Below are 69,785 nucleotides of genomic sequence, written 5' to 3'. Positions count from 1 at the left end.
TGCCACACCTCTGTAACTGATGGGAAACAGGCACAGAGAGGCTGAGAAGTCTCCCTGGGGTCACACAGCAATGTGGACCCAGACCTGGGTCCCTGCACAACATGGCTTCCTACCCTCGAGGCCACGCCAACGGGGTGGCCTATGCAGCCACTCTGGCTGGAGGCGGAGGGACTCCTGATAAGCAGGGGTCTCTCCTGCTCCAGGCTTCTGGAGTTCTCCAGGCTCGGCCCTCCCCCTGCCTCTCCTGCCCCTCACCACACAACCCCTTCATCCTGGGCCTGCCTTTCACTGCCCAGGGCCCAGGGCCTCCCAGAGGTCAGCTTCTGTTCGATGGGAAGTACCAATGCACCCACTCCAGCCTGGGGGAGGGAAGGGGTGTTGTCACCTCTTTGGTCACTTGTATGTTCACCCCTGCGCCCTAAGCCCTGCTCGGTGCTGCTCTGGATGCTGGAAGTGCAGCCATGGAGAAGCCAGTGGGGCCTGCCCTTGGGAAGCTGGTGTTCCAGAAGGGCGTCCAGTTCCCCACTAGCCGAGCCAGCCCCGGGGCTGCCTGCAGTGGCCAACCAAACACTGCCCTCCGGGAGACAGGGTGGAAAGCCAGGGCCAGGGTGCCCGCCTGCTCTTCCAGCAACAACAGGGCACCGTGAAGGGCAGAGGCCCCAGGGAGGAGCGAAGGAGGGCCAGCCAAGCTGGCAGCGGACAAGGTAAATGACGCCACAGAGGCCTACGGCACAGGCACGAGGCTGACCTCTGTGTGCGGCTGGCAGGAGGGCACTGGGCCCCAGGGGGCCCCCTAAGCTAGTGGGCATGACCGCCCCTGGGCAGCCTGGGTGATGGGATGGACCAGCCCCCGAGGAGCAGGCGCTGCTCCCCACTCTGCCCGGAAGAGGCAGGAGAACCAATGGCAGGGCTGGGGGTGGATTCTTGCCTGGGAACGGCTGCCAAGACGCCAGGGCCGGAAGCTGCCCCTCCCACATCCTCTCAGTGCCCTGGCTTTGCAAACGCAGGAAACTGCCAGCTTGGCCTGGGCAGATGCTGCAAGAAGAGCTAGCTGCCCTCACGGTGGACTTCTGTGAGCGGGCTGGGGAGCATGGCTGTCCTGCTGAGAGGCAGCATCAGAAACCCCACCCCAGGAGTTCCCGTCGTGGCGCAGTGGTTAACAAATCCGACTAGGAACCATGAGGTTGCGGGTTCGATCCCTGCCCTTGCTCAGTGGGTTAAGGATCTGGCGTTGCCGTGAGCTGTGGTGTAGGTTGCAGACGCAGCTCGGATACTGCGTTGCTGTGGCTCTGGCGTAGGCCGGCAGCTACAGCTCCGATTCGACCCCTAGCCTGGGAACCTCCATATGCCGCGGGAGCGGCCCAAGAAATAGCAAAAAAAAGACAAAAAAAAAGAAAAAGAAACCCCACCCCAAGATGCCCGCTTACCAGTGCCCACCAGAGGGGGGTGAGGGGAGGGGGGAGCAGGAACTACCCCCTCAGGGTCCATGACCTGCAGGTGCAGTGAATCAGCGGCTGGGCACCCAGAGAGTAGCCAGTGGCACAGCTGGCTGACTCCACCTGCGGGAGCCCATCCACGGGGCTCTACTCAAGACCCCCAAGGAAGACCCCTCGCCTGCAGACAGCGCTGGGCTCAGAGCCCTGAGGAAGGGGTCTGCCCGAATTGTCCTCCTCCAGGACTGGAGCCTGGTCACCTGGAGGGGCCCGCACCACCGCCTCCCCCCCCACCCCCCGCCCCGTCAATGTGCTTTTCCAACAATCAGAAATGAGGGCGCCCTGGGAGTCGAAGGGTTTGATCAAAAGGACAGGAAGGGGCTGTTATGGCTTTTCCATCGCACAGCAGCTGGCCGCGCAGTTAACGTGAACTTCCACTTAAGAAGGACAGTTACAGGAAAACAGCATAAGCTCCAGGGCCCCTGGTTTGCGGGGGCTCTAGATGCCCGCTGAGGGGCCTCGCTGCACAGTTTGAACAGGGCAATAGCCCTGGCCACAGGGGACAGACCTCCTGACCAGGGGCTCCCAGAATCCGTGTGGCCCTCTGGCGTCTGCACTTGTCACCAGATACCCCGACTCCTCAACCTCCTCCTTGGAGGATCAGTATTTACAGACACGCCTCTTGTCCCCCGCACGGCAGGACTCTCCCCCCACAGGAGGGCCTTGGTGGCCTCAGCTCCCCAGGGGCCCGGCTGGCTGGGGGTCCCTGCTGTGCAGGAGGCCACTCAGGGCTTTCCTCCATCATCCACTGGACTTAGACAGAAAGGGGTGCCCAGCAGGGCCTTGGTGACCCAGCAAAGGCCCAGAAGAATGGGGCACGTGGAAAATGGGAAGAGCTCTCCTGGGTTCAGTGTGGGGGCACCCAGTCTGGAGGAGGTGGGGCGAAGGAAACGGGGGGGCGGGGGGGAGACTGAGAGGGTTTCACTCCACCCTGGCTTCCAGCAGGACCCCTCCCTGCCCTCCTCTCCCCCTCCCTCCTCAGAGTTAGAGAGACCAGCCCTAGCCGTGGGACCTGGTGGGAGAGGAGGGTGCCCGCCTGTCTTCTTAGAGAGAGAGCCTTCAAGCAGGGGTCTCGGAGAAGGCCCTGTACCACTCCCCGAGCCTCGCCTTAAGCTAAATGCTGCGGCAGGAGGGCGCTGACTCACCCAGCCTCTCGTTACCCTCAGCGCCCAGATCAGCACATTTGTACACGGGGCACCTCTGTGACAGCTCTCAAAATGCGCTGCTGTCACACTCCATGAGTGCAGGCGGTGGGGGGGGAGGGGGCCTCGGAGAGCTGCCCCATCCCCGACCAGGGACTCGGCTCACCCACCATCAGTGCCCAGCCCCCTTCTCCCCCTCTCTCTCACACCCTCCCCGCAGGGGATCCGTGGGGGGGTGCCTCCTGTGCGGACCCCAGCCCCAAACCTCTGGCTTTTGGCCCCTGGCGGGCTCTTCCCAGAGCTCCCCACCTCCCTGACTTAGAGTGGTATTAGCAGGAGCAGGCTTTTTCTCTCTCTTTTAGTCAAAATCAATGACAATGACAGAGTTATAAAGCGAGCCGTAGGGAGGAAGAAGAAAGCGCCCGGTGTCAAAACTGATGCCGGGCGCCGTTCGAGAAACCTATTAGGATCTCAGTTGCCTTAGGGTGTGCTGCTGCTCTGTGCGGGCGGTGTGATGTCAGCGAAACCCACTGGCAGGAGCAGCCGTCTTCCGCGGCGCACCTGTCATTAATGTGGAAGGTGGCACACCGCAGCCATGAGTCTGGGGGCACAGGCAGGGGGGTGGGAGAACTCCACTGGGAGCCTTAAAATGGCCTTTCCGGGAAGAGGACGGGGACCCCCAGGTTGGCGGCGGGGGGGTGTCTTGGGGTCTCTAAAGAGGCAAGCCCACCCACCGGGCCAGACACAGGGGCTGGTCCTTGCAGGTAGAAGAATCCTGGAGGGCGCAGGTTGGAGCTAGGATGCCCAGGCCAGGTCCCTTTGTTTCCTCCTGTGATTCCCACTGGCAGGAGGCCAGCACACCTGCACGTCGCCTCCCCCTCGCAGCGCCCCCTGAGCTGCACCCGCAAAGGGAGTGAGGGGGTTGCTGAACCCCATCACCCACTTGGGAGAGTTGGGGTTGCCGAGGTCCCTGCCACTTTGCCAGAATCCCTTTTCATCTCCCCCCTGAAGGAGGGCTGGGGGGACAGCATTGACCCTAGGCCCCTCCCCGCTCCCTGGAGACAGAAACAAACTGCAATTGGGAGGGAGAGGCGTGATGGGGCTCATGTGGCAAAAACTCGGGCTTCAGACCCTCATTACCCAAGAGTCTTGGGCGGCAACCTGTTCGCTCCTCTCTAAAGGGGGGGTGTTCACGTCTGCTCAGGCTGAAGGCGGGGCCGCCCCTCGCCCCTCCTCGCCCCATAGTAACGTGGCTGCCCCACCCCTTCCCCAAGGCCCCGCCCACCAGGGAAACTGCTGCAGAAAGCCAAGGAGAAGGCGGGGAGACTGGGCCTGTGTGGGACGGTGTGAGGCTAAGATTCCCATGAAATAAATACACTTTGCTAATTGGATTACTCAGCCAGTAGAATATACTACTGGATTTCCAACATGATGCTAATAAATTGTGTGAAGAACTTAATCATGTTAGCATCCCCACAGCTTGTAAGAGATGAAATTAGAAAATCACGCAAAGTTGACATCCAGGCTCCTGTAAGCGGTCCAGACGCCCGGAGCTTCCGTGTGCTTCTCCTCTGCGCCGCCAAGGTCCTAGACACTTCAGTGTGTGTATGGTACCAGGGGTGGGGGAGGAGGAGAGGAAGATGCAGGGGTGATGCTTGGGTCTTGTCCCAGGACCAGGTCCCCAGGAAGGACCCATGGGGCTGGAGCAGTGGGGGCAGAGGATTGAGGCCGAGGAAGGCTCCTCGGAGGGCAAAAGCAGCCCCCACTCTCCGTCTGCATCCAGCTGCGTCCTCCGTGAGGTTTGGGCAGGACCAGGCAGCAGAGGTTGCATTATGGTCCATGCACACAGCAGCAGGACCCTGCCAGCTCCCCCCCGCCCCCCCCCGCCTCAGTCCCCGCCTCCTCTAGGCAGAGACGGCCCCCTTCCTGGTGCCTCTGACATGTGTGTCTCCACCATGTGCCCCTTCATGCAGGGTGACACTGGGCTCCTGGCAGCCATGGTGTGGCAGGCAGGGTCTGGGCTTCAGGGGAGGGAAGGGGCAAGGGCTGAGCCGTGGTGGAGACAAAGACCCCTCATCTTCAAGAATCCCCTTGAGGGCGGCAGCGGGGGTGGGGAGGCTCTTAGGAGGAGGGCCTCCCCTTTCACTTTCTTTTTTTTTGTCTTTTTGTCTTTGTTGTTGTTGTTGTTGTTGTTGCTATTTCTTGGGCCGCTCCCGCGGCATATGGAGATTCCCAGGCTAGGGGTTGAATCGGAGCTGTGGCCACCGGCCTACGCCAGAGCCACAGCAACGCGGGATCCGAGCCGCGTCTGCAACCTACACCACAGCTCACGGCAACGCCGGATCGTTAACCCACTGAGCAAGGCCAGGGACCGAACCCGCAACCTCATGGTTCCTAGTCGGATTCGTTAACCACTGCACCACGACGGGAACTCCCCCTTTCACTTTCTAACCTGGAAAACAGACCCTGGTGTAAGAGAGCTGAAAAGTGAGGACCAAATCGAAACCTCATGACTTCTGCCCTGTCGCCTTCCCCCAACCCCTGCAGGTGTCAAAGGACGAGGCAGCCCTTCAGACAGTGTGCAAATGCACGCAGGAACTCGGGGACACACACACACACCCACTCAGAGTCGCAGGTGCACCTCCGCACGTACACCTGAAGTCAGCCCCCAAACAGGAGCATCTTCGATGACCCGAGCCTCATGAAAATAACACCTGGCTCCGTGGCAGTGTCCAGCTATAAATGCAAATGTTCCTCTAATGCTCCAGGTTCAAGAGCAACACCTTAGAGACAATTCTAATTTGCATAACAAAATTCAGTTCAGGCAGAGGGAAAAAAAATCTCTTGTTTGCTGCTTCTTGGTAATTAGCAGGAACAATTACCGCAGCATCCAGAATTTCCAGCCCCAAAGCTGCCTGTGGGCCTCACCTGAGCACCTCAGGAGCCAATTTAGAGAAGCCAAAATAAGGCCATTGTGAGGGACGCTCACCCTGGGGCACGAGAGGCTCCAGCCAGAAGCACGCACCTGGCCCTCCTCTTAGGCAGCCACTCCCCACTCAATACACGGCCAAGCTCACTCCCGCTCACACGCGCCTTCCCGGGTACACTGTGTGCCTCGCGTGCCCGTGTCAAGGGATGAAGATGCCAACATGAGGACAAGACAGCCCCGTCTTCAAAGGCAGCTCAGAGGAGGGCTGCTTCTCCCTTCCTCTTCTTGTTTAATCCACTCAGTCATTCTGTGTCTTTTGATTGGAAAGTGTAGTCTATTTACCCTTAAAGTCATAATTGATAGGTAAAGACTTACTCTTGCTATCTTGTCCATTGCTTTCTGACGTTTTTTTTTTTTCCTTCTTAGGGCTGCACCCGCGGCATATGAAAGTTCCCGGGCTAAGGGTCGCATGGGACCTGCTGGCCTATGCCACAGCCACAGCAACACCAGATCCAAACTGCATCTCCTACCTACACCACAGCCTGTGGCAACGCCAGATCCTTAACCCACTGAACGAGGCCAGGGATCGAACTCGCGTACTAGTTAGGTTCTTAACCCACTGAGCCATGGCGGGAACTCCGCGCTTCTCTCTTCTTGGTAGTCCAGCTCTCAGGGAGGCATTTTTCTCCTTCAACCCGCATCCCAGCCCTTGCAGCGCAGGGGGGAGCACTGAGCGGCCAGAGAGACAGCCCGCCTCCCAGCTCCGCTGGTTCTGCCCTGCACAGCATCCCGGGTAAACGCAGAGACGTCTTGGTGACCATTGCAAATAGCAGGCAGTGACGTTATTTGCTGCCACTGGAGGTAAGATAGTGATATGAGCCATTTAAACCCCAGGCTCCAGTTTAGAGTCCACCAGCAGGAGAAAGGGGAGTAAGGGAAGGGGAGGGAGGGAAGACGGGGACGGGGGGGGGGGGGGGGGGGGGGGAGGGGGAGGAAGAGGGGGAGGGGGAGAGAGGGGACAGGAAGCGGGAGGGGAGGGGGAGAGGGGCGGGAGGGGAGGCGCGGAGGTGTCTGGGCGAAGGCCAAGGAGAAGAGAGTTCCAAACAGAAATAAGTTCCAAAGAGGAAATGTGGAGCTCAGAGGGCTGGACGCGTTCAAAGAAATTCTGCCCCAGCGACTGAAGAGCCAGAAGCCTGAGGTCAAAGAGAAGAGGCAGACGCAGCTCACAGAGGCCGGAGCCCGCATCCCTACCTGCGCGAGAGACCCGATGATTCCGTCTTCAGGAATTTTGTGAACTGGTCGTTAAATCCGGCAATAAAAACATTAAATCATATACACTCGCAAACAAATAAATCTTATTAAAAACAACAGCCACTTCCTCGTTATTTCCCTACATTTTATTATGAGCCGTGCTCCCAGGAGGACGGCTGTTTCTGGGATCTGATTGGCTGAAATAGCACAGAATCCTGTATCTCCTTCTACCTCTGCCTCCGGGGAGGTCACGTCCTTCCAAACTGGCTGCAGGGGGAGGATATACACCAGGGAACCTGGCCGAACCTACGAATCAGAGCTTGATTCCTATGGGTTTGTTGACTGGCTGGACTTCAGAACGTGATGGCGAGACTGCTAATACAGAGTCAAGTGGAAACGGGCATATTGCCATCACCCTGTGGAGAGCAGCGAAAAGATGATCAAGTTCAAGTTGAAAGGCAACCGCGGGTCGGCTCTAGGTGCAGGCGTTCAGCAAAAATCAGTGAGCGCGCTCTGAGGGCCAACTCCCCTGACAGAATTGACAATAAGGAACAGTGTTTACTTTATGATCCCTTGGGAATTCGTGCAACACATCCTCTCTATCATAAATTTTTCTTTTCTTTTTTGCTTCTTAGGGCCACACCTGCGGCACATGAAAGTTCCACGCCGGATCCTTAACCCACTGAGCAAGGCCAGGGATCGAACCCGCATCCTCAGGGATACTAGTCAAATTCGTTTCCGCTGATCCATGGTGGGAACTCCCTTATCAGCAAAATTCATGAGAAACACAGACATTGGTTTTCCAGAGGGCTGGCTGTCCAACGATAACAGCACACCACTCTCTGGAAGCCATTCCTCAGGATGCACTCCATCCTGGGTTAAAAACGTAACACCCTTCCCTAGGACTGAAAGCACAGAGGGATCCGTCATTGGATTTGGTTGGGGGGCCCCGGTCCAAGGCAGGGAAGAGCAAGGCCACCAGCGAGCATCTGGGACACCGGAGAGGAGGTGTGAAAGATGTCCCAGCACCGTGCGTGCAGCCCCGATGGGGTGTGAGGGTGACGGGGGGTAAGAGGGATGCAGACCCCTCTCATCCCGCCCACGGCTCACGGGCACGGCCTGCAGTGCTGTGCTCCTGCACACGCGTCTCACTGACCGTAAGCCGTTCTCCTGGGATCGCGGCTGATGAGAGACTCCTGCGGTGATTTGCTGAGACCAGCAGTTGACCTTACTTCGCAGGCGCCCCCCCCCTCCCCACAACTCCCGCATCAGGGCCTTGCGCAGCTGGTCGACCAGTTGTCCGGCACCTGCCTTCTGTGGTTCCAGCCAAGGTCATTCTCATTCAGCTCATCCTTAGGAGCAGATGGCAGCCGCCTCTGAATTCCTGCGGAGGCCACACTGTCCGCGGACCAAGAATCAGACTGGGCGGCGAAGGCTTGAGGTGAGGTTCTGCCTGCTGACACCCAGCCCGGAGGGGGACACCCCTCCAGAGCCAGCCAGAAGGAATCGCATGCACCCACAGATGCCGTGAGCAGCTGGCAACAATTCACTGCTTTGTCTGAAGCCCCTGTGTGGTGCCTGCGTGGTGGACTTTCAGCCCCTTTGGTGCCTCTGAAGCGCAGGAGGTGGCACTCGAGCCACCAAGGAATCGCCTCAACAAGGCTAACTAAGCATGTTTGCCCAAGAAATCCAGATAATGCTCTTATCAGGTGTGACCTTTACCATATGGGGAACACTGTCCGTGACAAAAGTGCCATTTTTTAAATGGTTTTCACACCAGGGTATCAGCCATTAGTCATGAGGCATGCGGGGGGCTGCTGGCTCTGCCCGGGAAATCCTGGAGCCCCGGGTTAGACCCCGGCAGGCTGCTGGCTGTGTGAGCCTTCACTTCATTGAGACAGCAGGGCCTGATGGCATCCTGGCCACCCCCCCCCTCCCCGGAGAGGGGGTGGGAAGAGCCTCCCTTCTCAGCTTCCCCGCAGCAGAGTCAACGGAGTCCTTATTTGGAGGTGTCTTTGTATCCTCAGAGCTGATAAATGTCTCGATGCCTCCGCTGAGGCTGTGTGTTTAGCGTCAGCTGCCCTCTTCCTCTCTCTGCTGCTGCAGCCTTAAGCATTGTTCCGTGAGGGGGTGGCTGGAGCTGGCCCACCCCCCGCCTCCCCCCCCCACGCCTAATTGGAGCGACACGAGCGCTAGAATTCAGCATGAATTCAGGATGCTCATCTCCACAAGGGCATCTCCCATATCAGCCCGAGAACACCTGGACCAGTCCGATTAGGGAGCCACCAGCCACACGGCACTCAGGAGTGTGAGTCCAAATTGAGAGGGGCTGGGGCATAAAACGCACATTGGATTTCAAAAGCTTCGTACAAAGACAAATGCAAAATAGCCTATTAGTCATTTTTATTCTGATTGCATGTTGAAAATAATAATGCTTTGGATATGTTATTAATTCTTTTTTCTTCCTCTTTTCCTTTTTTAGGGGCCACACCAGCCGCCTATGGAAGGTCCCAGGCTAGGGTCGAATTGGAGCTGCAGTTGCCAACCTATGCCACAGCCATGGCCACGCCAGACCCGAGCCACATCTGGGACCTATGCTGCAGCTGTAACCATCTCAGATCCTTAACCTGCGGAGCGAGGCCAGGGATCAAACCCACATCCTCATGGATACTATTAGGGTTCGTAACCTGCTGAACCACAACAGGAACTCCTATTATTAACTTTAGTTTTGCCCATTTCTTTTTACTTAGCTAATGTGGCCACTAGAAAATTTTAAATGGTAGATGTGGCTGGCATTATACTTCTGCTGGGAGTGTAGCTATAGCGAAACACACACCCTTGCAGAGACCTGGCCTGGGTTTGGGGAAGATGGATGGATGGGAGGGCAGAAGGGAAGGCCCGGTCCAGGTCCTGGGGGTGGACACTCCCAGCCTCATGGCGGGGGGTGGGCAGTGCTCACACAGCCATCCACGCAAACCAGCATCTTCTGGGGGGAAGTGTTGTATCTGCCAAGCCCGATGCTCTGGCAAGGATGAGTCATGACACACTTCATCTTGGGACAGGTACTTAGTGACGTCCTCGGAGACAGACTGGCCGAGGCCACCAGGGCCCCCTGAGTCCCCCTTTGGAGGGCACCTGGGGTGACCTCAGCAGGGAGCAGATGGCGGGTGTCCACCCCAAACGGCCAGCAGTGCCCCACCCCTGGGTGATGCTCAGATCTTCCCACCCTGCATATTAACACCTGGATCTATCCTCAGCCATAGCATACAAGAATTCCCAGGAGAGGGATCAAACCTGCGCCATAGCAGGAACCTGAGCCACTGAAGTGACAACGCCGGATCCCTAACCAGCTGCACCACACAAGAACTCCTCAGCCGTGTCTTAAAATGACCAGGAGACAAGCACCGAGGAGCTGTTGCCATTGCACCAGCCATTGCCTGACACCTTCAGGGTCCTTTCCAGGCCACACACACCTGTAACTCAATTTCCTCTCCATCCGAAGAAGCACCTGGAAGCCCACGTACCCTCCCTGTGATGGCGGGAATGTTTCTCGGCCAGTGTCGTCCTGGGTCTGAGTCACACACAATGAAGAGGAAGAGTCTTCGGGGCCGGGGAGTCTGCAGGGATTTACCCATGAACTTTGGGGAGCATCCTTGTCTGTCAGACTCTGCTGGGTGCCAGGGGTTCAGAGATGGATGCAAGTCACCCCAGGTGGGCACCAAGGGTTCCAAACAGAGCGGCGAGTGAGAGGAGAGACCCGTGAGATGCCGGGGGCTTTTAGACGGATCTGAGGACCTAGAAATGTGTGTGCAGGAGAGGGAGGAAAAGAGACCTCAACTGCCTTAAAGGGCAGATTACAGATTACAGCAGCCAGAATGGCCATCATCCAAAAGTCTACAGACAATCAGTGCTGGAGAGGGGGTGGAGAAAAGGGAACCCTCCTACACTGTTGGTGGGATTGTCAATGGGTGCAACCACTGTGGAAAGCAGTCTGGAGATGCCTCAGAAAACTAAACATAGAACTCCCATTTGATCCAGCAATCCCACTCCTGGGCATCTATCCAGAGAAAACCACGACTCGCAAAGACACATGTACTCTGATGTTCACTGCAGCACTATCTGCAACAGCCAAGACATGGAAACAACCCAAATGTCTATCAACAGAGGAGTGGATCAAGAAAATGTGGTACATACACACAGTGGAATATCACCCAGCCATTAAAAGGAACGAAATATCGGCATTTTTAGCAACATGGATGGACCTAGAAATTATCATGCTAAGTGAAGTCAGCCATACAATGAGACACCAACATCCAATGCTTTCACTGACATGTGGAATCTGAAAAAAGGACGGACTGAATTTCTTTGCAGAACAGATGCTGACTCACAGACACTGGAAAACTTATGGTCTCCAGAGGAGACAGTTTGGGGGGTGAGGGGATGCGCTGGGGGTGTGGGATGGAAATCCTATAAAATTGGATTGTGATGATCATTGTACAACTATAAATGTCATAAATTCATTGAGTAAATGAAAAATAAATAAATAAAATAAAGAAAAAAGAAAACAGAGGAGGGAAGGGCATTAGATGAGCAAATCTGCAAGGAAGAAGGCGGGGTGGAGCGTGGGAGGTGCGTGGGGGGGAGGGGGCTCCAGGCCGTCTGGATTTAGTGGGCAGTGAAGGCCAAGGCCGGGAGTGACAGGGGACAAAGCTGGAAGAAGAGAGGGGCTTTGCATGGCACACCCAGGAATCAGTCTTTCTCTTGCAGGCAAGGGAGACCCCCCCCGGAAGAGCTTTCAGCGGGGGCAGCAAAGGTTAGGTTTAGATTTTGCCTACACTGTTCTGGCAGCCAGGGCATGGCGTCGGATTAACGCCAAAGGGACAAAGTTTGGGGCCTGAACCCAGACGCGGGTGTTAGGACTGGGAAAGAGGTGAAGACCCGAGGACTATTTAAAAGATACCATCGGCCAGACTCGGGGTCAGATTCAACGTGGGGGTCAAGGGAGATGCCCATCGGGGAGCACCCCAAATGTGAGCTCTGATCTCCAGACAGCACACGACCATCAGCAGCCTCAAATCCTGTGGGCATCCTGTGGGCATCCTGTGGGCAGAAGCAATGCCCACCAACATCCCGGGGACAGAGCGGCCCCGCGGCCACCCCTGGCCTCCTGCCAACCTCACCCTGGCCGTCAGAACAACCCGGGGCATGGGGTGACTCCCCAGCTGCCCAAGGCGGCAGGTCAAACCCAGCTAAGTAACTGAATAAAGATATGATTGTAATGATGATTAAATTGAAGCACCCCATTAATTTCATGGGCGAGGTGAGAAAACACAAGATAGAACAGCCCGAAACTCATTGTTTGCCTGGCCCCAAGACAGCCCCGTGCGACGTCTGGTTGGGTCTAATTTAAGTATGTAAATTTAATGGTTCAGTAAGTAAAATTGCCTTTATTGTATGGAATGGTTTGCGCAATAATTTATGGGCTCGGCTAGTTCATTTGATGGATCTTGGTGACGGCCGCGAGGCGAGTATTGACATAAAAAGTCAGGGACAGCATGGGGGGACATTCCGCCTATGTCCAGAGCACCGTAGTCCCAGCCACCAAGGGCAGACGGGTGGCAGCCGAGGCGTGAGAACGTGCATCCTGACCCGGGAGAGGCCGGCTGCAATCAGCCAGGGCGGCTGCAGCCTCGGATATTCTGCAGAGTGCGTAGGCAGAAGCCCAGACGAGCTTAATTCCTTCATTCCTTGATTTTAAAATGCATCGATGGCTCAGTGGTTAACGAATCTGACTAGGAACCATGAGGTTGAGGGTTCGATCCCTGGCCTCGCTCCGTGGGTTAAGGATCCGGCACTGCCGTGAGCTGTGGTGTGTCAAAGACGTGGCTCGGATCTGGCATTGCTGTGGCTCTGGCGTAGGTTGGTGGCTACAGCTCTGATTAGACCCCTAGCCTGGGAAACTCCATATGCCACAGGTGCAGCCCTAGAAAAGACAAAAAGACAAAAAAATAAAATAAAATAAAATGCATAGATGGAGTTCCCGTCGTGGTGCAGCAGAAATGAACCCGACTAGGAACGATGATGTTTCGGGTTTGATCCCTAGCCTCGCTCCTTGGGTTAAGAATCCAGCATTGCTGTGCGCTGAGGTGTAGGTCACAGATGCAGCTTGGATCTGGCATTGCTGTGGCTCTGGTGCAGGCTGGCAGCTGTAGTTTCGATTAGACCCCTAGCCTGGGAAACTCCATATGCCACCAGTGCAGCCCTAAAAAAAAGCCAAAAAAAAAATGCATCGAGTGTAATGTGGCACCCAGAAATCAGGAAGAAGTGGGAGTGCTCTGAATGGGCAAACATCTAGGCATTTTGGTGTTTCATCCACCAGCCACTTCTGACCTAGCCCTGCAAGCTCAACCTCCAGCTGGGACCTGGCAGGGTGGGTTTCCATGGATAACCCTCCCCCAACACACACTCCACCTTTTCCTGGGGCAGCAGGTGTTGGTGGGGACACGGGAGCTGGCCCTGATGGGTGGAGATGGACCAGCAAATGGGGCAGAGCAGGGACAAGTCCTAGGTGAGCCCAAGCAGGGGCCAGGGCTGCAAAGTCAGCAGGAGGACCAGGATGAGGCTCCACATGAGACCCAGTGTCTCTGTCTCGCTAAGGATGGTGCCAACACATAGTATTAAGAAGATCAAGGATTGGGAGCCAGGAGCTTGAGGCTCCAAAATTGCTGGATTTAGGAATTCCCATTGTGGCTCAGTGGATTACAAACCCAACTAGTATCCAGACGCAGCTTGGATTCCAAGCTGCTGCCGGCTGTGGCGTAGGTTGGCAGCTGCAGCTCTGATTCCACCCCTAGCCTGGGAACTTCCATATGCTGCAGGTGTGGCCCTAAAAAAAAGAAAAAAGAAGAAAAAAAAAACAGATAAAGAATGGGAGCATTTTAATCCAGGTCCCAACGATACAGTGGCTCACGCCTCTCGAAGGAAGGATGGAGGGTGAGTGAGAGGGAAGAATTGAGGTGTGTCTGTTGCAGCAGTTAGCTCGGCTGCAGCCTCCCCGCTCTGGGGGGGCCACGCGGGGACTCGCTGAGCTAAGCCCCTCGTTCTCGTCCCAGTTTGAGGCCTTCCCTCCTAAGCCTCCTCCCCATCAGGGTGGGTATAAATAAGCATGACCACCTCTCAATTTTCCACGGCTGATTATCCTCTTGGTGGATTATCTAAAGCCAGTTTTTGCTTCCAGACCAGCATGACGGCACCCAGCAGCCCTCCCCAGCCCACCTGAGTGAGGAGGCTCAGAGCTGAAGCCGCTTGTATGCTCTCTGGCCTCCGAAGGATGTGCTTCCGGGGGCCCAGCCGAACCACTGTGGACACTCGTGCTGTCCTCATGAGATAAAGCCAAGAGTTTTCCTCCCCGGCTTTGTCGAGCCATCAACAGAAGAAGAAAATTGGAGTTCCCGCCGTGGCTCAGTGGACGCGAATCTCACTAGCATACACGAGGACGCAGGTTCGATCCCTGGCCTTGCTCAGTGGGTTAAAGATCTGGCGTGGCTGTGAGCTGTGGTGTAGGTCGCAGATGCGGCTCAGATCCTGAGTTGCTGTGGCTGTGGCGTAGGCTGGTGGCTACAGCTCCAATTGGACCCCTAGCCTGGGTACTTCCATGTGCCACCGGTGTGGCCCTAAGACAAAAGACCAAAAAAAAGAAGAAGAAGAAAAGTGCCCAAATCAAGCCCCTCACATTCGTTTCCAGCTCATTTTTCCCCATGAGCAGATGCCCCCCATACAGACTAATTACAAACTGCTGCCCCTCAACAGTGATGAGGACCACTGACCCCTGCCGAGTGCCCACCGTGTGCCCCGCCGTGAGTCGGCTCAGGTAGACTGTTCCGGTCCCAGGAGGCGGACTCTGAGGCAGGACTGGAGTCCAAGCCATTTAATCAAGGTCAGGATGCAGGCAGCACCTCTCAGGGAGGGGGAGGGGATGGGGAGGTGGGGACTGGAGGCAGCCAATCAAAATGCTTCGTGCATGCCATCACCCAGGCAGGCAGCAGGGGCTCCATCCCCTAGGGCTGCTTCCAGGGGCACCGGTCATCACCACTCCTGTCCTGACCTCTACCCAGGGGGCCCTGTCTCAGGCATCAGAGTAAGCGGAGGTGACCGTCCAGGGGCTGAGGCTGGGGCACCAAAAGGGCCTATGACACCTTTTCCCCGAGAAAAAGTAAAGCTCCACAAGGTTCCCTACCCGAGGCCATGCAGCTGGGGGCTCCCCTCCTCCCAAGCCCCCTGCCTGGCGGGCGACACCCCCTGGTGAGCCTGCCCTTGTGGGACCCCCGAGGCTCCGAGCTCCCAGGTTGGCAGCCTGCCTCCTGCGAACACGTCCTGGCTCCACTTTCTGTCCCAGAGGAAAGGCGCCTCAGAACCTTCGCGCGCCACCCCGCCCCAAGGTCAAGACGCAGATCACGGCAAGGACTTGACCCTAAAAATCCTGTTGTCTTCACCCACACAAAGAAGAACTGACTGACCCCCAAAAACCCAGCTGACAAGTGCCGGTGAAGGCGTGGCGGAGTCGGAACCCTCAGACACTGCAGGGGTGAACGTAGAAAGGTTGGAGCTACCTGGCCAAACAACGAGTCAGTCCCTCAATAAGTCAAACAGAGAACTGCCCCAGGACCCAGCAACCCCACCCAAAAGCATTGCAAAGAGGTGTTCAAATAAACACTGGTGATGGATGCTCCTGGCAGCTGAAAGACACAAACCACCGTCATTAGCTGGTGAGCAAGTGGATTTTAGCAAAGGGGGTCCAGTTATTTTAGCATAAAAAGGAATGAAGTTCTGCTGCTGGCCACCGCCTGGATGAACCTTGAAAACATCCTGGTCAGGAGGAAGCCAGACTCAAAAGGCCACCTATTCGAAGAGTCCTTTTCTATGAAGTGTCTAGAGCGAGCAGATCTACAGAGACAGAGAGCAGAGTGATGGTCGCAGGGGCTGGAGGAAGACAGGAAGGCAGGCAGCGTAACTGTTAACCTGGGCGCTTGGGTCCCTTCTTGGTGGGTGCTGAACCAAAAGACACAAAGATGGGGAGAAGGAAGGAGTTATTACTTGCGGCGACTTAGGAGAACACGGGGGATCTTTCCCAAAGCAGTGTCTCCTGGGGGTGTTTTAAGCTAAGGGTGCATGCATATTCATGAAGGGATTTGAGCGGTGTGTGCATATTCATGATGGGGCTGGAGCAGAGGAGAGTTCAGCCTAGAATTGGCGCAAAGGTCAACGGTGTCCCAGCTTTAGCTGGTCAAAGTCAGGAGGGTCTCATTCCCTGGCTGGGGTCTTCGTGCCCGCAGAGCTCAAAGCCGGGGTCACTGCAGCGTGTGTCCTCAGGAGGAACTATGCCTCTGGTTTATCAGTGAACTGTTGTTGCCGGACTGCATTCCCTTTGCTCCCGAATATTCTCTCACTCCCAGAAAGATCACCGATTCCTGAGACACGTTCAAGGGCAAAACACCGAGGCCAGGCTCAGGTCACAAAACGGCATGGGTCAAAAATGGCTTCTCTGGAGTTCCCGTTGTGGCTCACCAGTAACAAACCCGAGTAGGATCCGTGAGGATGCGGGTTCGATCCCTGGCCTTGCTCAGTGGGTTAAGGATCCGGCGTTGCTGTGAGCTGTGATGTAGGTGGCAGCTGCAGCTCCAATTCGACCCCTAGCCTGGGAACCTCCATATGCCATGAGTGCAGCCCTTAAAAATATAATAATAATAATCCCCCTAAAAATGGCCTCTCTTATGTCAAGAAAGCCATGCCGGTTCTATGCTTGCCTAACGGCTTGTTGTGGGGGTTCCCTTTGTGGCAATGAAAGGGTTTGGAACCAGACAGTCATGATGGCTGCACAGCACCAGGCATGCACCAAATACCCCTGAATTGTACTTAAAATAGTTTAGGAGTTCCCGTCGTGGCGCAGTGGTTAACGAATCCGACTAAGAACCATGAGGTTGCGGGTTCGGTCCCTGCCCTTGCTCAGTGGGTTAACGATCCGGCGTTGCCGTGAGCTGGGTGTAGGTTGCAGACGCGGCTCGGATCCCGCATTGCTGTGGCTCTGGCTGTAGGCCGGTGGCTACAGCTCCGATTCGACCCCTAGCCTGGGAACCTCCATATGCCGCGGGAGCGGCCCAAGAAATAGCAACAACAACAACAACAACAACAACAAAGACAAAAGACCAAAAAAAAATAGTTTAAGTGGGAACTTCTATGGAATGCGTTATTTTACCACAGTAAAAAAAATATATGCATATCTGCCCAGCCCAGAAGAAGGCGGGTGCGATGGTGAGATTATAAACATTTACTGCACATAATTCAAAAGGAGGCCTTGAGAAGCATGTGAAAAATCATGACGCTTTTTCATACTCCAAAATGGAGCCTGGGGACCAGCCCAAACCAATAATAATAAAACAATAAGACCTAACAGCTGTGGGGATAAAATCGTCTCTTTGACTCACATACGGATAATCGGGAGTTAACTCTCAATAAAATCATAAGCCGCAGGAGCGATGGGAATAAAAATTACCTCCTTAGCCAACAGCCAGAGACCAGATTCATAAGGTAATGACTCCCTTTTTTAGTTCCCTCGTTTTATTGCCTAAGATGTAACCGGAGCCGGGCTGTCCCCCAACTTTCAGGTGAAGGTAGCTGTCCATCAAGATGAGAAATGTCATCATTTAAGCCTGTGCCCGCCCGACGAGAAGGTCCACATGGTCAATGAGGAGGCCCGTGGGGTGGTGATTTACACCACGGCTGCCAGGGCGGCTCTCTCCGAGACATTCAGGGACCTCAGGTCACCTTCAGTAGCCGGGGCCCCCAGGTCCCACTCGGCTGCTGAGTGTCCCAAGCAGACAGCATCACCCCTGTTGGGGTCCTTGGTGAGCCTCTCCTGATTGAGTAAAAGGGCAGAGTCCCCACGCAGAAAACACTGGAGGAGAAGTGGCAGGGGAGTAAAATCCCTTTTGTGCGACGTCTACAGCAGAACTCTGGAGAGCAGGGGACAAAGTCTGGGGGTCAGTCGTATCCCGTTTTGCTGCGGTCGCAGTCGCCTTGAGGCATGTTTTGTTTTCGGTGCGCAGTGTTGCTTGTTTCTTTGCAAGGATGCTCACCTGGGACTGGGTTTTGAGGGGTCCAGGTGGCATTAAGGTTCCCTTGGACCCGCCTCAGCCTCCTACAGGCTTAAGCCAAGGCCCTAAGGGCTGAACCCCGCCCCCCCACCCCCAACCAGGGAGCAGAGGTCAGGGTGGCAGGCTCAAGAATCAGAGGTGCCTGGGCTTGGTCGATCCCTGAAGCAGGGCCACTCCCGTCTGCTTGAGGTCCAGCCTCGCAGATGGCCGGTCCCTTCTCCACTCCTCTCCCCCCAGGTACCCTTCCCAGATACCCTGCGCTGGGCTTTCTGCCTCTCGGCCACCGCCCGTCTCCACACTGTTTCACTTTTTAATTTTAATAAACACCATCTGAATAGCAACACAGTTACACCGTGGGGGCAGCAAGCTGCCTCCCCGACTTGGGTCCACCTGGCCCAGCGAGGCCAGCAGAGCTTCCTTCTCCCGGGAATTCGGGAGATGGCACAGGCTCCAAGAAGCTCAGGATGACAGCGGGAGACGGCAGAGCGCATGCCCACCGCCCACACGCGTGCACATGCGCACACGCGCCCCACGCTCGGGAGCCCACACACCCACCTCCCTGGCATCCAGTCCCATTAACTGATTGCTTCTCCCCGTCGTAATATTCGCGGCTGTTCAGCAAACCTCCTTCTTTTGTTTCTGCTTCCCACCGTCCTTTTGAGAGGGGCCCGTTTTGATTAATATTAACGCTTCGCCCCAACCCCTTTCCCAACCATTTGAAAGGGCACTTCCTCTCTTGGGCAGAGGCATTGATCAATTGGCACAAAGCAGGGGGCGGGGATCACTACGGAGGGCGAGCAGAGGGAGCAGATTCCAGAGACTTCGGAAAGCCAAGATTTGATATCTTCTTCCTCCCCCGCAATTCCCCCTTCGGCTGCCCAGACCGAACTTCAAACAGCGCGGCTGGAGGGGCTCCTAGGACACGTGGCCCCGTGCCTGAAGCCCACCAAATTACCTCTGAAACAATGTGCTAATCAGCTGAGCAGGGGATGGTCGCCTCCGGGCACCATCCTGCTAATCCTGTTTGGCAGTCTCCTCCCCCCTGCTCCCCACGGCTCCAAGCCCCCTGCTCTGGGTGGCAGCCCCCTCGTTCAAGAAGCCAGCCTCCCTGCCTGCTAGCTGGCCTGGGCCAGGGCACCAGCCTGGGGTGGGCGGCGGGGCAAGCCCCCACCATCCTCGCCAGCTCATCCTCCGCCTCCCCTCTCCTCCCTCCGCCCCACCTCTTCTTTCCTCTCCCCAGAGCTGCTGTAACTGACATTTTCCATCTGACAGGTTCTGTTTTCCCTGCCTCCGGTTGCCAGGGAAACAAGCAGAGAGGACCGCAGCCAGGGAGCCGTTAGCTGCCTTTTTAAGGGGCCCTGGACGTAAACAGCCACTTTTCATAATGGGCGGCGGGCACAAAGGTTTAAAAAAAACAACAACAAAACAACACAGAAGAGGAGGCTAAAGTGGGGGGCGGGGAAGTCAAGGGAAGGGCCCCCACCGAGTTAATGAGAGAGTGAAGGAAAAGATTCGAGAAAGCCTCACACTCCTTTGGACAAAACCAGCAACCTTCCGGGAAGTTCTGATTCTCTCCCTGATGTGCAAAAAAGGCAGACACCTGGCTCCCAGTCCTCTGAGGTCCTGCTCCTAAGATTTTTCAGACCAGGAACCTCTGCAGGCAAGACTTTGGCTCCATGGAGCTGCATGGGGCCATTAGGACTGAAACCACCTCAGGGCTGAAAGATGCTCTTCCCGAAATGATGGGACCGTGCAGGCCTGTCCTCCCACGGAGGGCTCTTAGCACACCCGGCAACTTTGGCCTCTGTCTCTTGAGTGCTTCTGACTCCCTCTCCCCGGCTTCACCCTTCCTGCCCAGGTGGGCTTCTGCCATTTTCCCTGAGCCTTTGCAACCGCCTCCTAATCGGTCCCCACCCCACCACCTCCTCCCCCAGCTCCCCTACGCTCTTCCCACCCAGCAATGTTTTCTTTTCTTTTCTTGTGTGTGCGTGTGTGTGTGTGTGTGTGTGTTTGCCTTTTCTAGGGCCGCTTCCGCAGCATAGGAGGTTCCCAGGCTAGGGGTCGAATCGGAGCTGTAGCCACCGGCCTACGCCAGAGCCACAGCAACTCAGGATATGAGACACGTCTTCGACCTACACCACAGGTCACAGCAACGCCGGATCTTTAACCCACTGAGCAAGGCCAGGGATCGAACCCGCAGCCTCATGGTTCTTAGTCGGATTTGTTAACCACTGAGCCACGACGGGAACTCCCAGCCACGTTTTCTTATACACACCTGTCCCACAGCAGCGCCCCCAGTGATGTCCACCTGAGCACACCTGCTGCAAAATCCTTAGCCTGCCACCAGTACCCTTCACCATCTGACCTCGACCTAGCTTTCCAACTCCTTCTCCCGTCTGCATCCTGAGTCCTGACTGAGCCACATGGAGCCCTGAGGCACAGGGCTCTTCCACATCCCCATGTGCTCAAGCTAGAAGCCTCTGCCCTCCTATCCCCGCTCAGCTACCCAGGACCCAGTTAAAATGTCAGTCCAGGAGGGACCCCTGCCGCCCTCCCTGACCTCATTGGCCCCCCTCCTCCACATGACGCTCAGCTCTTTTGTCGAGCACCCCGCCTTGGCTGTGGTTACAGGTCCGTTACCCTCCCAGGTCCAAGGACTCTTTGAAGGCTGAGAATCAGCCCGCCCCTGGCACAGGCCATTGCATGTAGCAAGTGCCCCATAAACATTATTCTTTTGTCCTTACGGTGCACCCCACGAGAGAGAAAGTCGGATCCCCTTGGAGTAGAGAGGACTGGTGATACCGCTCAGCAGCAGCACCCCAAACACACCTGCACGGCAGGTGCGCCTGCCCACCTACAGACCACATTCCTGCCTGACGGGAAGAACCAGCCAATTAAGAGGAAGAGCCCCCTTTCCATGGGCTCACTAAAAAATCTTCATGATGAAATGTTGAAAAAAAATGTAAAGGATTAAAAACAGATCCAACTTTATTTAATAAGAACAAGGACAAGGGAGAAATAAAATAACACTGTCATCATCCCACAGCCCAGACACCCCATCTGAGGTTCTGAAAACGTGACGGGGAAAGGGCACACTCCCTGGAAAAGCCTCATTCTCGGCACATCAGTACTTGTCATGACACGGCCACTCTCCCGAGGCCCTGGAATGAACTGGGATTGTCTGGGAAGCCCCACGGGGCAGGTAAATGTGCAGGATTGCACCTCGAGGTGGACAGCAGACCTGGGGCAGGTGTGGTCCTGGCCACAGGGAAAGGCCCCCGGAGGAGAGAGCTGGCAGGCTGGGGAGGGGAGGGTACGGGGTGAGGAGACAGACAGCCTTGGGGACACTGGCGGGCAGACAGGAGGGTGAAGGAGTCTGTGTCTAGGAATGGCAAGGTGACAGATACACAGCAGGGTTTGAGAAAATCTGATTTGATCAAATCCGAGGAGACCAAAAAGCAGCAGCCAGGGGCCCGTGAGAAGCTGCGTGTGGTGCAGCCGGGGGGCGGGGGTGGGGGGGAAGAGGCCACGTTGTGTTAACGGAGGGCTTGTGGGTGATTTAGACTTTTTCAGAAATTTAATGTTATGCTATTTTCACACTTTTTTCTTTTTTTAAAGGAGTTCCTGGAGTTCCCATTGTGACTCAGTGGCAACAAAGGTGACTAGTATCCACGGGGATTCGGGTTCGATCCCAGGCCTTGCTCAGTGTGTTGAGGATCCGGCGGAGCCATGAGCTGTGGTGTAGGTTGCAGACTCGGCTCGGATCCTGCGTTGCTGTGGCTCTGGCGTAGGCTGGCGGCTACAGCTCCGATGAGACCTCTAGCCTAGGAACCTCCATATGCTGCGGGTGCGGCCCTAAAAAGACAAAAGACAAAAATCAATCAATCAATCAATCAATACAATTTTAAAAAAGACTCAGGGCAATTGCAAGAGAACTGTTTTGAGATCAGCCTGCAGGAAGCTGAGAGGCCTGAATGGGGTGAGGGAGGGGTGCCAACCCACAGGAGCCCGCTGGCTTGGACCCAGAGCGCCCTCCTGCCTCAGATGCTCTGGGCGTCCATGATGGGGACGTTTACACAGGCCTGCTCCCCTTCTGTGGGTGCTGGGGTTCGGGGTGGCCCTGTGGGCCCCCCAGGAGTACAAGGCAGCAGAGAAGGGACAACAGCTCTGAACTGACAAAGCAGGGGATGCAGGGGCCACCTCGCTACATGATGCAACCCACATAAATCTGCGTTTCTTTCCAGGAGCAAAGGGAGCTGATCTTTGATGAATGACAGGTTCATCTCAGGAAGCTCAGCCCCACCCAGCATCCAGGGGGCCACCTTCCGGGGAGGGGGGCGATGAGAATTATTCTGCACCTCATTTGCATCATGCTTTTTAATTTAGCAGAGTGCTTCTCCACGTCCTTTCATTTTGTCTTCCCTGCAGTCCTGTAAGAGAAGCCAGGAAGACCTGGGCCAACCCCTCCTCTATGTGCCGAATGCTCGGCCACTTCATTAGGCAGATGGTCAAGTGGTGGGGATAGAAGAACCGTGATTAGCCTGGGCAGGACTCCCTGGAGGCCATGCAGCCGGTGGGGGGCGCTGGGGACTTGGGCGGACGGAACCCACCTGCTTTGACCTTTCCAGGTGGAGACGGCTTGCCCTGAGCCAGCCCAGTGTCCACAATGCCCAGGGCTCCAGGTCCAAGCCCACCACCCACCTGGAGAGGCAGCTCCACGTGGGTGCCCAGGGGACCCCTTGGGGCACGTTCATCCTGGGGCACCACCAGCCCTCTGTCTCTTTCCTGGATCAAGGAGCACTGCCCGGCCAGCCCCTCTCTGTGGGTTAGATCCAAAGTAATTGCCTTTGTTGGGTTAATCGGGCAAGTGCCCCCTGATTCTTTTTCATGCAGCAGATTCCTGTGTGTTGCTAAAAATACAAACGCATGACTCACAGCGTCTGAGGACCATAACGGAGAGAGAACACTGCGAGGCCTTTCTGCGCCTTGGAGTCAGGCCAGGGTACCCGCCGGGGTGGAGGGGCTGTGAGGCAGCACTGTGCTTGTGCCCAGCGGCAGAAAGAGGAGGGGTCCGGGCGGCAGAGAGCTCCGAGCTGCCCGCAGCATCTTCAGGGCGTGACCCCGCAGTTGAGAAAACCTGCCGCATTTCTTTGTGCGCTTCCCCTGCTCTGCTGTTTGGGGCTTTATTGTGTGAAAGGTCAAGATCTCGACATGCTGGTTCTTGTTTACGGTTCTACCTCTCACCTGCTCACACCAGCCTTTGGGAGGCAGTGAGGGTCTCCCAGATGTGTGCCCAGAAGTGCCCGCTGCCTCCGGGCCCTCCACAGCCCTGCACCAGTGGAGAGCGGGTTGCCAGAGAGATCCAGAGAGTGCCAGCCTCACCCAGAATGAGCAAGACAAACCCCTTCCCTCCGGATGCCCCAGTGCCGCGCAGCTCCCTTAGCCGTGCCCTAGGAGCATCTCCCACCTTCTGTGAGGGTGGCCTTCATTCGCTTCAAGGACAGGTCCTGGGGCCAAGAGGCAGCAGCTCATGACCTTGAAGCAATGGGACTTTGGAATCAGAGACACTCTCTCGGGCACACTCTGCGTCCTCCTCCAAACAGGGGCATCCATAGACACGGCCCGCTGCCCAGAGGTGATGAGATGAGGGTGGAAGAAGGTGAGCATGCAGAACCCACAGCCCAGAGCTGGTCTGGAGAAAACTCCCGACGCCTCACCACCGATCGGCATAGGCTGGTACCATCCCTGCGTCCGAGCTCCCGCTCTGCCCTCCCACGCAGGCCCACGCCTACCACGTCCTTACCCCCCACCTGGGTCTTCTGCCCTCTCCTTCCTGGGCACCTCGGCCTCTGAGTCACACACGGCCGCTGAAAAGCAAAGGCGGCTGTCCCCGCCCCGGGAAGCAGCGGCTGAAGAAAGGAAAGCCATCGAGGGAGTTTTCTTGGCATCCAAGTCCCTCCCCTGAATCAGGGTTCTCTTCCCATTACTTTATTCCAGGCGACCTGCAGGGTCACCTCCCACTCCCCTCCCGGGGGGCAGAGCCAGCAGGCCCGCACGCAGGGGGGAAGGGGAGAGGGGAGGGGTCTGGCCGATGCCAGTGGGCTCCCAGGGACATCTCTTGCGTGGCTTGGAGTCTAGGGCCCCGACATCCCCTCCTCTGCCCAAAGCCTTTCCTCAGCGTCGCCGCCACCTTCTCGCCGAGGCCAGGGCAGAATGAGGGTGCAGCCCCTCCCTGGAAGCCTCCGGCCCTGACCGGGCAGGAGGGAGAGTGCCCGGCCTCAGGTCAGCGCTGGCGGCTGGGGTCACACCCACACCCGTCCCTTCTGGGTTCATCTCTGGGCTCAGTGTCCACACAGAGCAGGATGGAGCCTGGTCCCCGGACTCCTCTCCCCAAGGCCTCCAAACACCCCGGCAAAAGCTTAAAGGCAGCTGTTCATAGCAAATCACATTAAACAGCAAAACGACCCGGCTGGAGATCTGGTTGAGGGCGCTCTGTACCCCCAGCACCACCACACGTCCCCCCATTAGGAGAGCGGGTCGCAGCCACGCCGATCCATTTTCCTGCAGCCAAGCCCCATGCTCAGGGTACGCAAGGCAGGCAGAAGAGCTCCTAACCAGACCTCGGAGGGCAGCAGAGTCTTCCCACGTTGAGCAGAAAGAGGTCAGTTTCATCAAACAGTCGGTCCCCAGACTAGCCGCTCCTGGGCTCGGGAGTTACGTAGGATTTTTAAAAATTATTAAGATGGGGGACTGTTTGAATTTGATTTTTATTATACTGCCTGCCAGAGTAGGTTCCACTTGGCCTGGGATGGGTCTTCCCACCAGCATCCCCGCCTCACCTTCAATCCATCAGCCTCTAGCCTGGTGGCGGGTCACGTGGTGGCTGCCCCACCGCGGGGCCCGGAGTCCCTGCACTTCCCTCTCAGCCCAAGCCCGACCCAGTTCCACGGAAAATGCTCAAAACCCCCTGAACTTAACAAAGTGTCACCCACGGGAATTGTCATAGACCACTTCAGGGGGACAAATTACTCGAAGCTTTACGAGGGACAGTTGGCAGCAGATATAAAATTTTTAAGTGGCCAAACCTGTTGACACGGCCCTTTTCCAGGTTGACCTCAAGTACAGAACATTTAAGAAGGTTTATTTCCGTGTTGTTTGTAACAGCAAAAGACACTGTGAGCAACTACGCATCTGTACAAGGAAAACCCAAAGATGCAGTGAGCCAAATGCAAGTCACAAAAAAAGGGGGGTTATTTTGCGGGGGGCAGGGGAAGAGGCCAATTAGAATATCTCTTTTTTAGAGTTCAAATAGCATATTCAAATTGATCACCTATAATATTTCTTACGGGTTTTTTTTTTTTTGGTTTTCTTTTTTTATGGCTGCACCTGCAGCACATGGAAGATCCCCGGCTGGGGTGGAATCAGAACGGCAGCTGCCAGCCACCGCCACAGCCACAGCCACAACCACACAGGCTCTGAGCCCCATCTGTGACCTATGCTGCAGCTTATGGCAATGCCAGATCCTTAACCCACTGAGCAAGGCCAGGGATAGGACCTGCGTCCTCACAGAGACAACATCAGGTCCTTAACCTACGGAGCCACAACAGGAACTCCTATTCTCTTTTTTTTTTTTTTTTTTTTTTGCTATTTCTTGGGCCGCTCCCACGGCATATGGAGGTTCCCAGGCTAGGGGTCTAATCGGAGCTGTAGCCACCGGCCTACGCCAGAGCCACAGCAACGAGGGATCCGAGCCGCGTCTGCGACCTACACCACAGCTCACGGCAACGCCGGATCGTTAACCCACTGAGCAAGGGCAGGGACTGAACCCGCAACCTCATGGTTCCTAGTCGGATTCGTTAACCACTGCGCCACGACGGGAACTCCAGGAACTCCTATTTTCTTAGGTTTTAAAATATGTTCTACAAAATGATAATTTAGAAATACGGCTTTTTCCCGCCCGCGTATTTTGTGAAATGACCTCTTCCTGTTCATCGTCAGCCTGTGTCCTTGTCACCACCACATCCTACTTCCCCTGTGGGGTCAAGCAACAACCTTCAGAAGGCACAGTGTCACTGGACAGTTGATCCCACGCCGCTGAGACCCAGCCACTTCCTACAGGGACAGGTGTTTCACTTTGTTTGGTTTGACTCATCCACCTTGTCAGGGCACAGTCACAGCTTCCACAAAGTAACCACTTGCAGTACTGTATTTTACGCTGATATTTCAAGTCTTGTTTACAGCAGCACTGATGGAAGGCTAATAGATCGAATGCAAAATAATTCCTGTTTTTAGAAACTCTTGCCTTCTGCGAAATCCCCCGCAATGAGTATCTATCCACAAGGGAATTCCCTTCATCAGAATGGGAAGACTACCCTCGAAAAAGAACGTGGTAGACCTCAGACACAGAAAAGCATCTGCAGTATGTGCCTGAACGAAAAGAGCAAATTATGCAACAATATGTACAGTATCATCCTGTATTTACATACATGCATATGTCAGTAACTGCATCGAGTGATAGAAATTAAAACAGATCATGTTATGAAGAGTTATTGTCAAGACAAGTAGGACTGTAAAAACGTGCCCTTTTCTGAAGGGCTGGAATTGCCTGGGACGTGGGAAAAGTATTCTAGCTCCTTTATATTAGTCTTTAATAAATGAAGGAAGTATGTTGTAATCTCTAGTAGGACAACAGCTAAAAGAGCAGTAAAAGACGGTTTAACAAACTAGTGGTGGAGGAAGTGAAATAATTGTGTCTCCTTGGTTCATCCAAAAGAAAGCAAGAAAGGAAATCAAATGGAACACAGACCAGGTGGTACAAATATAAAACCTGTAGTACAAAGGTAGATATAAACTAATACACTGGTAATTAGATTAAACGTAAATGGATGAAATATTCCAATTAAAAGACAAAGATTGTCAGATGTGACTTTAAAAAAAAATCAAACTCTATGTTCCTCGTAGTATCACAGAATGTTGAAAATAAAAGGATGGAAGACAGGTCAGGTGTATTTCTGGCTCCCGTGAGCACCCTGGGGGGCCGGGGGGCCTTCCAGGGCTCAGCCTTGCTCCCCCACTGGGCTGGTGAATCTCACACAGGCCATCTGATGCCTCCTTCAGGATGCAGCAGGCATCACCCTGCTCGTATCCTGTCACCAAACATGTCACGTGGCCTCCCCTACCTCAAGGGAACGGGAGGCACAGAAGCCACATGCTCAGAAGGAGCAGAATCTGCCACACGCACCGAGCAGAAACGCAGGACACAGTGGGTGCAGCCTTCTGACTCGGACCTCCATCCTTTCAGAGGTCCTCCAGGCGGCTGTGTGTCTGAAAGTCGGAGAGAGGCACACCTCTGTAAAGTTAATGCCTGCCAGGTGCTGGCTGCCACCGGACCCAGAAAGCTTCCTTCTGAGGCTTCATTCAAACTTGTCAGCTGAACCAGGTCACAGGCAAAATAAGCCGTGGGCCAGGGAGAGGCAGACGGCCAAGGAGCCGAGGGGAGCAGCCGGGCACACGGCCTTAAAGGCCTCTCGCTGTCCCAGCCGGTACTTCCAAGGCTGCTTTACGAACCCTGCTCCTGGCTAAACTCATCTCCACACTGTCCTGGCAGGGGGCTAATCCGGCGGTGAGAGGCTGATACGTGGAGGCCAAGGTCACGCCTCTTCCTTGCACGGCCGGCCGGACATCTCATTAAGGCCAATCGCCACCATGTGTCCCTGAGTCGGGTGAGCATGTAAATGAACTGCCAGAAACTGGACTCCGTGCTCACTCTCCTGTGTGTTGGCCTTGAACCTCCTTAAGTCCAGTTCTGCTCAGGTTACCAACAGGGGTTTCGAACGTGGAGGCGGAAAGGGTAGCTTCAGGACACCTTGGGCTAGGGCAACTCTGGAAGATTCCAAGCGCTCAGAACCTTCGCAAAGTCCACCAGTCAGTGGGATGGATGTATCAGACCTCGGAAGGCAGGCGTGGCCTCGAGATGGAGACTTGGGAAGCGGCTCAGTATCTGTTGCCGGGTAACCAGCTGCCCCAACTTGGTGTAAAACAACCACTTTATTAAGCACAGTGCGGGGGGGGGGGGGGTGTCAGGAATTCGGAAGGAGCACAGTGAGGAGGGCTTGTGCCTCTCCTGGAATATCTAGAACCTCGGCTGGAAAGACTCAAAGGTACAGAATGGCTGGGGCCAGAATCCACGGGAATCATCTTCCTTGGTGCCCGGTCCAGACGGCACATCGGGGCCTGTCCATCCGAGTACCTTCCCCTCGGGGCCTCCGTGGGCCTTGGTTTGCCTCTGAGGGTGACCAAGTGCTAAGAAGGAGGGTCCCAAGAGGATGTCAGGAAGCCACTGTTCCAAGGGCCCAAGTGAAGCCGCCTGGCCTTCTCTGACCTCGTCTCAGAAGTCACATGATCCACATTCACGGACTCCATGGATGACGAGGGAGTCATGACACCGGCCTAGAGTCAGGGGGCTTGGGGACCAGCCCTCAGCGGGGGAGAGATGGGTTCATGCTGCAGGTGACACGTGGGGAGGAACGGGGGTCCCCCGGGTGACCAGCACGAGGGGGAATCTGGATTGTGGAATCGACACACAGAATGAGGTGACAACCAGGGCGGAGGGAGGTGGGGACGAAGAAAAAGGCCTGCAGGGAGGGGAATCCAGAGCAAACAGCGTCCCCACCACACGTCCAGGCACGAGTTTCCGGCTCGCCAGCCTGTCTGACCAGCCATTGACACGTGGGCATCTGAGTTCCCTGGCGTCTGGGACACGACAGAGAAAGGAGTTCTGAAAGTTTAAGATGTTGATTCCTTTACATTGTTCCCGCTGGAATGTCACTGAGGCTAGCGTCAGGGTCGGGGGTCAGGGAAGGGGTGCTCCCGGAGACGGAAGCAGAGTCTCCCATCCCAGCCCTGACGTTGACGGGGCTGAGAGGGGCTGTCGAAGGAAAAGCAGGCGCCCGACCAGTCTCCTCTGCTGGCCCTGCTCCCCCCACCCAAGCAAGGACCCAGTGGAGCTCCTGGGAGAGACCGCGTCCCTTGCCTCCATCTCTCCTCACCTGCGCACACACACGCACGTGCACACACACACACACACACACACACACACACACACACACACACACCCTCCTCCAGATGTGACCAGGGCTCTCGCTCCATAGACGCAGGAGCTTTCCCAGATCGAAGGACAAGCAGCAAGAAGTGTGGGCTTGATTCTTTATCCAATTACCACTTGTCCTGGAGCCCAGGATCCTTGGGCCGGTGGAGCAGGAGGGCGGGCGGGCGGGAGGCGCTGAGGAAACCTCAGGGCGAAGCTCATTAGAAGCAGAGGCCAGGATGTCCCACTCCTGGGAGCCACTCCCTCCCAGGGACAGACTCGGGAATTCACCACCCGACCTTAAGGGAAGGTCACCTCTCCCCCGCCCTCGGTGGAGTGACGAGAGTGTCCTGCGCTCGGGGAGTTGGGGGTCACCTGCCTGGCATCTCCCCACATCTCTGGCCTCTCTGTGCTGCCTGTCACTTATTCGGTGCCGGCCTCAGTGCCCACATCTGTGAAATGGGAACTGTGACATCATACACCTTCAAAGATTCTTTTTGGAGCATCCTACGGCAATGCTCCTGCAGGCATCTGTAAATCATTCATGCACGTAAAATACTGCGTCATTTCAAAAGGTATTCTCTGTGATGGAGAGGGAAAAAACAACCCCCTCTGGGAGCTGTGAGTGTGAGCTCAGGACAGCTGTGAGCAGGGCATGCAGCGAGCTCTGTGGCCCCAGAGCTGGGGCAGCAGCATGAAGGGAGGCTGGACTGTGGGCGGAGACGGACCCAACCCCGCAGGACTCCGCCGCGGCCCGGAGCCAGGGCTGGTCCCTCGCCTCCCGCCTTCCCCTCCAAACGGTTTCCAGGAAAGGCACTGTTGCCATGGGAACACATGTCCAATTATTCTACTTGCAGAAAATCACTCATCAGCCAACTTGGCTGGAACATATTCTGTCTCCAGAGCAGAACTGCCTCTTGTTTTTCTACCTCAGCCATGACCAGATCTGTGAGCAAAGAAGCAGAGAAGCAGGCAGGACGGGGTGGGGGGGACACGCAGGCCACAAGAAGGAGGGTCTTTGGACCAGAAAAGGCAGGGGGCTCCAGGGAGAAGCAGGCCCCTTAGTAGAGCATAGACAGGCTCCCAAGGCCTGCAGGTTGGTGGGCAACTGGAGCCTCCAGAAGGGGCTGAGGGACAGCAGGTGGGCCGGGGCTGAGGACATCAATCCCCCCCCACCAGCATTACCGAGTACCCGCCCTGAGCCAGGCTCTGTTAGACCCTGGGCAGGAAAGGATGCTTTCAACACCCCTTTATGCCTTCAGTGGGGAGATCAGAGTCAGAGGGCGGTGGAGAATGGCCAATAGACCTATAACAATAAATGACCAGGACACAATAGAATATGTTCCAAGTAGTCAGAAGTAGCCCAAGGAGGTGAGAGAGAATGGAGGAGGGTAAATTCAGAGGCTGGGTTTTGATGTATGAATAGGAGTTTGTGAAACAGATCCGGGATGAGGCTGTATGCTTTGGGCAGAGGAGACACGATCAAGGAGCGGAGTCCTGGAATAACAAAGAGCATTCTGTTTTGTTTTGTTTTGTTTTGGCTGCACCCACAGCGTGTAGAAATTCCCAGGCCAGGGAACAGCAGCAGCCACAGCAGTGACAACACTGGATCCTTAACCTTCTGCGCCACAAGGGAATTCCCAGAGAGCATTCTGAGAGCTGGCTGTTGAGCGCTGCCCCAGTGGGGTGCTCAACGGGGAGGAAAATGGATCGGGCTGGATTGGACATTGAAGCCACGTACGCAAGGAGTGTGGCCTCCGGCCTGTGTGCAACAGGAAGAAGTCAGCCTGTTGGCGTTTGGCAGAGGCAGACAGGACAGAGAGAAGAATGGAAGGACAGGAGACCAGCAGGAGGCGGTATAAAAGGATAAAAGAGCATTGGCAGGTAAGGGGCACAGACGGCCGAGCCCAGGACCAGAACTCTGCCCGGTTCTCAGCTCCGGGAGACAGTGTGGCCACAGCCTTAACCAAATGGAGACACGTGGAGGGCGGGTCTGGAGGAGGGAGCGGGATCAGACGGGATCAGTGAGGCGCCTGGGCTCGGAGCCAGACAGCCTGAGTTCAAATCCCAGCTTAGCAGCATCCACGCGGCCTCAGGCAAATCACTCATCCTCTTGGAGACCCGTTTCCAAGCCCCACGTCCCTGGGTCCTTGTAAGGATTCACTGAGGTCCACACGGAAGGGGTCTGTGAGGACGCCAGCGGCCCTGAGCCCGTGGCGCCCAGGGTTCTGGGTCAAGGTCTTCCTGCTGCTCCTGCAGCACGTGGCCCCCTGCACACCCGCCTCTAGCACACAGCATGCGCCCCTGGGCTCACCCTGCCCCTTAGACTTTGCACACGTGAGCAGGTGTCCTTCTTCCAGAGTGGCTACCTGGGCACCCACCGCAGGAAGCCCACCCGCCTGCTGTCCCCAGCCTTTGGGTCCCGCCTTATGGCTCTGGGCTGGTTGACTGGGCCTTAATCCCAGGGTGGCATGACTTCTTGGGGACAGAAGCCTCTCTCCCAGGGGGCCACACAGTTGAACTTGGTGTTTGTGGGTGGCCTCCTTCCACAGACGACCTCCTGGCCCTGGGGGTGGAGCAGTCATGTCTCCGGACCTGCTTCTTGGGTCCCGGAGGGTCCGAAGAAATGACTCACCTCTACCAGTGCATCTCAGCCGGACACGCAACTCGCTCCCCCACGCAAAGCAGTAACGGGGGGCGAGCTTTCCAAAGGTGCTGCCCCAGCTCAGCCTCCCTCCTTGGCACAGAGCTGGCCTGCGAGACCCCCGGTAAATGCGTGTTAGTGGACGAATTCATGAACGAACGTAAAACCCCATCTCTAAGGCAGCCCCGATTCTCCCCCGCGGCCAGCATCCATCTGCGAGGAATCGGGCGTGTATGTCTGAGCAGGGACCCCGGCTGGGAGCTGGGAGGGACTTTCTGGCCAGTGTGCAAGACCAGGGAGCATGCGTCTGGCAGGACCACTCAACCACGGCTGGTGGCGGGGGCAGGGACTGGCCAGAATCATGGTGTAAAATTTAAAACACAACCTTGACCCCAAGGAGTAAAGGAGGGGCTGAGACAGCAGGACCCTCCCATTGGGGCAGAGAGCCCAGGGCCACTCCCATAGAGGGATCGAGCAGCGTCTAGGGAGTCCCATGGGGTCGTCCCCACCCCACCCCAATACATCTGGGATCACCCAGGGAGCCAAGGATGGCTTCTACAGTCCAGAAATTCCTCAGTTCCCAGACCACTGGGGACCATCGCCGTCTGCCTCTCCCTCCTCCCAGAGCGAGAACCTCTCTGCTGGCCTCAAGGGGCCTTTCCTCGTTGGCCTCTGCTGGGGTGGCCCCTGGTTTTCCAGCCATGGGGCTTCCAGGGTCTCAGAGGCTCCGCACAGAAACCCCAGCCCAATTTCCCAGACCGTGCAGTGGTCTTCTCGAGACCCTTGAGTGGGGAGGACACCGTGAGTTTTGGGCTTTGCAGAGCTATGTTTGAAAAGCCACCACTTAGAGCTAAGCGACCTTGGAGAAGTCAGACTCCCAGGACTGAGATTTCCTGTCTATTCAGAGGAGGAGATGACACCTGCTCCCCTCACCCCCATGCTGACACACCCACCGCAGGGAAGGGAGACAGGCTGGCAGCACCTGACACAGTGCTCCCCTGTCCCGGCCCCCACAGCCCCCACCCCACCTGCTCTGTGGCCTGCTGAGCCCACCTTCTCAGCCCCCAACTAGGACCTGGGGCCTGACAAAGGATTTCTGGGCTCCTGCTTAGAAGTACAAGTGAAGCCAGACTGAGAGCCCCTGACAAACACATGAACCAATGCCACCCTGACCCCAGGGGCTGGCCCCCCGGCCTCACCTGTCCCCGAGCCGTGATCCTGACACGCAATCCTGGACACAGTGACGTCGGGGCACAGCACAGAGTCAGGGCAACAGCAGCCCCTGAAGAGAACCCAGCCCAGCGCCACCAACCCCAGGAGCAAAGTAATGCCAGGAAGAATGGCACAGAACACTCAGCAGACACCGAACAAGTCCCCGGGTTCAGTTACAAATGACTCTATTTGGGGAAAAAAGGGGGCAGGGCATCGTCACAGAAACCACAGCTCATTTTTGTTTATTTTTTCTTCGGGCTAAGCTCTCAGTTCCATGGAATCATGCCAGCTTCCTTGTGATTTTATCGGAAAGGTGGGCAGTTTGGCTCCACCGCGACACACAGGGCAACATTTTCTGGGTGTCTATGCTGTTGCAGTGAAAAGGAAGCTCTTCCTTTGGAAAACAATAAGAAAGGTGGATAATTAGCGCACACTGGGGACTGGATCATTTCAGAGGGGGTGAGCCGGGGTCAAGACACCATTCTGCATATATTTGCATTGAGCTGAACTTCTTTCCCCTTCTCTTCGGTGATTTTTTTTTTTTTTTCCTGTTGTAACATCATTAGCTTCACTGAGATCTAAGGAAAACAAAGAGGGTCTGTGGGAGAAACGGCTTCCGGGGAGGCTGTGGATGCTGGGCTCCCCCCGCACCTCCCCAGACAGCCTCCAGGCCCCCAGGGGCCCGGCCTCCGCCTCCGCTGGCTTCTGCCCTCCCTCTGCCAGGCGCGCAGGCAGGTGGGCTGTGTGTGCACTTGTCTTCGTTTCATTTGTTCCCCCTGTTCCAGAGGACAGGAGTCCAGGCGTTCCGGACTGTTATTCCTATTGGCTGCTGTCCACCAGGACAGTGGCCTCGGAGTGACCAGCCCAGAGGAAGAAGAGGCTGCGGCAAGCCCTGCCCTCCGGGGTTTGCTGTCAGGGCCCAAAGGTGAATGGGCACCTACCAGTAGCCCCTGCGCTCTGCAGCAGCTGCTCACGGCTCATCACCTGTTTTATACAGAGGTGAGCACGCGCTCTTCCCACCCGCCCGGTTCTTCCCGCCCCACAACGGCGTCACCTACCTACGCTGACCCTATAAGTAGTTTTGAAATCAGTGAGTCTGGAGTTCCCATCGTGGCACTGTGGTTAACGAATCCGACTAGGAACCATGAGGTTGCAGGTTCGATCCCTGCCCTTGCTCAGTGGGTTAACGATCCGGCGTTGCCGTGAGCTGTGGTGTAGATTGCAAACGTGGCTCGGATCCCGAGTTGCTGTGGCTCTGGCATAGGCTGGCAGCTACAGCTCCGATTCGACCCCTAGCCTGGGAAACTCCATATGCCGTGGGAGCGGCCCAAGAAATAGCAAAAAGACAAAAAAAAAAAGAAAAAGAAATCAGTGAGTCTGTTTCTGGTTTTTTGGGTTTTTTTTTTTTTTTTTGGTCTTATGTCTCTTCAGGGCCACACCTGTGGCATATGGAGGTTCCTAGGCTAGGGATCGAATCAGAGCTGAAGCTGTCGGCCTACACCACAGCCACAGCAACCCAGGAGCCAAGCCATGTCTGCAAGCTACACCACAGCTCATGGCGACACAGGGTCCCTAACCCACTGAGCAAGGCCAGGGATCGAACCCGCAACCTCATGGCTCCTAGTCGGATTCGTTTCCGCTGCACCACGACAGGAATTCCGTTTTGTTTTTTTTTTTTTTTTTAATTTTATTTTTAGGGCCACATCCGTTGCATATGGAAGTTCCCGGGTTAGGGGTCAAATCAGAGCTACAGCTGCCGGCCTACCCCACAGCCACAGCAGTGCCAAATCCCAGCTGCATCTATGACCTACAGCACAGCTCACAGCAACGCCGGATCCTTAACCCACTGAGCAAGGCCAGGGATCGAACCTGCCTCCTCATGGGTGCGAGTCAGGTTCTTAACCCAATGAGCCACAATGGGAAGTCCCTGTTTTTAAACATGTTCTCTCCATTTTTATTAGATTTCACATATAAGTGCTATCATATGACACCTGTCTCTCCCTGACTTACTCCACATAATAATAATAATGTCTAACTCCGCCCATGTTGCTGCAGATGGCATTATTTCATATTTATATGTGCGACTGCTTCACTTCACTGTACACCTGACACTGATACAACATTGTAAATCAACTACTCCAATAAAGTGAATTAAAAAAAAAAGTCCATTATGATAAAGCATGATAACGTGAGAAAATAGAATGTCTACATGTATGTGTAACTGGGTCACCATGCTGTACAGTAGGAAAAAAAAAATGTATTGGAGAAATAATAATAAAAAAAATTTTAAGAAAAAAAAAATAGTCCAATGACCTGAAATAATCATAATAAAAACAACCAAAAAAAATCAAGACAATGGGAGTTCCCGTCGTGGCGCAGTGGTTAATGAATCCGACTAGACCATGAGGTTGCGGGTTCAGTCCCTGCCCTTGCTCAGTGGGTTAAAGGATCTGGCGTTGCCGTGAGCTGTGGTGTAGGTTGCAGACGTGGCTCAGGTTCCACGTTGCTGTGGCTCTCGCATAGGCTGGTGGCTACAGCTCCGATTTGACCCCAAGCCTGGGAACCTCCATATGCTGCAGGAGCAGCCCAAGAAATGGCAAAAAGACAAAAAAAAAAAAAAATCAAGACAGTGAAGAATATCCTGTTATCTTAAAAAGGGGGGAGCAGTTAGTGGGCAAGAGACAGAGGGGACCTCGGTGCAGCCAGGGGTCCAGGCCTCGGACAGCTCTGCCCCCCCCCCGCCCCCGGCTCTGGGCAGGAGCCTGTCCTCTGCCTCCAGGCAGCTCTGGGCCCCTGGCCATTTAGTGCGGACACGGCGGCCCAGTCCTCAACTCCTGTGTGCTGTCCACGGTCCCTCCGGTGCCAAGTCAGCCTCACTCAAGGCCCCAATCCCTGGGCTCCCGCCTCTAAGCCGCAGCTGCTCACAGGCCCCCAATTCTTGGCAGTGGCATCCCCTCTGTGGATCTTACCCTGACGCCACGTGGCCTGCGCAGGTCCCTTCCTCGGGCAGATGCAGGAGTGTGGGGGCGGAGATCCGTCTGGGTGTCTCCTGAGCAGGGAGGCCTGGTCCCCGTCCAGGACCTTGGCCACAATGGCCAGTCCCTGGGAGGGAACAGTGACCTTCGCAGAATGGCAACCACGGTCAAGGCCACGATGTGGCCGTCCACATGGCCAGCAGACCCAGGCCAGCAGAGGACTCAGGCCGACAGCACAGGATGCAGGGGGTGGCGGAGCCAGACCCCATCTCCAGGAGGACAGGTCCAGAGCACCCCCCGACCCTGCCCTGGCCAGCCAGCCCCAGCGGGGCACCCCTCTCTCCAGCCAGCGCCCCCCCACTCCCTGCCCACAAAGCTTTCCTCTGGGGAGTGCTGCGCTGCTCGGAGAGGAAGCTCCACCCTGATTTCTCATTGTTTTTACAGAAAAGTTAGTTTCTGCCAAAAGGGAAAAATTAAAATGGGAACGGCCTTTCCCTGCGCCCCTCTGGGAATTGTTATTCTCTTCATTAAACCCTCTGCTCTGGTCTGGCCGCCGCTGAGCCCAGGCTGATCCCGGGCCTGGCAAGTTCTTTCTCCTCCTTGGCCGAGGCAGGCCCCCTGCTGGGAAGGCCCAGGCCCCCTCGGTTTGGATCATGAGGCAAGAAAAGAGGTGGGACCAGTTGGGAGGGTCTTGGGGTTGGGGGGCACTGCAGGGAGAGAGCGACCGGCCAGGGACCCCTCCAGACCCCAGCCACCCCCAAGAGGCCACAGCCATTCTGGACACACGAGGCAGGGCTCCCACTTAGAAAGCCCCCCAGTGAGCTCCTGTAGACCTAGGGCCCTGTTCTCGGAGTACCCCCTCTTTCGCAAGGTCCAGACCCCCTCCCGCTCCAGGTTGAAATCTACCAGCTCCCGTGCTCCCTGTGGCCACCCACTCACCATCCAGCCCCTGGGCTGTAGGCGGCTTATATTCTCTTTCCAGTTTGCTCTGACTCACACGGGGTGGGGTGGGGGGAGCAGCTCTGGGAGGCAGGCGTTCTTCTGCACCCCCCACCCACCCCCACCCTCTACCCCAGAGGTCCCAAGGGTAGCTAGTCTTGCGGTCCTGCCCCAGCCAGAGCCCTGGCCCTCCCAGCCCCACAGAGCCAGGCACTCTGTCATCCATCCTAGGCAGTCCCACTCTGTCATCTGTTTGCTTTGTCTTTTTTTTAGGGCCGCACCCAAGGCACATGGAGGTTCCCAGGCTAGGGGTGGAATTGCAGCTGTAGCGGCCGGCCTACGCCACAGCTCACGGCAACGCTGGATCCTTAACCCACTGAGTGAGGCCAGGGATCAAACACGCATCGTCAAGGACGCTAGCCAGATTCGCTTCCGCTGAGCCATGACGGGAACTCCCGTCGTCTGTGTTTAAGTGCTGGCCTCTGCGGCTCGGGGAGGCCAGGTGCGGAGGGAGGCTCCTGGGCCAGCATACCTTGACCTGCCAGAGCCTTCAAGCACTCAAGCTAGAGAAGGGGAGACTTCCATCACTCCCGCCACCCCCAGAGGCTGGCACGGCTTTATGGGGGTGATGGGGATGCCCGCCCACACCGCTGCAACCCTCGCCACTTCTGGCTCACCGACCGGACCTCCCACTACCAGCACCTGTGTCTCTGTCTCAGCCCCGAGAGCACAGAGCAGAAGGACCAGGGGGTCCACACCGTCTCCCCACCGAAGCAGCCGCAGTCAAAGCCCAACCGGATTAGGTGGGGCACAGTCCAGCCCCCCGGCTCTGGGGAGAGAGGACCTCTGTCCCACAGTGTCCCCCAAGAGCCCCACTCATCCCCCCACTGCCCTACCGATGCTCCCTGGGGCGGGGGGGGGTCTCCCCAGATACGCCGCAGGACTCGAGCATTTGCATCAGGGGCAGCCTTGGAGGGCTCTGCAATACGCAGGCAGGGGGGGAAGGCCACAGGCATCCTTTCCTTGCTCCCGTTCACACGAACCACACGAACCCGGGCACTGGCCAGCGGTCAGTTCGCTCTAAGTCAACAGAGCAATGGGCTGCCAGAGACAACCCATCATAACGCGATGACCCCTGTCCACAGAAACACAAAAATGGGGTCCGGTGAAACGCAGCTGAGTATCGTGGAACGACAAGTGACTGGTGCCCTCTGGGTGGTGACCAGTTTTGCATATTCATAAATTTGCTGGGGCCTTCCTGGCTGCCTGGAGGTGGATGCCAGGTTCTCGGAACCAGGGGTAACGTCATACTGGCGTCTTCGTTAATGAAGGCGCTAAATAAAATCATTGGCACAGATTCACTTTGTATTTACAAGAGTCACGATCTTATTTTTTTAAGCAAAACTGTCCTTTATCCAGCTTAGCTTGTCGTTTAGGGGAGACGACACAGCTCATAACAGATGGTATGTGACCTTCATCTCCATAAAGCCAGGTTTTTTAAAGAACGTGGCAGTTTTCCCCACAGCCTGTGCCAAAGGAGGGGATCAGACTCCTCTCCAAAGAAGGCCGCAATTTAACTTCTTCCTGATTTCTCTAGATGCGGAATCAAAAGGTGACTCTTGGAGGTCCCGTCGTGACTCAGTGGTTAATGAATCCGACGAGGAACCATGAGGTTGCAGGTTTGATCCCTGGCCTCGCTTAGTGGGTTAAGGATCTGGCGTTGCCATGAGCTGTGGTGTAGGTCGCAGACTCGGCTTGGATCTGGCGTTGCTGTGGCTGTGGTGTAGGCCGGCAGCTTCAGCTCTGATTAGACCCCTAGCCTGGGAACCTCCATATGCCACGGGTGTGGCCCTAGAAAAGGGGGAAAAAAAAAAAAGTGGCTCTTGCTGGCCCACCTCCAGATTGGGCAGACCAGAAGCTCAGGGAGTGATAGCGGAGTCTAACCCACAGACCTTCAACCCAGCGGGGCGGGCAGACTCGACGGGGCTGAAGCGTCTCCAGGAGCCACAGCCTGTGGCAAGGGGACAGGTGTCTCTCCAAATGTCCACAAGAAAGCTAATCAAGCTTGAGGACATGACAAGCACAGGAGAAGCAGTGCACAGCCAGCCAGGTGCCAGAGCCCCATCCCATGGGGGGCACCGAGGTGGGCTCAGCCCTGATCTCAGGCAGCGCCCTGAGGACCGTGCCCCCCGATCTGGAGCGTGGGTGAGAGGCCAGCCCTTCCCCTTCTCCCCTCCCCAGCTCCCCAAGGGCTCCACCCCAGAGCAGAGCAGGAGCCCCCAGCACCCGGTGTCCACCAAAAGCCCCAGAGGGCCCGCTCCCTCTGCAAAGCAAGCTCGCCTACCACCACCACGCTGCTTGTCAGAGCCTGCAGCCCCCGAGGGACGCCCCTGCGGGACGTGCCAGCTGGGCGATGGCCTCCAGATTTGGGCGGTCTCTCCTTTTCTTATGAATCACTCTCCTTGGCAGACGTCTCGCTGCCACCTTCACCGCCCTCCGTGGATATTAACTAATTAGCGTAAATACGGGAATGCGGAGATCACCTATTAGCAGGCTGCTGTTGATGTCAGATCATTAAAGGTGATGAAAAGCACCCCCCCCCCCGCCAGCACTCCTCTGGGACCGGCTCCAACCTTCTTCCCTGCCAGTCTGGTCTCGGGGCCAAGAGAAGCACCGTGAGGTGAGAGTCCCAGGAGTCTGGCGTGGGTAAGAAAACGCGGCTCCTTCCGTCCCCGCCTGTGGACCCTGTGGCCGTGGCCAGTCAAGAGATGCGACGGCCACTGGGTGTCCACGGAACCTAGGATGCCCTAGTGCCTCAGCACTCACCCAGGGCCAGGGACGACCTTCGTCTTGGGGCCTCTAGAAAGACAGCTGTGGGCCTGGGAGGGTCACGGGAGCCCATGGTTCCAGGTCCTGCTGGGACACTGACCAGCTCAGCATCTCTGGAAAGTCACTTGTTTCAGTCAATAAATACACCAGGGCATTAAAAACAGGGGTTCCCACTTGACAGCAGAGCAAAGGCACCACAAGCAAACATCAACAAGGGGGACTATAGGCCACGCAAAAGCTTCTGCACAGCAGAGGAGACTGTCAACGAAATGAAAAGGCAACCTACCGAATGGGAGAAAATACAGGCAAAATCTTCTATCCGATCCGGGGTTAATATCCAAAATTAATATCCAAAATATACAAAGAACTCGTACATCTCAACTGCAAAAAAAAAAAAAAATCCATTTTTTTTCTTTTCCTAGGGCTGTACCTGTGGCATATGGAGGTTCCCAGGCGAGGGGTCGAATCAGAGCTGCAGCTGCCAGCCTACACCACAGCCACTGCAACGCCAGATCCGAGCCACATCTGCAACCTACACCACAGCTCACGGCAATGCTGGATCCTTAACCCACTGAGCGAGGCCAGGGATCGAACCTTCATCCTCATGGACACTAGTCAGATTTGCTTCTGCTGAGCCATGATGGGAACTCCAGCAATCCAGTTTTAAAATGGGCAAAGTGGAGTTCAAAAAAATACCTGTACCCTATGTTCCTTGGGCATTATTCACAATAGCCAAAATATGAAACAACCTAAGTGACCAGCCACAGATGAATGGATAAAGAAATTGGGAGTTCTCTTTCAGCACAGAAGGTTAAGTATGGGGCCTTGTCACTGCAGCTGCTTGGATCACTGTTGTGGTGCAGGTTCGATCCCCAGCCCAGGACCTTCCACATACTGCAGGTGTGGCCAAAAAAAAAAAGAAAGAAAAGAAAAGAAAAGAAATTTCAATACACACTCACAGAGGAGTATTATTCAGCCATCAAAAGAATGAAATCCGGGGAGTTCCCATCGTGGCGCAGTGGTTAACGAATCCGACTAGGAACCATGAGGTTGCAGGTTCGGTCCCTGCCCTTGCTCAGTGGGTTAACGATCCGGCGTTGCCCTGAGCTGTGGTGTAGGTTGCAGACGCGGCTCGGATCCTGCGTTGCTGTGGCTCTGGCGTAGGCCGGTGGCTACAGCTCCGATTCGACCCCTAGCCTGGGAACCTCCATATGCTGCGGGAGTGGCCCAAAGAAATAGCAAAAAGACAAAAAAAAAAAAAAGAATTAAATCCTGTTCTTTGCCACAACATAGATGGATTTTGAGGGCATTATGCTTAGCGAAATAAGTCACACAGAGAAAAATGGGGGAAAAAAACCCTTAAGACACAGCACAGATTGGTGGTTGCCAGAGGCTGTGGGAGGCAAAAATGGGTGCAGGGAGTCAAAATATACAAACTTCTACTTATAAAATAAATAAGTCATGGGAACATAAGATCCACGTGTCGGCTATAGTTAATAACACTGCAGAGTTAGTGACACTGAAGGCGCCTAAGAAGTAAATCTGCAGCCTCCTCATGACAAGAAACCACTTCGGAACCTGTGTACGGCAATCAATGTGAACTAGACGCCACATGATGACCCTTTCACAGTATTTACAAATACGGAATCCGGACGTTGTACACCTGAAACCAGTATGATATTGTAGGTGAATTAGACCACGATTTAAAAAAAAAAAAAAACACCAAAAAAACAGAGCTTCTTATCTCTTTAGCCAGTCTGCCCTGAATCGGCCACTCCTTCTCTTCCCCAAGACGTTGCTATGATCCGAGACAACTGGGTCAAGGCAGTAGCCTCCAAACAAGATCCCATGCTCTCCCTTTGGCACTGTTCCCGCCACACACACACACACACACCCCATCCTCACAGCGTGAGGTGTCCAGCTCAGCTCCCAGCCCTGGCAGAGTAAGAACCAAAACCCTTACACCCCCTCTTGATCACGTCCACCAGCCTCCTTGCTGTCCTCGGCCCCATCTGGACATCAGCTCTCGGGGCCACGGCACCTGCTGCTCCCTGGTCCTTGAACCCGCTTCCCACGGGCATCGGCTGGGCGCATTTCCTCACCTTCCCCGAGCTAAGTCCCCCGCCTCGCCATCTGCAACCGGGGTCGGCAAACTTTTTCCATAAAGACGCAGAGAGCAGACAGCTTCCCTCTTTGTGAGCCGTGGCCTCTGCGGCAACTCCTCCACTCAAAGCCGTCGCAGGCAACACACAGAGGAAGGAGCGTGGCTGTGTTCCAATAAAACTTTATTTATATTTTCTTAGTTTTTTTTTTTTTTAGGGCCATACCCATGGCCTGTGGAGGTTCCCAGGCTAGGGGTCGAATCAGAGCTACAGCTGCCAGCCTACACCACAGCCACAGCCACGCAGGATCTGAGCCACGTCTGTGACCTACACCACAGCTCACGACAATGCCAGATCCTCAACCCACAGAGTGAGGCCCGGGATCGAACTTGCATCCTCATGGTTCCTAGTCGGGTTCGTTTCTGCTGCACCGCAACGGGAACTAGTAAACTTTGTTTATAGATACAGGCTACCGTGAGCCAGAGTTGGCCCGTGGCTGATCTAACAGAACAACCCTCAACGTCCTCTCGGCTCTCCCACTGCTGCTCTTTGCCTCGTGACACCACGTGCGTCTGCCCTCTTCTTCGTTATCTGCCTCCCCCACTGGACCATCAGCGGCACCAGCACATGGGCTCTATTTTTTGTTCAGTGCTGTGTCTCCAAATCCTAAAATAGTGCCTGGCACATCATAGGTACTTAATGTATTAAAAACAGAGAAATAAAAACGTCACGCTGTTAGAGTGCCTGGCCTGGCTCAGCGGAAACGAATCTGACTAGGAACCACGAGGACGCAGGTTCGATCCCTGGCCTCGCTCAGTGGGTTAAGGATCTGGGGTTGCCATGAGCTGGGATGTAGGTCACAGATGCAGCTCAGATTTGACCCCTAGCCTGGGAACCTCCATATGCCATGGGTGCGGCCCTAAAAAGACCAAAAAAAAAAAAAGGCACACTATTAAAAATGTAATGAGAGTAACAGAAAATCATAGCTAACATACAGAGATAAGTATCTCTCTCTCTCTCTCACACACACACACACACACACACACACACACACACACACACGGCGCTTATATGCCAAGACAACAGGAGGAGGAGCCGAGGAAGGGTTAAGGAATCTGCTGGAGATCCCAGGGCGAGGACTGCGTCTCAAGCCCTTTCCAGTGAAACGAGGTCAGAACGGATCAGGGACCTGCTCGCAGGCCCCACTTCTCAGGCCCCATCCCCATCTCTCAAGGGAGGCAGACGTCTCTCTTGCCACCTTGTGCTCCACCCGGAATCTCCAGCCCAGCCCTCTAGGTAGCCACTCCCCTGGAAAAGGCCCCTTAGGGGCCCTGGACCGCTTGGGCAAGTCTCCGGACGCTCCCCGGGAGCTTCTGCCTCTGCCTGAAGCCCCTGAAAGGGCGTGAGGACTTCAACTTGGAGCAGAAAACAGCACTGGCAACTCTTACAGCAAATCTGCCCCTTGAGGGTGACACTGCAGCTTTAGCATTCACCATGATTGGCTGCCAAGGATGCCGAATAGACCTGAGACGCGCTCGCCCTCCAAAATCCCGGCAAGAAAGGCGGGGGTGTCTCCCTGTTACTGTTCTCCCACCTTCTTCTCTGTCTTTCCCCCCAGAAACCAGTCCCCAGTCACCTCCTATATTCATGAAGGCGGCTCGCGACCCCCTCCCACCTGCCAGATGCTGGGGGGGCCCCCATTAGCCCCCGGGGAGACCATCTCCTGATTTCAACAAAGACTTGGTCTCCAGAATCACATCTCTCCGGGGCCACATTCTCTACCAAGAGCGGAAGAGGGCCAGGTAGGATTAGCAGGGCCTCTAGACCCAGTCCCACAGGCTCCCAACCAGAAGATCCATCCGAGCCTTATTTGGAAGGGAAACTCTCCGAGTCTCCAAGCCCCGTGAGTCACCCAGCAGGAATGCCTGCGACATTTCATAACAAATAATAACAATTCCTTACCTCCGTGGGCCTCTTAACGGGCGGTCGCATTAGCTCATTCGACCTGCACAAACCCGTGAGTAGCTGAGTCCGAGGTTTTATCGATAAGGTGTGCAAAGGGCAGACAGCCTTGCCCAAGGTCCAAGCCTAGCTGGACGTTCCAGGCTTCTGGTCTCATCCCAGAGCTGCTCAGATACCTCTTCCTCATAGGCCAGGCCTCCTGTTTCTCTGCTGCATAAGCCAGTGCTAAGGCAGCAGATCACTTAACAAATATGCATCAAGACCATTTTATGCAAGAAACTGAGCTAAGCACCATGCAGCAGATACAGATGAGTGAGCCACGGCTCGAGAGTCTCCAGGGTGGAAACAGATGCCTAGGGAAGCCGGTCCGGCCTTCTGGCTGATGTACCATTTCCTTTACGATAGACGATACAGGTGGTCTGTTACTGCTTCATGACAGCACCATGACTTGGCAGCTTAAGAAACCACTCACTTCTATCTCCCATCTCTGCGGCTCAAGAGTCCAGTGGGTCTTGGCTGGGTGCTCGGCTTCTATCTCATCTGAGAGCTGCAATGAAAGTCGGGGCTGTGGTCTCATCTGAGGCTCAAGTGGGGAAGGGTCTGCTTCCAAACTCCCTGGGTTGTTGGCAGAATTCGGTTACGTCTGTCCTGGTGGACTGATGGCCTCAATTTCTCGCTGGCTCTTGGCCAGAGGTCATCTTCACTTCCCGGCTGGTTGTTGGCCCAAGGCTGTTGCAGCTCCTGCCACGTCCGCCTCCCCAACATGGCCCCTAGCTCCATCAGAGTCAGCAAAAGAGAGAGCCCTTCAGTGAGAGAGATGACGCAACTTTATATCCTGTAACCACGGAGGTGACATCCTATCATCGCTGCTGGATTCTCTTGGTTGGGATATACAGTCACGTGGGTCCTGCCCACACTCACACGAAATCATGGGAATCCATTTAGAGCCTCTTCACTGCATCCTGCATGCCCTCCATCTCTCTCGGGACGTCTTCAGAGCCAGGGTGCTCACCAGCCCACAAGGCAGCCCATTCTGTTCTGATGGCACTTGAAGAGTTAGAAAGGTCTTCCTAGAATCCAACCCAAACCCACCTCCCTACGACTTTTACCCACTAGCCGAGGCCCTGCAGTCTGGAACACACAGGTGACGTCTAACCTGGCAGAAGGTGAGCTCGGGGAGGGCAAGGGGCTTGCCGCCTCCCCCAAGAGTTCCAGGCACAGCAGAGGCATGGGGTGACTACGAGTTAAGGGCACAGAGCGAGCACATGGTGCAGCAGGGCTGTCCCGGCAGCTTGCTGACTGGCTTCTGATACAGAGGCCGCTTGGCGCGGCAACTTCCTCACCCATGGGTCTCAGAGGCCGGACCTCCACAGCCTTCCTGGGAAGGAGCCTTGAACCTTTGGGAGTGTGGCCCTTTAAGAGGAACTATTCCAATCCCGTCCCTAGAAAAAACACAAGGTCACACAGCTGATAAATGGCAGAGTCCGGAGCCAGGCCTCTTGCCTGTATCTTTGCACATGACCGACCTTGGGCCAAAGATGCCGGACAGGCGTGGACCCTGCATCCTGGGGGTTTGCCCCTGAAGGCTATTTCTCCACCTTGCCCCCTGGCCAGGCAAACCAGATGTGAGCCACCACACCCTCCTGGGCCAACACAGGTGAGCAGAGGGCCTCACCTGCCACCCTGTCGTCCCCGCCCTGTTCGTTCTGCTGCCCTGCCTTTAAAGCGTCCTCCTCTCCCATGAGGGTTCTCCTCTTTTGCCTGTGCCTTCATGAAGGTTCCATCAACATCCGTGATTAAATTCACAGTGTGAGACCTGCTCAAGGTTCTATCAGCAAAAAAAAAAAAAAAAAAAAAAAGGAGGGGGAAGCTTCAATGATATTTCACACGGTGACCTACCGGTGACTTTCATTTTCACCTCTCAGACTGCTCTGCCTGGAGAGGGTGTTCAGAATGATGAAAATCAGTCACAGCGGGTTTTTGCTGAGCAGGGACGCTGGCGGAACTTTTCAGCAGAGCCCCATCTCAGGTCAGCCTCTCCACAGCCCCGTGTCGGGGGACCAGCTGTCCCCGTCTGCCCAGGACTGAGGGCATTCTTGGGACAGCTAAACCAGGCCAGTCTTGGATGGACCAGGATGGCCGGTCCCCCTTGCACGAGGTACCCTGAGTCCACCATCTCACGGACGAGGACACGGAGGCTTAAAAAAAGACTTAAAACTCTGCTGAGAACCCTAAGGTGGGCCCCGGACCATTTCTGCCGAGGAAATATGCAAATAGCTACAACACACATGAAGAGATGCTCAACCTCATTAGTCATCAAGGAAATGCAAATCGAAACCACAGCGAGACACCACTTCACACGCACCAAGGGGGCTGGAGGGTTTTTTTTTGGGGGGGGGAGGGTTTGGGTTGTTGTTTTTTTTTTTTTTTTTTAAAGAAAATAACAAGTATTGGTGAGGACACAGAGCAATTGGAGCCCTCACGCTTTGCTGGTGGGAATGTAAACTGTTTCAGCCACTGTGGAAACATGTGGACGGAACTCAAAAAGTTAATCCTAAAATGACCGCACGACCCAGCGTGCGGCTCATAGGAACGTATCATCAGAAGAACTGAAACGAGACAGTCAGGCAAATACACGTTCACACCTGTTCACGGCAGCACGCGTCACAACAGCCCACAGGTGGAAATGAGGCAAACGTCCATCAAGCAATAAATGGATAAAGAAAATGCGCTCCATCCACACAGGGGACTAGTATCCAGCCTTTAAATAACTAAAGAATCGATACGCACCCATGGCTGAACCTCAAAAACTTCATGTCAAGGGAAAGAAACCAGTCCTAAAAGTCCACCTCCTAGATGATTCCATCTATAGAGATGGGAGGTAGGTTAGCAACTGCCCGGGGCTGGGAGCGGGGATGGAGAGTGACCGCTGAGGGGTCCAGGTTTTATGGGGGGGGATGAAAAATGTTTGGAACTAGACAGAGGCGGTGGTTGCAGAGCGTTTGGAATGCACTAAACGCCGCTGAACTGGACACTCTAAAATGGTTCATTTTGTGTTGTGGGAACCTCACCTAAAAAAGAAAAATTTCAGGTCACACAACCAACGCACCTCAGGGCTGGCACTGACCACAGTCTGTCCAGCCCTGTGAGCCTGTGCCTGTGGCCCCTCTTCCTGACCAGGGGTCTGCGTAGCCGGGAAGCTGCCCCTCTTGCCTCCCACTTCGGACACGTTTGGCCAGGACCTATTCCACCTGTCCTCTCACCCCAGTGGCCAGGCTTCCACTTCACCACGTGTGCAGGTCCCCACGGCCTGCCATCGGGTCATTGCAGTGAATACCATGGGGGAATGTTTGCCGTTTTTCCCCAAACTGCTGCAAACTGCCAAGGAAAACCCAGCTGGCCACCCCCAGGGAGAACAGGACCCAGGCCAGATCACGGCCTCAGGTCACTCATTTGAACCTTGGTCCCGCCTCCCAGGTGGTAGGTGCCAGCAGCTCCCTCCTCCCGCCTCCTGCCTCTCCTGCCTCCCCACACGGTGGGGCCCCTTTCTGCAGCTGGATCACACACACACACACACACCCCGCCCCCGCCCCGTTCCCTGCCTGTGCTCACCTGCGGTCAGGTAACAATGCCACTGTCCCCAGACAACCAGCAAAGAGACATTCATCGCATCTCACTCCAAGCCCTCAGCAGCCAGAGAGCCGAGAAAACCATGATGCTGGTCTTAGAGAGGAGCTTCCTGCCTTCTCTGTGTGTAGGGAGGTAATGAGAAGCAGGGGGGTGTGCAGAGAAGTCACACCCCGCCCGCAGGCCGTCCTCCCCGAGGAGGACGTGGAGGATGGAGCCGCTCAGACAGCCTGCTTCCTGGAGCCAAAGGACCCGTGTCCGCTGAGGACGCCTGGGGTCCCGTCTAGCAGCGTGAGCTAAAGTGGGCGCGGGGACACGGCCACAGTTCCTACCCGTCGGGGGCAGGATCTGGGTGCCCTGGCTCGCTTCCCTCCCCGCCACCCACGGTGGCCGGAAGAGAAGCAGGGCCTGCCCGCAAGCGCGCATGCGCGGGGGCTCGGGGAGGGTGGGACACCGCCCGTGGGGGTGGGGACGCAAGAGTGCGGCTGCGCATGGGGTCCGCCTGTCCCAGTATCACCTGGGGCCTTGGGGAAATGCAGAGTCCCAGGCTCTGCGCCGGTGTCCTCTGGGGTTGGCCCAGATGTCCAAGGTGGCAGCGCCTCCTGGCATCTCGCCTGCAGCGGTTTATAAGGAGCCCACTCCCTCCTCCAGGCCCCCGGTAGGCGGCCCCCAGCGCTTCTGCCTGCACCGCCTGCCCTGATGGAGCTGACAGGTCATGGGTAACCCAGACCATGCGCTCAGCCAGGAAAGATGGGGGCTTCAAAGAGGAACCTGTCATTGTCTCCCAGAGGCTGCAGCTGAGGGCGATGGGCTCCTGGAATGAGCACGGGGCAGGGGTCTCCAGTGACCTTGGACATGCGGCTTCCCCATCCGGGCTCCAGCTCCGTAACCTCCTCTGAAGAGCAAGGGTGTAGAAATGGCGCCTCTGAGGTCCCTCGTGGCCATGACATCCCATGACTGTGGCAACCTTGTGGAGACACTGTGGCCCCTGTCCCCTTTGGGGGTGGGCTTCCCATGGCATGAATGCAAACCCAGAGTGGACCTCCTCAGCTGGGCCCCAGACTCCATTCTTGAAGGTTCCTGTGGCGGCTTCTATTGGGCACATCAGCTTTTCGTAGGAGACATTGTCTGAAGTATAATATGCAAAAAGAAAGGCGTAAAATGTTGTGTCCAGATCTGTGAATGTTCACAAAGTCACACACCTGTATGAGCAACACCTGATCAAGAGGAGAACATAGCCCCCCCCCCCAGCTTGCTGGTCCCTCCCCCTCCCTCCTATACACCCTTCACTTTTCATCATAAGCATCACCTCTTCCAGGGAGGCTCCCCGATAGGCTCAGAGCCTGCCCTCTCCTTATCTGTCAGGGAAGTCACTGCAAACCATGAGGGGGTCGCCGTGGGGGTGGTCAGGCTGGGGTAGGAGGGAGGCTGGTGCCCTCAGAGCACCAGGGCTCACCTGGCACCAGTCTTTCCAATCTTTTGTCAGCAGGTGCCTGATCCTGAGTCACTCAACACATGGACTGCAGGACCCAGAGGCCAAGTCCAGCTCCTGAGCAGCTTTCAGAAGACTGAGCCCCCAGTCCAGCCCAGCCGACCTCCTCCAGGGAAGCGGCCACGCTGCTGGCCAGAGTGGGGGGCGGCTGCCAAGGCCCTGCCAGCCTCCTTTGCCTGCATTTGCCTCGTGGCTGAGCCCTGGGTGCCAGCAGGAAAGGAGACGAAGAAGGAGAGGGAGGGGTCTGTTTCCCATTCCCTGGGGAGGAGGCCAGAATGCTGTTGTATATGCAGTCAACCCAAATCCTCTCAGAAAGAAACAATGGGAAAAAACAGTCTGACCCGGCTCCCCGGCTTTTGCATTTTGTGCTTTGGGATCTGCAAGGACCCAGGACACCTGAGCTGTGGTCTCGTGGCGGAGGTCTGCTTTCTCTGAGGTCAGAGGCACTCATGGCAGAGACCCTCCCCACCTGAGCCCGGGGCAGCCGGTGCCTGCAGAGCCCACTGTCGGCTCCTGTGAGCGGGGAGCCAAGCGTGTCCGGCCCTGGCCAGGCTGAGGCGAGCATCCTGGGGCATTGACGCAGACCTTCTCACCCCCCCCTTTCTATCTTGTCACCAGTTTCCAACAGGGTCTCTGCTCACTGTCCTCGCTGCTTCTGCCCCATCTCACTGTTATCCGAGTGGCAGGGGGAAGCAGGAGCTGGCGGGTCTGCTGAATAGAGAACACAGATCCAGAAGGGGCAGGATGTGGCCTGACACCCCCCCTCCCCGGCACACAAGATCGGCACGCCCAACCTGCACAGGGAGACGGAATAAATGGGGCCCATCACGGCATTAGTTTTCAGATGCATATACATGCGGTTGCGAATAATCAACTACAAATTGATTTTAAACCACTGCTGAATTCAAAGTAGCTTTTTGTCATTGTGAGTTTGCGCCACCGATGAATCCTAAAGATAAAAGCACGCGCATAGGAAGTGATCCTCAAAGAGTCTGACATTAAAATGCAGCTCACAGACTCACAACAATGGGGCTCCTCTGTGCTATGGCACATCCTTACTTTTTGCTGAAGAAAACACAGTTCAGGGAGGTTAAGAGCCCTGGCCAGAGGCGCGCAGCCTGTGAGGGTGCTGGTGGCAGGACCGACCCGGGTGCTGACCTCAGCATAGGGACCTGCCGTCCCTCCGCACCTCCATTCCTCTTCTGCAGAATGAGGTCTTTGGAAGGATTGGATGAAATCATCTGGGCCCAGTGGTTGACGCAGTGCCCGGCACGTAGCAGATGAGAGAAAAAGCTCATTACCAATGTTAGTGTCTTTGGGGCAATTATAGTCCGAAGCTTTGACTATTCTCTGACCCCGGCCACACACACACATGGAAGTTGTGTGCCACGTGGGCGGGCAGTACTGTCCCCTTCAATGCTACCCATGCCTGCGTCCATGTGGGAGCTGCGAAATAAACATCCCTCAGCCCAGCGCCTTGGCTGAGAGCTCCCATAGCAACCAGCCCTTTCCCTCCTGTGACTCTGCCCTTTCTGAACGGCCTTCACCTGGTCGCAGGACTGTGTCCCATATCAAAAAGCAAGCAAAGTGGGAGCTGTGTGGGAGTTCCCGTCATGGCTCAGCGGTTAGCGAACACGACCAGCATCTGTGAGGACGTGGGTTCGATCCCTGGCCTCACTCATTGGGTTAAGGATCTGGCGTGGCCATGAGCTGTGGTGTAGGTTGCAGATGTGGCTCGGATCTGGCATGGCTGTGGCTGTGGCTGTGGCCGCTGGCTTCGGCTCCGATTGGACCCCTAGCCTGGGAACCTCCATATGCCGAGAGCGGGGCCCTAAAAAGAGAAAAGACCAAAAAATAAAAATAAATAAGAGAGAGAGAGAAAGCAAAGTGGGAAGAATGGGTTGGAGGAAAGATGGTTGGGTGGTGGAGGCTGTGTGGGAAGACGGGTCGGTGGATGGATGGATGGACCATTTTCTTAAGATACTTCCTCAGGAGTTCCCGTCGTGGCGCAGTGGTTAACGAATCCGACTAGGAACCATGAGGTTGCAGGTTCGGTCCCTGCCCTTGCTCAATGGGTTAATGATCCGGCGTTGCCATGAGCTGCGGTGTAGGTTGCAGACGCGGCTCGGATCCCGCGTTGCTGTGGCTCTGGCGTAGGCCGGTGGCTACAGCTCTGATTCAACCCCTAGCCTGGGAACCTCCATGTGCCGCGGGAGTGGCCCAAAGAAATGGCAAAAAGACCAAAAAAAAAAAAAAAAGATACTTCCTCGATCTACAGAGAGAAAAGGGTTAAGCAAGAGAGTGAAGAAACCGGGTATAATACTTCAGGTAGACTCCAGATGACATTTCCAGAACAATGGAACACAATGCATGGCCACCCAGTATTCTAGCAACTGTGTCCACCCTCACAGGTCAGCCCTGCCTTGGCGGTGAGGCCTGGGCACCAATGCGAACTGGAAAGCCCCCGTGGACCCTCACCCTCGTCCCAGGAGCGAACCACCTCCTGCCCTGAGCGGTGGAAGGCTCACGCGGAGGAGAAGCTCAGAGGTGGCTCCATCAGAATAGCCGTTGGAAGAAGAGTTTTCTCTGAGAAGGAGCTGCAGGCCCTGACCCTGGATAAAGGTCGAAGGTCAGGAGGGAGCCTGTCCCTCCCCCAGTGCAAGGCCAAGGGCAGGTGTCTGGGACTGTGGCCATTTGGGGAGGGAGTGGGTGGCTGCCCGCAGCTCCTCTTGCCTTCGTCTATTTATAGCCCCTGCTGCTTGTTTTGTGTATTTGTTTTCTTGCTCCCACATCCCAGGAGCCCGTGGGCTTTGTTCCACCGGAAGGAACACGTGGCTTTTGAGATGCCTCCACCTAAGACCCCCCACCTTGATGTGACAACGGAAAGCCTCCCACACACTCACCCGCCCAAGCGTGCACACACCCCAGGTGACTGCTCCCAGGTCAGGGCCCTCCTCTCCCTCCCTCTGCCTCAAGCCCCCCCCACACACCTGTCACTCCCCACCCCTAGCCCGTCATGCCCCCACCTCCGAGGACCAACGCATCCCTTGTTTTACATGAATGCCTGTCTCTGCAAGGTCCCCACTGACGTCTGATTTTGCAAATCAAGTACTTTTAAGTCTTGAAGTTTCAGGTACTTCTACAGAGGAAACTCTGGAGCCAGTCTGGGAGTAAAGAATTCTTTTTGCAAGCAAAGGCCTGGCGCCTGGGGATGGGGACTCAGAGCTTGGTCATCACCTCGTGGTCCATTCGGTCAACGACTGGTCATGGAACCTGGCGTTTTTCCTGCCAGCCCAACCACGGGCTTGTATCCAGGCTCCCCGGGGCACCCCGGAGCCCGGCCCCATCTCTCCCCGCGCTCTCAGAGCAGGTGGCAGGGCAGGTGTGCCTGACCCAGAGAAAGCTCTCCAGCCTGGTCCCCACTGGCCTGGGGCTGTCACTCCTCTGTGGAAGGAAAGGAGAAGGGACCCTGCCACCCGTTAGTAGGGGTGGGAGGAGGGGCAGGCCACTCAGTTTCCCCGGGGACCCTGGGTGGGAGCAGTGAGCCAGGGGTCAGCGGACCCAGTGCTGGGGACTGTCTGAGCCTGGAGCTGCCCACTTGGGCAAAGGGCTTCAAAGGTCCCTGCAGGTGGGGGAAGCTTAAAGAACATCAAGAAGAAGGCGTTCCCACTGTGGCTCAGCAGTAATGAACCTGACTAGTATCCATGAGGCCTCGGGTTCGATCCCTGGCCTCACTCAGTGGTGAAGGATCTGACGTTGCTGTGGTGTAGGTCACCGATGCAGCTCGGATCCCACATTGCTGTGACCGTGGCGTAAACCAGCAGGTGCAGCTCATACTCGACCTCTGGCCTGGGAACTTCCATATGCCGCGGGTGGCGCCCTAAAAAGAAAACAAAGGAGAAAAGAACATCGCAAAGGTAAGCAGGAGTCCTGGGCACCAGGGCAGAAAGACACCAAATCCTAGGGCCACGTCACCCCCTCCTCACCTAGTGGGTGCTGGTGAGGCCCAGGAGGCAGGGTCTCCTCGAGCCCACGGAAGCACACCCTGGGCGGAGTCTCAGGACGGTGGAGAGCCGCTTTGATGGGCTGAGCTGCAGGACGCGTGGAGGCTGTCCCCTGAGAGGTCCTTGGAGCAGGTCAGTGAAGGCAAGACCCAGCCCCCGCGCAGCCCACTGCCCTGCGGCCCACCCGAGTGCCTGAGAGCCTCTAGGGTTCGAACCTTCCCGTCTGTGGAGGGACAAACACAACCACATCCACAGGCAGGGCCGGCCGACTCCAGAACCCCTGCGGTGGCTGTCCAGGTGGGGGACCGTGCTGGGTGCAGCTAAACCTCTATGGGGCTTGGGGCGGGGGGAAGGGAGCAGGCTCAATCCAGCCACTGAGCCACTAAGACTCAAAGACACTGGCGGAGGCGCCAAAGGCAGGGAGAGGGAAGGGCAGCTGATTCTGATGTCAGAAGGGGGGCGGGCTGGGCGGTGGCAGGGGTGCGGGTGGTGTTTAAGGCATTTATACAAACCCAGACTCCTTTACCCCTAGGTCCTCTTACTAAGACCCAGAGTTCCGGGGGCAGGCGTGTGTGTGATCCACGTGCCTTTGCACCCTCATTTCTTCTTCTAAAGAGAAGAAAATACCAAGACAAACTGGCCCCGAGACTGAGCCCCTCTGGCCAGAGCTCCCACAAGGACAATGCAACGCCCAGAGAGCCGCTGCTCCTCATCCACCAGCCACCCTAGCCTCCCAGGGCCCCCGGCCCAGCCGCCTGGAGGTGGACTCCGCCGGCCTGCCCGCCCAGCCCAGGCCAGACCCTGCAGAGGGGACAGCCACTGCGATGGGGTGGATTTCTCCTTTTTCTGCCTGTGAAGCTCAGAGAGGCCCCTCTGGGGACCAGCCAGCTGCAGCCAAGTGGGCTTAGCAGCTCAGCCTGCACCCAAGGGACCTGAAGGAGCGCTGCCCCCCAAAGGTGCCTCCAGACCTCTTGCTCTTAGGGTGCGGTCTAGAGGTTGAGAGCGGGGACTTTGGCTCTGATAGGGCTGTGTGCAAATCCTGCTCTGCCACTTACTAGCTGCGTGACTTGGGGCAAGTTACTTAACCTCTCTGTGCCCCACTGACTATGGACTGACGACCTCGTCAGCGTCACCTCCAAGGCATATTGCGAAGAGTGAGCGGGAGGACAGAAGCAGCCAGCACGCTGCCCAACACAGGCTGAGTCACCAACGAGGAAGATATTATTGCCATTTTTATTTAGAGCTTATTATTTAGTGAACAAGATGCCTCTGTTGACAGCAAACTGCAACTATGAAGTGACTTGGGCCCAGTGCCCCCTTCCAGCCCCGCCCATGAAACAGTGATGCAGCCGCCTTAAAGGGAGGCAAAGGTGGCCCAAGGCTCATCTTGAGACTCCCTCCAAGTCCTCAGGTGCCACTGCGGGCATTAGATGTCCCAGCTCGGCCTCTGCCTGCAGCTCCCCAGATCCAGACACAGCTTCCTCAGGACGTGTGCTGAAGCCAAAGGGGTAAGTCTCTCCAGAGATGCCCACAGCCCCCTGGAATGGGCTGACCCTCCCTGGGAAGATGAAAGGAAACACGTGCCAGGCCTCTAGTCCCTCCGTCTCCATTTTTTACTTTTGAGCCCAGAGCAACTTGTCCCAAGACACACAGCAAGGCAGCAGTGGAAGATTCTCAGGGTTCTGAGTTCCAGCCTTGTGGCCTTCTCCACCAGACTAGTTTACAACTGAGCTGCTTCGTGTTCCGAGGACCCAGCGGGTAAAATGAGGCCTCAGAAAATATTCAAGCCCCTTTCCTTCCTCCTGAGAGCTGCTCACACTCTTCCTGCTGTCTTCATGCTGCGGGCTGTGGTCGAAGGCGCCTCTCTCTTGTCCACCTGCAGGAAGAGAAGGAGCTCAGCTAAGACATTAAGGTGAGCCGGGGATGGGGGAGGGCGCGGGGAGAGCGGGCAGCCTCGCTGAGCAGCTCTGACAGTGGCAGCCACCTCCAGCGCGGAGGGCAGACACCCTGGGGTCCTCGGCCAAGCTCCTAGGATCAGGCAAGCCTGCTTCTTCCGGCCGGAGCTGAGCCCCCGCGGAGCTCCACGGGGATGAGGGGGCCTTCCCTCCCGCAGAGGCCTCTGGATGCTGGGGACCCAGCTCTTCTCCGCTCGGCAGGCGGCCCCTCCACAGTCTGGGAGCCAGCGTAGCCTCAGACAGACGTCAGCAGATAAAAATAAAACCATGGATCCCTCCCACTCACCACATCCCTGGCCCTTCTGTGGTTCCCAGCCCTGCAGGGGTAGCTTGTGCCACATGTCCCCAGGCTCTGAGCTGGGGAGACAGGCAGGTCCAATGCACCTTTGGGCACCCGGTTCCCCCCCCCACCCCTCCGCCCGGATCAGTGAGGAAACAGCAGACTGAGTAGCCAGAAGCTCTCTCAGGGACTTACTCGTATTCAAGTCCTGCAGTGGCCCCATGGGGACAGCCGAGGGGTGGGGGAAGCTCATCGTGTCTGTCAGGTGAAGTGAGCATGTGGCGCTGCCGCAGCACCCAGTCCTGGGCACACCTGGGGCTGGGCAAGTGCCGGCAGCATCGATTCACTCCTCACCCTCCTTCGTCGAGGTCGGCCGGCTGAGCCCCTGGGCAGGGGTGATGCTTATAGAGGGCATTAGAGGAACAGGTGGAACGCCGTCTCAGCAGCCGAGGGGTTGGGTAAAGCAGTGCTCAGTGGTGTATGGAATCAGGGCCGCCTTCCTGGAAGGGGAGGACCGCAAACCAGGTTTGGAAGGACAGGTTCTATGACCAACCTGACTCCTGGCATTAAAGCATTTTCAGGGTACTGCCCACTTGCTTGGCAGGGCCACCTCTGGCCAAATGTCATTCTGTGGCCTCTGAGAGGTACTGTCACCTCCGAGAGGTCCGGTGCAAACCAGGCCGGGGCTGGGGCCTGCGTCTGGGGTGACTGTTGGGTATATCTGAGCATCAGTGGTGAGAAGACGAAATGGCAGTCTTTTCCGCTGACTTGCTGTCACTGTTCCATTGTGACCTTCTCATCGCCCTGAGCAGCTTTGAGACCCCAGGAACTGGGCCTCTCAGACTCTGCAGGTGGGGGGAGCAGCCACTTGCCCACAGCAAGCTGGGCGTGGCAGAAGACCAGGGGTGTCCCAGGACTGGCCTCCCCCACCTCCCTGCAGGCCCTTGTCGGCCGTGGGGATCCCCGTGGTCTCTGGGTCCCAGATCCATCGCTTGGGGCCTGGGGGAGGGGAGGCTGTCCGCAACGTCACGGCCTCAGCACATGTGTGTGCTTGTACATATGCATGTCCGGGTGGGAGGGACCAGCCAACACAGAGCCTTGGCCGAGGAGAAAGGGAGACAGACGCCCTGTCTGGGAGTCCCAGCAGCCAAGACCCCCGTGAGAGCAGCAAACCAAGTCCCAGGGCCTGGGTGCACCGCACCTAAGTCTGAGAACAGAGATTCAAGCAGGACCAGAGCGGGCAGCCAACTGCAGGGCGGGGAGCCCGCAGAGCTCCCCATGGCTCGCTGTAGCCCACAGGCCCCCGGACAGACCAGGGGGCTCCCCAGGCCAGGCCCCAGATGCCAGGGAGGCTCGGTCCCAGTGGGGAGGGCCCTAGCGAGTCCTGGGGGACCCTCCCAGCTGGCAGCACTTTAACCTCTCAAGGCTGTTTGCTCTTTACCAGGTAAGGAGACAGGGTTCAGAGTTGAAGCCAACCGGCCCACTTGGGAATATTCCTGCCTGTCAGCTTTGCACACTCCTGCCCGCGGGCCTGTCCATGGAGGAGGCTATCACTACGGCTTGAAAGGCCTTTCTGAGGAAGAGCCAGGGACAGCCAGCTCTGTACCGGGGGAATGGGGACAACGCCCAGACCCTGCAAGCCCACAAATCCACTCTCTCCATCACCTGTCCTCGGACCGAGCACCGTGACCATGGGCCACCGGGCCCCCACCAGGCCGTCTGTGCACCTCTGTGAGCCCAGGCCTTGCAGCAGAGACTTTTGCCTTTCTTTAAAAGGCAATAATGGAGTTCCCATCATGGCTCAGTGGTTAACGAATCCGACTAAGAACCTTGAGGTTGGGGGTTCGATCCCTGGCCTTGCACAGTGGGTTAAGGATCCAGCGTTGCGTGAACTGTGGTGTAGGTTGCAGATGCGGCTCAGATCTGGCATTGCTATGGCTCTGGCGTAGGCCGGCGGCTAGAGCTCTGATTAGACCCCTAGCCTGGGAACCTCCATATGCCACAGGAGTGGCCCTAGAAAAGACAAAAAAAAAGACAAAAAATAAATAAAAGGCAGTAGTAATGGGAGTTCCCACTGTAGCCCAGTGGGTTAGGAACTTAACACGGAGTTCACGAGGATGCAGGTTCAATCCCTGGCCTCATTCAGTGGGTTAAGGATCCAGCGTTGCCACGGTGTATGTCACAGATGCAGCTCAGATCCAGTGTTGCTGAGGCTCTGGCATAGGCCGGCAGCTGCAACTCCAATTCGAACCCTAGCCAGGGCACTTGCATGGACTGCAGGGGCAGCCCTAAAAAGAAAAAAAAAAAAATTTCCCTCTCTATCCAACAACCAGGCAGAACTTCACAGAGGACCTGATCCAGTGTCTGGGAGGTAAGAGTGTGATTAGCTCATTAAATCTAACGAAGGATATGTCCCCAAACCTGGTGGACAGATGCCACGCAGAGGCTGCACACCCTGAGCCAAGAGTCTGTACCTGGAGAGGTTGATAACTCCAGCGAGGACTCTGGGAATTCAGTCTTTGTTTAATATGCATCTTTCTTCTCCAGGCATCAAAGAGATTAATTTGTTAGAGTAAACAGACTTCAAAACAGGATTTGGTCTCTGAAAGTCTGTACCTGATGTGGCGGTCCTGGTTCAGATGGCCCCAAGCCTTAATCATTTCGCAAGCAGATGAAAGAGATGGGAGATAGGGGAGGGGGGGTGGACAGGGGAGGAGGTTGCCCAGGGAAGTGCCATGCGTGCTGGTTCCATTCCTGCAACTGACGCCCAGGCTCTTGGAGCCAGAAACAAAGGGCATCAAACAATGCGGAGGAGACCAGCCCCCCCACCCCACCCCCGGCTTGCCCCTCCCCCACACCCACCACCTTGCAGAAGCCCCACCTCCCGACAGGTTGCCCGTAGGTCCGAGGCTGTGCCCGTTTCATTCCAGACTGAATCTCCATTCCCCTGATAAGTCGCCCACCTGGAGAAGCACGTTTTTCTCAGCATCAGCTGGCTGGCTCTCCGTCAAGCAGCCCTTTCCTCCAAAGGTGGCCCCTCCACTCTGCTCAAACCAGGAACCCGGGTCCCCCTCAAGGTCTCTGTGCCCCTGGACCCCAGCAGCCAGCCACCACGCCTGCAGTAACCTCCCCGCAGAAACGCGTCAGGGGGGTAACAACACCATGCTGCTCATCTCCATTGCCCCGCCAGCCACCTGGCTCTGCGGAAGCTCACACCTGCCCTGCCCGCTCCCAGCCCCCATGCAGGGCAGCCCATCGGGCCTTGAGTCCTTTCTTTAAGGGTATAGTCCATTTCTAATTACTATAAAATATTGGCTTGGCCTTGAGTCTTCAACACGCTCCCTCACCATCTACACCAGCTTCCTCCCCCAGCCAACTCCTCTCCGCCTGCAGACCCCCACGGGACCACCTCCACCTCCAGGGAGCCTCCCCATCAGCCCAAGGGCTCCAGGAAGACCGTGTCTTGCTTACTCTGTATGCCCTCCTGTGCCAAGAACAACTGCATATGTGCTTGATGAGGAGTTCCTATCATGGCTCAGCGGAGACGAATCCAACTAGGAATCGTGAGGTTGTGGGTTCGGTCCCTGCCCTTGCTCAGTGGGTTAAGGATCCGGTGTGGCCGTGAGCTGTGGTGTAGCTTGCAGATGTGGCTCGGATCCTGTGTTGCTGTGGCGTGGTGTAGGCCAGTGGCTACAGTTCCGATTAGACCCCTAGCCTGGGAACTTCCGTATGCCATGGAGGCAGCCTTAAAAAGACCAAAAAAAAAAAAAAAGTGGTTTGATGAAGGAATGGAAGAATGAATGGATGAAGACTTGGCTGCTTAAAGATGAGCTAGTCTAAGGGTAGCAGTAGTTTGCGGCACAGCGTCAGAGACCCAGAAGGCTCCTTGGCTCCCGGACTCAGGAGCCATTCCCCTCCCAGCACCTGCAGGGCATCACTTTGGAATAAATGGCAGCCACCTGGTCATGTGCCCTGGGGGGTCTGGAAGACCTCGGGGAGAAACGACACACAGTCCCCCCCAGGCTGCCACCCCCTCGGTCCCTCGGTCCCTTGAGGCCAACATCACTTGGCACTTCCGTGTTGCCAACCGACTCTCCAAAGGGCGTCTCCTTCGCGAGTGTCCTGTTTGCCTGAAACCTCCAGGGATAAAGGGCCTTTCGGGAAACGAGTCTAGCTCTGCCCTGCACACACTCAGCTTCAAATGAATAGACGGATGGGGGCTGTCCCTTTAAGAAGCAGGTTAGGGCAGGTGCTCTTGGGGGAACCAGTTGGTAAAAGGCAAGTTGCTTTAATAAGCCCGGGCTGAGCCAGGGGAAAGGACAGAGGGGTGAGGGGGACAGCGGGGGAGGGGACGGTGCCAGGGCCAGAGGACTGAGGCGTGCATCTTTTCCCAGCATGAGTGACATGTTTCTTTGGAAAGTGGTGGCGGGTAAACAGCTGCAGAAATAGACTCTGGGTCTCGCTTGTGAACACTGGGAATTAATGAAACACCACTTCTGTATCCAGCTGTTCCACACCCCGTCCGAGGGGCGCAGAACCGGCAGGCAGCACCCCAAAGAGCCAGGAGCCGTGGCCCAGGCCCTCCACGCCCCCACGTGGGTCAGAGCCCTACCATGCATAGAACCGCGTCCCTCCTCCCCCGCCCCGCTGGTCACCTTCCCCGTGTGAGCTCCTGAAGCGGGGAGGGGTCCCAAGCTCCCCCACCCTGGCCCTCTCGCTCAGCTGCGGGTCACGCACTCGGTGGGTGCCAGCACACGCCTGTTGAATAAATGCATGAGTGAAGTTTCCACATCTAGAAGCAGCATGGGGAAAAGAAACCCCAGTGGCACTTCGTGGGACAAGGGCCCCCATGAGGTGTAAAAAGAAGGAGATGCTGAGGGCAAGACCCCGCCGTCTGCTGGCACCGGGGAAGGAAGCCACCATGGCACGCAGGCCTGCTCCCTAAAATAGGCAGACTCTTGCCAGAGGATGAGGGTTCAGGCAGCTTATTCTAAGAGCTGAGTTTGGGAGTTCCCTTGTGGCACAGCTGGTTAAGGATCCAGCATTGTCACAGCAGCGGCTCAGGTCACTGCTGTGATAGGGACTTCAGAGCTTGGCCCGGGAACTTCCGCATGCCACAGGCATGGCCCCCAAAATAAAAAAATAAATAAAAGAGCTGAGTTTGGGGAGTTCCCATCGTGGCGCAGCAGAAACGAATCTGACTAGTATCCATGAGGATGCAGGTTCAATCCCTGGCCTCACTCAGTGGATTAAGGATCCCACGTGGCTGTGAGCTGTGATAAACGTCACAGACGAGGCTCAGCTCCTGCATTGCTGTGGCTGTGGCTATGGTGTAGGTCGGCAGATGTAGCTCCGATTCAACCCCTAGCCTGGGAAATTCCAAATGCCACAGATGCAGCCCTAAAAAGACCAAAGAACACAATAATAAAAAGAATAAAAATTTTTTTAAATAATATTAAAATTTTAAAAAATAGAGCTGAGTTTAGAAAGGTCGGATCTAAGATTTGGGGAGCTTGCAACTGATTCCTACACAGAGACTCTAAGAAAAGGACATAAAAAATCCTACTCTTGCCAAGATTTAGTAAACCTATGACAGCTGAACCCCCTGCTGTTTGCCTCCCAAGGTGCTGTAATTCACCCAGAAAATCCTCCCATGTGTGGTAGAGAGGCCACCCTGGACCCGTTTCTCTCCTGCTATCCCACCCCCGCTTGCTGTGCCCCAGCGAGGGATACCATGCTGGGTGACTCTGGAGGAGTAGCTTACCTTCTCTGTGCCTCGGTCTCCCCATCCACACAACGGGCACAATTACAGCATTAAGGCCTACCTGGTGTGATCGCGGCTTGTCATTACAGCTGTTTTTAAAGGAGCTTTCTCTTTCAGAGACACACCAAGAAAAGAGGCTTTTCTTAATTACTCAGGTCATATTTCTGCACATCTTACTCCCAACTGTGTGTGATTTTTGCTTAGACCTTGTACGTAGTCATTCTTACAGGAATTAACTAGTCCAATCAATAAAAATCGTGACACGGGCACACCTGACCCTTCTGATATCCCAAGAGGCCCCAGACCTGTGGTTCGTGAGGCTGTGATCTCCAAAGGCTGCGTGTCTATGAAATGCCCAGAACAGGTAAGTCACCTCCAGAGTGCCAGCAGAGCGCCCGGAAAGAGCCAGCCAGCCTCTGAAAGCCCCGCAGCCCCGCTGGGGGAGATGCTCGGGCCTCCCGCCCGTCACTGTCACCGTCCCTATGGATGCATCCAGCCCCCACCCCACCCCCCGCCGCCCCGGCCTCAGCAGCTCAGGGTGTTCTGCCCTGTCCCGTCCTCTTGAGAGCAGGTAGGAAGGAGGGGATGCTGGTTGATAGCCCTGTCCTGATGTTGCTGAGTCCCATCCTGGGACCCCATGTGGCTGGGCCCACCCTTGGAGGCCTGGCCCCTGGGCCACCCTGACTCTGCCCATCAAAGGCCTGGACCCTCAGCACCCGACAACCAGCACCAAGGGCTGGGTGGGGAGCCAGACAGCCCTGGGGGGACCCCAGCTCCTCCTCTGTGACACTGTGGGCACGTTCTTCTTTTTTTTCTTTCTTTTTCTTTTTAGGGCCGCACGCCCAGCACATGGAGGTTCCCAGGCTAGGGCTTGAATCAAAGCTACAGCTGCCGGCCTACACTGCAGCCACAGCAATGCAAGATCCGAGCAGCGTCTGCGACCTACAACTCACCGCAACACTGGATCCTTAACCCACTGAGTGAGGCCAGGATCAAACCCGCATCCTCATGGATACTAGTCAGGTCCATTACCACTGAGCCACAACGGGAACTCCTCTCGTGGGCATGGTCTTAACCACCCTGGGCCAGTTTCCTCTTAAGAAGAGTGGAGATGATAACTGAACATCCCTGGGGGCCAGTTGGAATGGGACCCCCCACACACACACAGAGCCAGCGCTGAGCGGCCACCAGCCCCTTGTCTGCCCCTGCACTTCTCCTGCTCCTGGGTCCCTGGTGCCGCGGGGAGCTGCTGAGGGGTCCGGGCCCTCTTCCTAGTTCGGGTCAGACTGAAGCCACCCACCCTTCTCCTGCGCGCACAGCAGTTCCCTATGCGACCCTCAGCTCCTGGGCACCGCACGCTCCCCCGGCCCCCACTTGTCGGTGCTGAGGGCTCCCAGACTGCAGAAGCATCCAGGCTGGCTCCAGCCTGGCCACCCAGACCACACGAGCCCGCTAATTCTGCCAGAAAGACCAGCCTGTGGTTAGGGAGCGCGGCCACGAAGGCTTCCAGGAAATTCCTGGGAGTGGGGAGAAGCTGTTTGCCATTCCTGAGGCCTCCCCAGCCTGGACGAGTGCGGTTTTCCAATTAAGCTGGGGCTGCTCCCAGATCTTCTTGACAAAACCGTCTGTCTGCTCTCCCTCTAAAGACCCAAAAATCCTCGGGACATGGATGCAGCTTCCATTTATGTCATTAAATGACTTCTGGCTGTTTTTTTCGGGTGATGCAGGCCATGCCTGTTCCAGCGTTCAGAAAGCTGCAGGGGCCGTAGTCGGGGTCGGGGGTCTGGGGGCTGAAGTGGTGCCACTCACCAGGTTGGGGACCACGCAAGGAGAGGGGGGTCCCGGGGGAGGAGGACAAGTCCCTCCCTGGGCGGGATGATGGGATATGCATCTGGAAGAGCGCTGGAGACCCAGGGCCAGCTCTTAGGGGTGGGCTGCTGGTCCCAGGCAACAGAGACAGCAGCAGCACGGGGCTGGAGGAGGCTCCAGGGCAGTGTAGACGGTGGAGAGGGAAAAGGCTCAAGGATAAAACAAGGAGGAGGGAATCTGGGGACGAGAAATCATCAGAGATCCTGGAAGGGAGGGGACGGGAGGGACCAGGAGAGAGGAACACCTGGGCAGCCTGGGGGGCAGGGGGGTAGCCAAGTCACGTGGCCAGAGGCGCCCGTTAGATGAGGTCTCGATGGTCCACTGGATTTGGTACCCAAGATGTCACCGCTCGTCGCATAGATGCTGGGTCAGCTCCGGTCTCATCTTTAAAAAGCCTGGTGCCTCCCCCTTCCTCTTTCTCCAAAGGACCTCTCTTGGGATATTCCCTGGCCACACCAAGCCACCAGGCCATGCTCTGGATCTCACCACCAGCCTGGAGAAACTCCCCAGCGGGGCTCAGACTGCTGATGGAGCCTTCCCAGCGTTTGGCCCCCCAGGTGGGCGTCTGGATTTGCAGGTACATTGAGAACGCCTCTGACACCAACAGTGGCACCTTGGTTTTACCATCATCCCATGTTCTGCCTCCAACATCTACAGCTTAAAATCAGCGCTGCCTCTTGGGGTGGAGGCGCAAGCACGAGGAAATGAGGCTGAAAGCATCTTAAGGTTTAAAAAAATCATTAGCTCTCTTTTACTCTCCTGGGCTGCAGGCAGCTTCCAGGAACCAGGGAGAGAATGAAAGGGAGGAGAGGAGATTCCTAAAGGGGGAAATGAGTGCCCATCACACAGTGTACAGGGGAGAGGGCCCGAGCGGCCGGCCAGCGGCAGCCCCCCGCCCAGCGGCGTCTCCTGATGGGGATGAGCTCACGGGGCTCTCCTCGTGGTTTCCATGGCACCCAAGTCTTCACAGGCCCCGCCCAGCAGCTCCCCTGCAGGTCACCTTGTGTCACTGAGCCAGAGGGGGTGTGGACCAAGTGTGACAAATACGCCAATCTCGAGAAAGCCACGTGTGTGCGCGTGCCTGTGTGTGTGCCCGCGCCTGTGTGTGTGCCCGTGCATGTCTGTGTGCGCACGTGTGAGAAAGGCTGGACGACAGGGAGGGAGAGGGAAGGAGAGAGGAGAGCCGGGGTTTCCGTCCAGAATACGTGACCCGGGTCCCTGGGGACTCAGTGTCTGTAAAGCCTCTTCCTTCGCTGCCCGGTGCCAGGGCCTGCGGCAGGGGGCAGCGGGACCATGGGGGGCAGGGGGCCTATACTCGGGGCATAGCATCTCAGCGGGGCAGGTTCAGGCCCCACACTGCCTGGGTCATTCCAGGGACACAGGCCACCCCTGCCTCCCTTTCCATCTGGCACCAGGCCGTGTGCCCCACTGCCCTCTGGGAGAACCAGCTGGGCACCCACCATGGGCCACCCAGGACCTGGGATGACGGTCCTGCCACCCTCCTTTGCCCACATGAGGACACCAGGCCCCATATCTACGAAGCCGCGGCTGGAGAAGACCCACTGTGGGCCCCCTTCCTGGGCTGGGGACGAGCTGCCCGCCAGGCCAGGCAGGGTCTAGGTCAGAGGCCCCGCCAGAACTTGTTTCCCTGGAGACAGCAGAGGGTGTGTCATGGACCAGCCACGAGGCTTGAGGCTCGAGAGAGGCTGGATTGCCCTGTGGTTGGAGCTTGGGCTCAGGAGTCTGCCTGCCCAGGTTCAAATCGAATCACACCAGCTTCTTACTTATTAGCTATGTCACTAGGACGGGTCCCCAGTTTCTTGCCCACAAACCGGGGCGGCGACAGCATCCTCTCTGAGCCAGGGTAGGAGCTGCTGCACATAAAACGCTCCGAATGGTGCCTGGCACACAGCAGGTGCACTCCAGGCCCAGGGGACAGGGGTACACGGCAGAGCCCTGGGGTCAGCATGACCGCCTGATGCACCGCCTCTCCGCACCAGGCCGGGTTTCTCCCGCCCCCGGAGCAGGACACGGCGTGTAAGCAGGCATCCGTCCCCACAGCCAGCCCACGGGGCCCTGTCCCCAGAGTCCCAGGCCTCCTCTGCTGTGACAGAGGCAGTGCTGGGCTCCGAGAACCAAAGTGAGTGTGGGACCCCACACCATATTACTCTAGGGGGCCATTACCCAGGCTGAGGGCATGCCTGGGGCAGGCAGGCCAAGACTCACCCAAGGGCCGTGTGCCCACCAAGGCTGCATTACGGCCCAGAGGACAAGCCCAGGAAAGGGGAGACTAGGCCTAACCTGGGCCACACGAGGCTTTTCTTCCCCTGGAGCAGCGTGGCCTCGTCTTGTCCTTGACACTGAACCGGGACTGGGAGGAAGGGCTTCACACCCTCCCTCCCCTGGACCATTCGCAGCCGCCTCTCGGGCCTCTCCTGCCCCCCCACCCCCACCCCCACCCTGGGACAGCGGCTGCGGGCACCCTGAGCAAGAGCGGGGTTTCCTCTCAGCCTCTGCCCCCCGGAGACTTCAGCTCAGCGGGAAGGGGCACCAGCCGGTCCTCAGGAAGCCTCCCTGCCCTGGGGGAGACAGACGGGCAGGCAGACAGACGGGGGACAAGGCCAGGCCTCTTCCAAAAGGGGGAAGCAGGCGGGGGCTCCCAGGAGAGGAGGGCCCCTGGGGAGACAGAGGCAAGGGAGTGTGCAAGGGCATGTGTGTGCATGGGGGGGTGTGCAATGCATACGTGCGTATATGTCTGCCAATGCCTGTGTGTGCAAATGTGTGTGAGCTCCTGTGGGTTTCATGCACCATGCCTCCAAATGCCGCTGTGTTCAAGGGTGCGGGTATGGATACGAGTGTGCAGTGAGTGTGCATCTGCAAGTGTGTGAGCACAAATGTACCTGTGTGCAAATGCATATGCATGTGTGAGGGTCCAGGGAGAAAGGGAGGGAAGGGGAGCAGAGCAGAAAGCCCCCCACTGGGAAAGCCAGTCCTGCTCAGTGACCCTCAGGAAGCCCAGGAGATAGGAGGGGAGGGGCCATCGTCCCCATCGTCCCCATCCTCCCCTTCCTCCTCATCCTCCCCATCCTCCCTTCCATCCTCCCCATCCTCCCTTCCGTCCTCCCTTCCATCCTCCCCATCCTCCCTTCCGTCCTCCCCATCCTCCCTGTCCTCTCTGTCTTCCCCATCCTCCCCGTTGTCCCCATCCTCCCCATCCTCCCTTCCATCCTCCCTACCATCCTCCCCATCCTCCCTTCCATCCTCCCTTCCATCCTCCCTACCATCCTCCCCATCCTCCCTTCCATCCTCCCTTCCATCCTCCCCATCCTCCGTTCCATCCTCCCCATCCTCCCTTCCATCCTCCCCATCCTCCCCATCCTCCCTTCCGTCCTCTGCTGACTCCCCATGTGAGTACCTGACACACAGGAGATGCTCAGAGACTTGCCTGACAGATCACACAAGTCATCGATGCCTCCTCATCCAGAATATGGTCCCCACACCCCCTCCGAACTCCAGCCACCCAAGCCCCCCTCCCCGGCCTTTTCCAGGCCAGCAGGCCCTGCCCACTGACCCCTGAGGGAGCTCAGGGTGGTACCCACTCACTGCCTTCACTCATTGACAGGTACCCCTCGCCCAGAAACAAGGGGGTTTCCTGACCATTTCTTCAAGCGGATAGTGTAAGCTGTTTTTCTAGTGTCAGCAGAACCTTCCAGGCCTTTGTTTCCCTAAATGCAGAGGCTTAGGAGGACTAGCTTAGTTGGCTTTCCACCCAGCATCTTAGAACAGTTCAAATTCATGCTGCCTTCCGATATCAGGACAAGAAACAGGACACTGTAAAGGGCCTGGCAAGATTAGATGCCCCCAGACCAGAGGCCCCTAGGGTGGATGGCATTTCCAGCTGTGTCAAGTCTCCCCGGAACTGAGCCTTGAGAAGGCTGGAGACCCCACAGCCCAGCCCCAGCCCCCGCCCGGGTCTGGGCTCTGCATCCCAAGCTGTGAAGTGGCCCCAAACACCTCCAGAAATGAGCAGAGAGCTGACCTCACCTGGAGGCCCCCAGGCAGGCATCTGCTTCCCTCCGGCCTCTCCAAGGGGCCCTGAGAGCCCACTCTCTGAATTATCACCCTCAAGCTCAGGAAACGCTCCTTGGGCAAGTTCCCGAGGCAGGCAGCCTGCGCAGCCCAAACACCCGCCCTGTCTGCTAGGACCCCGGTTAGGTGGGGAGGAGCCCAGGGTCAAAGCTGGGGGCCCCTCCTCCCCTACCAACAGCACCTCTTGGAACCTCAGTCTGTGAGGTGACAGGTGGAGAGGAGGGTGCCCACTTCAGGGTCTTGGGAGGGCCAGACGCAGGGCCTGGCCCGGCCGCCCGGCCCCTCCTGGTCTGGACCAGGACACGCTCCAAGTCCCCCTGCGTGCTGTCCTCCCCGCCTGGCTCCAGGCTCTAGATGCTCAGATCTTGCAGATCAGCCTCCCTCCTCCCCCCTCCCTTCCCCCTCCCCTCCCTCCCCCTCTCCTCCCCTCAAGGATTTCTTGCCCCCATTCTTCACTGCGGACTCCATCCTTCCGGCAGCCAAGTAGACACCCCTCCCTCCTGGATACCTTCCTGCCTCCAGGCCTGGGTTATGTACCTCCCCCAGGGGGCTTACGCTGTGCCCCAAACTTCCACTGTCATAGCATCAATCATGGTGAACTGGGATTGCCTGATTACCTGCCCACCAGACCTATAATCTCCTAGGAGTAAGCCGGGGTCTCATCGTTGGTGGTATGCCCACTGCCGGGCATAGGTAGGTGCCCAGGGAATAAATGTGGAATGAACAGACTTTCCCAGCACAGGGAGCAAAACCCCGCTCCGGAACCCGTGACCTGACTGAAGGGATGGGAGCACCTTCCCAGTGGCTGCTGGGAGAGCCGCCCATCTCGCACCCCCCACCCCTCCAGCCCAGCCCCTGCCATCGCAGCCCAGCTCCCACTCCAAGGCAGCCTCAGGCTGGTGGCCCTGCCATCTCCCGATGCAGACTCATCAGCTGTTGCCATGGAGACCAGCCAGCAGTCAGCGCGGTGCCCTGCTGCTGCATGGAGCGGGCAGAGCAAAGGTGGCAGACAGCTGTGCGCAGAGAGAACCTGTCCAACAGGGGCAGGCTCCTGGCCCTGGACCCAGATCAGCCTGAGCTGCCCCGCCCACCCCCACTCTCCCTCCCACAGGTGTGAGCCTGGGGACACAGAGCATTTGAAGAATGAGATGAACCATGTAGGGCAAAGGCTGTCACTGTCATTTTGGTGTGCCAGCCTCTGCTTTAGCTTTCGGGATCTGTTGCCAGCAGTTCTGTCTTTAGACATTTGCGTCCATTTCCCCCCCGCCCCCCCGACTCAGACAGGGCTGGAGGAAGGAGATGCTCCAGTCCATGGTGGCAAGAGAAGGTTTCAGGTGACATTTGAAGAGGAAGAGAAAGCCGACAAGGTCACAAACGTGGCTGCCCAACTGGCCGCTAACTGCTAACTGTAAAGAGCAGACCCACTCTTTAAGCACGTGGCCTCTGCTCAGGAAGCACCTAAGGTGGCGTCACACTCGCCTGACACCTCCGTGTCTCCTTGGAGTCGGGGGAGGGTCCCCTGCTCTCCTTATTGCTCAAGAAACAGAGCCTATTTCTGGGGACAGCTGAACGTCCCTGCGCCAGCTCAGTACCTGGGGGCAGGAGTGTGCTAAGATCCAGTGACTGGTCCCTGGCACCAAGGAAGCCAGCTCTCCACGGCCAGTCTGGAGGCTGGCATGGATGCTGACATGGATGCTGGCTCAGATGCTGGCATGGAGTTGAGCCCCTGCACCCCAGGCAGGCCTGGGCCCTGATGCAAAATCCACCCACCCACCTCCCTCGCCCAAACCTGGACTCAGCCCAGCTGCGGCCCGTGGGTCTAGGGGCGATCTGGCAGCACTGCTTTCATTCTCCAGCACCTCGCCGCGCTCCTAACCCACAGCAGCCACTTGACGTTGCTGGAGTGAATGCACAACCTCTCACCACGGTTATGCCGCCCCCAGAGACAGTCCCCGTCTCGATGACTCACGACGACAGGCACTGACCTTCTCCCCTTATCCCCGGGCACAGGTCAGCAGGGGCCAGTCCAGGATCAAGCGTCTCCTTTGAGGACCAGCGGCTGCAGGTGGCCCATCCTGCCCCTGATGCACGACCCAGTCGGGCGACCACGCTTTGAGCCCCTGCGCTCTCATCACATCCAACACTCCCTGTGACCACACTCAGCATCGGCGCTGTGGGGGCAAAGTCTGCCCCCTCCCCAGACACAAGTGTGAGAGCCCATCCAGGGAGGGGAGGGAAATGGGGACCCCAGACTCCAATCGGCCACAAACTGCAAGGTGGAAACAGTGAAGAGAGGACCCCCCCCCCCGAGTGTTGCCTTGGCAGGACGTGTGTACAGCGCAAAGCATGGGAGCGGGGTTACGACACTGCCACCGTGACCAGTGTCCCCACCACCGGACAACCTGGCGACCACAGAGCAGGTCACTTAGCAAGGGGGAGGGGGTGCAGGGCAGAGGGACCCCCCTCATAGCAGGACTGATGCTATGGACACGGTCCATTAACACGGTTCTAATAAACCCCTGGGGGCAGCTCGGGTGGCTGGGCTGAGGTTTCAAAAGCCTTTCAGAGGAAATACCAGGGCACAGTTAACCCACCAGGCTCTGTGTCAGCGTGTCCCTGGACCTGGGCTGTGACAGGCATGTACACACACACACACACACACACACACACACACTCCCTCTCTCTCTTCTTCCTCCTCCTTGCTCCCCCAAAGAGACCCATTTCCGCCTGTGTCTGGGCTGCTGTGAGTGTCAGAGAAAACGCCTAGGAGAGCGACCTGGAAACCTGCACTCACCAGATCCCAGTGGCGCTCTCAGGGACAGAAGGATGTGCCTGCGAGCTCTGCTTCTTTTCAAAAGTTTGTCCGTTTTCTAGTTTCCTTTTTTCTCTTTCCAAAGCGCCACTCACCCAGGAGAATAATGTAAACACTTACGATGGCGTTTTCATAGTCCCAGGGGCATTGATCACTATTATGAATCAGGAAGTATCTGA

General features: G+C 56.6%; 1 protein-coding gene and 2 long non-coding RNA genes across 4 annotated transcripts; all 3 read right to left on the bottom strand.

The window, feature by feature from the left end:
• Positions 1-33,120: 33,120 nt before the first annotated feature.
• On the bottom strand, positions 33,121-36,808 carry LOC125114833 (uncharacterized). Of its 2 annotated transcripts, none has more exons than XR_007131924.1 (2): positions 35,877-36,808; positions 33,121-33,301 (listed from the first exon to the last, which is right to left on the bottom strand). XR_007131924.1 is itself a non-coding variant. In XM_047758376.1 (2 exons), the coding sequence occupies exons 1-2, from the start codon at positions 36,655-36,657 to the stop codon at positions 33,358-33,360; spliced, it is 909 nt and encodes a 302-aa protein (XP_047614332.1). In that variant the 5' UTR covers positions 36,658-36,808; the 3' UTR covers positions 33,121-33,357. The 2 variants fall into 2 exon arrangements, 1 of the variants encoding a protein (XP_047614332.1); XM_047758376.1 differs by having other exon boundaries at positions 33,121-33,485.
• Positions 36,809-39,084: 2,276 nt separating this feature from the next.
• LOC125114834 (uncharacterized) lies at positions 39,085-47,722 on the bottom strand. The gene is made up of 4 exons (XR_007131925.1): positions 47,327-47,722; positions 43,715-45,156; positions 39,937-40,031; positions 39,085-39,763 (listed from the first exon to the last, which is right to left on the bottom strand). It is a non-coding gene; the product is annotated as an uncharacterized LOC125114834 (long non-coding RNA).
• A 6,329-nt stretch (positions 47,723-54,051) lies between these two features.
• LOC125115053 (uncharacterized) lies at positions 54,052-55,070 on the bottom strand. Its single transcript, XR_007131971.1, has 2 exons — positions 54,822-55,070; positions 54,052-54,713 (listed from the first exon to the last, which is right to left on the bottom strand). It is a non-coding gene; the product is annotated as an uncharacterized LOC125115053 (long non-coding RNA).
• Positions 55,071-69,785: the final 14,715 nt, after the last annotated feature.

This window comes from Phacochoerus africanus, chromosome 14 (genome assembly GCF_016906955.1).
Source record: "Phacochoerus africanus isolate WHEZ1 chromosome 14, ROS_Pafr_v1, whole genome shotgun sequence".
NCBI lineage: Eukaryota > Metazoa > Chordata > Mammalia > Artiodactyla > Suidae > Phacochoerus > Phacochoerus africanus.
The sequence above is the reverse complement of the archived record's forward strand: the minus strand, read 5'-3'. Positions and strand labels throughout refer to the sequence as shown.

What these genes read in the sequence shown, in the direction of transcription:
- LOC125114833 (XM_047758376.1), bottom strand. Translation starts at nt 36,657, where the DNA reads ATGGCTGTGGCCTCTTGGGGGTGGCTGGGGTCTGGAGGGGTCCCTGGC. An exon ending in GCAGGCCACGTGGCGTCAGG is followed by an intron (nt 33,486 to 35,876) that starts GTAAGATCCACA and finishes TGTTTTCCTTAG; the next exon opens with ATCTCAGTGAAGCTAATGAT.